Source organism: Salvia hispanica, chromosome 6, assembly GCF_029641045.1.
Source record: "Salvia hispanica isolate PSC_SH4W2 chromosome 6, Shi_PSC_v1, whole genome shotgun sequence".
Lineage (NCBI taxonomy): Eukaryota > Viridiplantae > Streptophyta > Magnoliopsida > Lamiales > Lamiaceae > Salvia > Salvia hispanica.
Genome location: NC_142697.1, coordinates 18,181,522 through 18,242,469, shown reverse-complemented (window position 1 = coordinate 18,242,469; position 60,948 = coordinate 18,181,522). Strand labels below are relative to the sequence as shown.

At 36.5% G+C, this 60,948-nt stretch overlaps 7 protein-coding genes and 1 non-coding gene across 10 annotated transcripts; 2 read left to right on the top strand and 6 right to left on the bottom strand.

The window, feature by feature from the left end:
- Positions 1 to 3,980: 3,980 nt before the first annotated feature.
- Positions 3,981 to 5,442, bottom strand: LOC125204262 (uncharacterized). The gene has a single exon (XM_048102861.2). It carries the CDS (start codon positions 5,245 to 5,247, stop codon positions 4,051 to 4,053), a length of 1,197 nt encoding a protein of 398 aa, XP_047958818.2. The 5' UTR covers positions 5,248 to 5,442; the 3' UTR covers positions 3,981 to 4,050.
- Positions 5,443 to 13,573: 8,131 nt separating this feature from the next.
- Positions 13,574 to 15,213, bottom strand: LOC125204494 (histidine-containing phosphotransfer protein 1-like). The gene is made up of 6 exons (XM_048103164.2): positions 15,033 to 15,213; positions 14,698 to 14,828; positions 14,556 to 14,624; positions 14,261 to 14,332; positions 13,976 to 14,048; positions 13,574 to 13,851 (listed from the first exon to the last, which is right to left on the bottom strand). Exons 1-6 carry the CDS (start codon positions 15,093 to 15,095, stop codon positions 13,801 to 13,803), a joined length of 459 nt encoding a protein of 152 aa, XP_047959121.2. The 5' UTR covers positions 15,096 to 15,213; the 3' UTR covers positions 13,574 to 13,800.
- A 1,463-nt stretch (positions 15,214 to 16,676) lies between these two features.
- TRNAS-UGA (transfer RNA serine (anticodon UGA)) lies at positions 16,677 to 16,758 on the bottom strand. The gene has a single exon. It is a non-coding gene; the product is annotated as a tRNA-Ser (tRNA).
- Positions 16,759 to 17,048: 290 nt separating this feature from the next.
- LOC125207090 (putative E3 ubiquitin-protein ligase RF298) lies at positions 17,049 to 20,226 on the bottom strand. 2 transcript variants are annotated; one of them, XM_048106300.2, is made up of 3 exons: positions 20,033 to 20,226; positions 17,961 to 19,841; positions 17,049 to 17,704 (listed from the first exon to the last, which is right to left on the bottom strand). In XM_048106300.2, exons 2-3 carry the CDS (start codon positions 19,815 to 19,817, stop codon positions 17,192 to 17,194), a joined length of 2,370 nt encoding a protein of 789 aa, XP_047962257.2. In that variant the 5' UTR covers positions 19,818 to 19,841; positions 20,033 to 20,226; the 3' UTR covers positions 17,049 to 17,191. The 2 variants fall into 2 exon arrangements, with proteins under 2 accessions (XP_047962257.2, XP_047962256.2); XM_048106299.2 differs by having other exon boundaries at positions 17,961 to 19,844; positions 20,033 to 20,225.
- A 2,873-nt stretch (positions 20,227 to 23,099) lies between these two features.
- LOC125204987 (piezo-type mechanosensitive ion channel homolog) lies at positions 23,100 to 38,678 on the top strand. Its single transcript, XM_048103766.2, has 21 exons — positions 23,100 to 23,474; positions 23,878 to 23,958; positions 24,157 to 24,316; positions 24,444 to 24,601; positions 24,926 to 25,082; positions 25,226 to 25,412; positions 26,782 to 26,897; positions 27,369 to 27,453; positions 27,688 to 27,903; positions 27,984 to 28,161; positions 28,772 to 28,900; positions 29,050 to 29,223; positions 29,333 to 29,566; positions 29,770 to 31,314; positions 31,741 to 34,220; positions 34,359 to 34,754; positions 35,617 to 35,775; positions 36,423 to 36,929; positions 37,799 to 37,937; positions 38,012 to 38,156; positions 38,237 to 38,678. The coding sequence occupies exons 1-21, from the start codon at positions 23,426 to 23,428 to the stop codon at positions 38,370 to 38,372; spliced, it is 7,431 nt and encodes a 2,476-aa protein (XP_047959723.2). The 5' UTR covers positions 23,100 to 23,425; the 3' UTR covers positions 38,373 to 38,678.
- A 4,024-nt stretch (positions 38,679 to 42,702) lies between these two features.
- On the top strand, positions 42,703 to 44,234 carry LOC125207812 (BSD domain-containing protein). The gene has a single exon (XM_048107311.2). The coding sequence runs from the start codon at positions 42,772 to 42,774 to the stop codon at positions 43,939 to 43,941; it is 1,170 nt and encodes a 389-aa protein (XP_047963268.1). The 5' UTR covers positions 42,703 to 42,771; the 3' UTR covers positions 43,942 to 44,234.
- Positions 44,235 to 44,261: 27 nt separating this feature from the next.
- On the bottom strand, positions 44,262 to 47,143 carry LOC125206319 (RNA demethylase ALKBH10B-like). Its single transcript, XM_048105592.2, has 7 exons — positions 46,597 to 47,143; positions 46,218 to 46,330; positions 46,003 to 46,120; positions 45,676 to 45,792; positions 45,475 to 45,590; positions 45,161 to 45,315; positions 44,262 to 44,957 (listed from the first exon to the last, which is right to left on the bottom strand). The coding sequence occupies exons 1-7, from the start codon at positions 47,057 to 47,059 to the stop codon at positions 44,540 to 44,542; spliced, it is 1,500 nt and encodes a 499-aa protein (XP_047961549.2). The 5' UTR covers positions 47,060 to 47,143; the 3' UTR covers positions 44,262 to 44,539.
- A 4,279-nt stretch (positions 47,144 to 51,422) lies between these two features.
- On the bottom strand, positions 51,423 to 53,462 carry LOC125207728 (putative F-box protein At3g10240). Of its 2 annotated transcripts, none has more exons than XM_048107193.2 (6): positions 53,408 to 53,462; positions 53,149 to 53,281; positions 52,997 to 53,073; positions 51,922 to 52,916; positions 51,736 to 51,794; positions 51,423 to 51,642 (listed from the first exon to the last, which is right to left on the bottom strand). In XM_048107193.2, exons 2-5 carry the CDS (start codon positions 53,274 to 53,276, stop codon positions 51,744 to 51,746), a joined length of 1,251 nt encoding a protein of 416 aa, XP_047963150.2. In that variant the 5' UTR covers positions 53,277 to 53,281; positions 53,408 to 53,462; the 3' UTR covers positions 51,423 to 51,642; positions 51,736 to 51,743. The 2 variants fall into 2 exon arrangements, with proteins under 2 accessions (XP_047963150.2, XP_047963151.2); XM_048107194.2 differs by lacking the exon at positions 53,408 to 53,462 and adding an exon at positions 53,344 to 53,392.
- Positions 53,463 to 60,948: the final 7,486 nt, after the last annotated feature.

Genomic DNA, 60,948 nt, shown 5'->3' with positions numbered 1-60,948 from the left:
TTAGATTATATGGAACATGATATAGACGTGTGTGAAGAGTACAATGGATATGTTTTATATATTATGTTGGAATCATTGGTGGAATACGAAATGGATATGTGAGTGGTGCAATGGAACGCATTATAATTATCTGCATTATTGAATTAAAGAGGATCCGTGACAGTCTTGGATCTGAAATCACAGTGGACATATTGGGACCTTCGGGTCAGTCATATTGGGATCTACGGGTCAAATCATATTGAGACCTTCGGGTCAATCACCGTGGGACCTACGGATCGATCATATTGGGACCTACGGGTCAATCATATTGGAATATTGGAAATCCCGAGCAGATACCAGACTTGATTTGTCACAGAATAATAAACTGAACAGAGAGATATATGCATATGGAGATGAAACTGAGCATAATATTTATGCTTACGGTTATTTGTGTTGGTATAAAGAATATGCTTGATATAAGACGGATGGGGGTTGGATCCCCTGCTGTGGGAAAAACACAGCAGGGGCTGCTGTGGTAGTAATACGTCGACGTTTTGTGCCAAATTTTACAAACTTTTACCTCTTTCCAAATTAGCTTGTACATGCCGCACTAACTAAGGTTACAACTTACAAATCCATATTTTGAGTATTTAAAATTTGATTCATCTTACACTTGCTACGGTAGTATACATGTAGGCATGATTTTTTTTTTATTCAATGATTTAGCTTTAATATTGCCCTACTCTACCATTCACACCGCTGATGAAATCAGAGTATTTAAAAATTTATTGTTTAGTGATTATATTAGTGTATAATAATAATAATAATAATAATTAATTATTATTATAATAACTTGTTGATATTCATTTTAGTAATTAAAATTTTATCTATAATCTGTTTTGGACTAAAAATTTATCAAATTTGAAAACACATTTTATTTAAAATTTAGTGATAATAGTTATTAAATTATAGTTATTCGTTGAATTTGGCCAATTTCATAACTTTAAAACTCTAAAACTAAAACATTTCAGTTTTTTCAATTATCTCATGATGGTAAAAGTTGAAATTATATTGAAAAAATAAAAAAATATATTATGGAAACAAAATCATAACATTTTTTATATATCAACATTATCAACATATTGATTATTTTAATATTAGCTTCCATTTTATGCATTTTGAGACGATTAAAAAAAATTAAAAATTATGATTTAGATTTAAATTTTGAATTTTATGAGAGCATCAAGAAGTCAATAAAAATAAAATGACAATTATCTCTTAAATTACTCCTTCCGTCCTAGAAAGTTTGTCACATTTCTCCATTTTCATTTTTATCATAAATGGTAAGTAGATCCCACATTCCACTAACTCACTATACTCACATTTTATTATAAAACCAATATAAAAAAGTGGATCCCACATTCCACTAACCTTTTCAACCAATTTTTCTTTACATTTCTTAAAACTCGTGTCCGGTCAAAATGTGACTCTTAATCGGGGACGGAGGGAGTACTATAAAATTCTGAAATTTTAATTAGTAAGTAATTCATATATTTTAATGAGTATCTTATGAATCATTCTTTAAATAAAATTATTGTTCAACTTAAATCACCGAAATACTATGAATTAGTTAGTGCGGCATGGATTGAATATATTTAGAAAGAAAATATTGGATTAGTTAGTTAGTGACAAATTAGTGCAGTTTGTACTAAAGCTACTTTGGAAAGAGTAAAATTTGGAGCAAAACGTCGGCTTATTACTACCACAGCAGCCCCTGCTTTGTTTTTACCACAGCAGGGGATCCAGCCTCAGACGAATATGGGATAAGATATTTAGCTTTTGTAGTTATTATTTTTGAATGGTCTATTATTTGGTATGTAATTACATTATTTTACATCGTATTTATTTTTATAAGTGAATTTATCATAAGGGTTGAAGTGTGACACCCTAACCCTATTATATATCGTGCATGTTATTCGAGCTAACCATTGAATTTCGGGCTAACTTGAAATTCCTGTAAACTACATTTATTCTTGTTGGAAAAATAATGAATAGATATTTATTTTTGGATGGATACCATCATACCAAAACCTCGAAGATTGTGTAAATTTAAATAAACTTAAATGTAATATTCCAAATACGGAGTATATAGATTTATAGTACGAGACTAAAATATAATCATGGTTCATGTCTAATACGTGTGATATGTCATAGAAACCTAAATAAAATTGGATTTTTCATGATTTTCTCTATAATCATTAATCAGCCATCAATAAACTAGATATAAGTCGTCTCCCTAATTAATTAGTCATCAGTTCATTTTAATTAATTAGTAATAACATATTTTTCCTAATAAACTAACCATCAATTTTTCATTAATTGGCAAATTAAACATAGCCATTACCTTTATTTCACTAATACGTAAAGGGAATATTTTAATTTTAAAAGGAAAAGAAAAAGTAAGGGAATATTTCCATTCCTATGATTTTGGTTAATTAGCATTAATGGGCTCATTAAGTAATTAGTCATTCCTTCTAATTAGGAAATGAATATACATACCGCGTGTATGATTTTGACTATCCATTAATTGGCCAATTAGACAATATGTTGGCCATATTAATGAAAATGACGTTTCCTAATTAATTGTATAAATAGTCATTTTGGTGGAAAGGACTTTTGTTTTTATAATTAGGGTTATCTTCATATTAAATCAGACACATAACACAATATACATACTTCGTGTATGATTTTGACTAGCCATTAATTGGCCAATTAATTAGGACTCTATTACCTTTGACTAACAAGGAAGTCAGTTTTGACCAATTAGACAATTTGTTGGCCATATTAACGAAAATGACGTTTCCCTATTAATTGTTTAAATAGTCAATTTGATGGAAAGAACTTTCGTTATTATAATTAGGGTTTATCTTCATATTAAATCAAACGCATAACAAAATACATAAACTAGGAAAAAAGATGGAGAAAGAATCCTTAAAGTTGTGCCCGTTCAATCAAAGAAGAGAGAGTTCAATGAGGTTTTATTCTATGGATTGTCAAAGGAATTTTTCAATCCGACTATGAGTCTATTTAATTTTGTGAAATAAGTTACATTTTATTCAATGATCCTATATTAATTATATTCATTTTCGTTCTTGAATACATGACTTAAATAATTTCCTATATAAAAAAACACCCCTACATAACAATTCAACTACTAATCTGAAAATTTAAATCCAAAAATTTATAGATGATTCAGTGTTATTAGATATCAAATAATATCATCAAAATGGTAATTGTAGAAAATATTAGCCACTTGATTGTGTAACAAATAAATCTAACCATTTTTTATCTCGTAAAAATTATCTTTGAAATTAAATTTCTACATAACTCTTCAATTTAAATTACTTTTTTTACAAAACATATAGTATAAATTAATGATAGATTTACAAAGATTCTAACAATATTTTAATTGAGTGGAAGAAATTTAATAATATATTTTTTATAATACCATCAACAAAGCAACATATATTACATGTACAATATCATCATCATCATCTATATAACAATATCAACAATACATCAATACAATATAGCCAACATTACGATTCAACACATATACTCACAATATCATTAATCCTATGTCACAAATATCACGTCACTAAGTAAAAGTGTAACAGAATCACGTCTCTATTCGCACGAAAAACAAATCATTAAAGTGAATTTTTAAATTTTATTTATCTCAATGATTGATATTTATTCTAAGGAATGAGTAATCAGCATGAAATATGACAAAATTATTCCAATTGATATATATATATATACAACGTTAATTTATCAGCACTCCCAAGTCCCAAGCCCAACACAGCAACCAAAAAACATTGAAAAACAAAAATAATATTAAAATTGGCATTAATATCTGGTTGATTAAAAATAACCTAAACCACAAAAACCCTTTTTTGCCGGATTGATTATCCACAGTTATACGCATTTCAACAAACAAATGAATAAATGAATTATTATAGAACTAAAATGAATGAATCTCCTCAACGAATAAGATGAAAATTACCCATTTTAGCCTTTCCATTGGATGCACTGCGAAGTAGGCCTTGATTTGTCCGGACCAGCTTTGAGTGGGCAGGGCGTGTCTACGGGCAGCACCATACAGTTATACTGTAGACAAATCGAGGAGCTCAGAGGAATCGCCACCGTGGGTTTAATCTCGATCCCGCTCAAAAAATTATGCTGTAAATACAACACTTGAATGCTGCCCTCCAACAACCGGTCCACCATGCTGCTCGGCACCCGCCCCGTGAACCGGTTATTGTTCATGTACAAATTCCCCACGGTCGACAGCATCGCCGACACCTCCCCCGACAGCCGGTTGAAGCTCAGATCCACCGTCGCGATCGTCACCTTGTCAACCGGTTCGACCGGCCCGGAGAACTGGTTTCTCTGCAGCTGGAGGTTGCTGATCGGGAAACTGAAAAGCTCGACCGGGATCGAACCGGTCAACTGGTTCATGCTGAGGTCGAGATAGTTTAATTGGTTCAAACCGGAGAAAGCCCGGTCTAACGAACCGGAGAGGCGGTTCGATGAGAGAGACATGTATTGGAGCGATGAGGGGAAGCGGAGCGAGGAGATTGAACCGGATAGGTTGTTGTGCTTTAAGTCGAGGCGGGCGAGCTGGTGAGACACGAAAGGAGGAATCGGGCCGGTGAGGTGATTGTTGCTGAGGACCACATTGGTCAACGCCGGCAACGCGCCGACGGGGCGGGGTATGGCTCCGGTGAGCTGGTTGAAGCTGAGGTCGAGGGTCTGTAGCCGCCGGAGCTGGCCGAGGCCCGCCGGAATGTCGCCGGAGATGAAATTGCGGCTGATGGCGAGGAATCTGAGGGACTTAAGCTGGGAGAGAGTGCGGGGGAGCGGGCCGACGACCCGGCCCGGGACGATGGTGAGCTCTGCTAATGCGGAGAGCTTGCCGATGGCCGGGTCGATCCGACCCGACAGCCCGGGGGACCCGGCCCGTGGGTCGCCGAGGTTGAGTGCGATCACGCGGTCGGCGTCGCAGAAGACTCCGGAGAAACTGCAGGGCTCCGCCGTGAAATCCCAGGAAGTGAAATAGTTGGAGCCCGGCAAATCGTTCAAGCTCTTTTTGACCGATTGTAGTGCCAGGAAATCATTCGGGTCCAGCAACGCATTTGGTAGGAGGCCGCATTGCAGTAGCAGAATGAGGCATGCCCAAAATGTAGAGAGATAAGCAGTGCGCATTTTGCACAGGGGAGGTGTGATGAAGAATGAAGAAAAATAGAAAATGGTGGGGGTTTTGATGGTTTTGGGAGAAGGGGGGAATCAACGGAAATGTGGCGGTTTCTTGTTTTCTAGCTCTCTCACTATCTCAGGTTTTTGTTGTCGTTGTGTTTTCTCTCCCTACTGTGTGTTGCGTGTTCCTTTGCGGTGATAACAAGTCTTATTTCATTTTCTCCAATATTTTTAATCAAGAGTGTGAATAATTTAATGAGGGAGGTTTGGAGGCCAAACGGTTGTCCGAGCCTACGTGCTAATATGACCTCAGGCTCGGACTGACACCTCACTTTGGGTTTCGTGACGTGGAATTGGAACCTTTATTATTTTTAACGATGATGCGCATTTGTCATTCCATACGTTATTGCATAATTGAAAAAATTGAATAATCTTATGTCAACGTAAACAGTTCGCAAAATAAGTTGACAAGTAAATTATAAAGTATTTCAAATTATTACCTACCAAAATCGTACCCTCTGTTTCATAGTAGTGAAGTTATATTTTATAGCAGTAGAATCATTTTTCATTTTAATAAAAATTAACACCATTCTTCTCAATTATTTTATTCTCTTTTATTTTATTATTTCTTCATCTGTTTATCTTTTTCATTTCCTTATTTATTCTTTCTTTACTTAATCACTTAACATAATTTTTCTTAAATTGATTGTCGAAAGAAACGCTTATATGGAATTGAGGGAGTAGAATATAAGTATGAGATAATATGTTAGCTTACTGCTTACCTAAACAAAAAAAACTATTTGGCTAGATTATCCATTTTTAGAATTATTTTATGTTTTGCGATACTCCCTCCGGCATATGTTACTCTCACCTTTCTTTTTAGGTCATAATTTGAGATTGATTTTTCAGTGTAATTAAATTAGTCTTTGAAGTGTGATAAAAAAATCACTTACTAAGAGAACACTTAATTAACTACTAGATATATGAATTAAATACCATAATTCTTAGAAATAATGTAAATAATTTGTGTTTTTTTTCACAGTTATTGTAATGATAACTTAAATATATTGTTTACTTTATTTCTTGTTTTATATGTATGCAAAAAATTACAAATGAAAATCATAACGTTAAATTAAACTAAAAACCCAAAAATTTAACATTACATTAAATGTATGAAATTATGAATGATTATATAGTTTCATGGTCATTTTAATGCTTATAGGACTCTAATTCAAAATCAAGATCAAATCTCCATCTTTAGATTTTAAAATGACTGGATGAGATTAAATCTTACGAATCTCAATAAATAGTAGACAAAATATCAACAAAAGGGTAATATCGTCATTATGTTATCATATGATAATTTTCGTGAATGTTTTTTTATATCAACATAGTGTATTACCAATATCAACAATATGACATAAGAATATCAACACTAGTACAAGAAAATATCAACACATATTTATTGAGATTTTTTTATGTATTTGTTGATAAACTAAAATACATCCGAAAACTAAAATAAAAAATATTAAATATTATCATCCGAACGTCGTCGGAACATATGCAATTCAGATCTCGTTGGAATCCTTATAAAATTATCTTTAATTTGATATATTTTTTGCGAAAAAATAATTTAAATCGAGAGAGTTACGTAAATTTAAAGTTTTAAGATGATTTTAATGAGAGATAATTGACATTAATACCCTCTAATTTTATTTATTAATTTTCTTAATTAAAAATATAATCCATGTGGCATTATTTCAACCACTAGATCTTCTAGGCTAAGATTTAGTTTTAATTTGGAATTGCTAATTAGTTAACAATTGATCACTCCCCTATAGTTTCATTCTTATACTCCGTACTTATTTTACCATTTATAATGAATATAAGAATAATTATATTAAATATATAAGTAGCTAATAATAAGAAAACTATAAAGATTAATTTTATTATATTAAATTATCATTAAGATACCATTAAAAACTCTAAAATCAAAATATAATAAGATAATTGTTACATATATTTTATATACATTAAGTTATACTTAAAATTAGAAATATGAAAGGACGAAACAATTTATAGTTCATAGTGGAAGAATTTGGGTCAAATATATATGCATTCATTATATTAAAGGTAATCTTAATTTCTGAATAGTTTCCAAAATTTATAATAATGTCCATTTTTAGAAAGTATTCCCTCCGTCCCAGACTTGTAGTAACATTTTACCATAAAAATCCGTCCCACATTTGGAGTAACATTTAGAATTTACCATATTCGCACATAAAATTTTACTCCATTATTCACTAAAAATACACCCAAATGCCTTTATCTATATTAAAATAAATCAAAACAAAAAAAAACTAAAAAGTCAAAGAGGGACCCACTTTCAACCAACTCACTTAATTTATTACACACTTCATCATCTCACTCCACCATCTCATTTCATTTATTACACACTCCACCTCTCACTTCATTAATTACACACTCCACCAATTCTTTAAAACATGTGCCATAACTAAATGTTACTATAAATGTGGGACGGAGGGAGTATTACTATTGAAAGGATTTAGTGAGACTTTTATAGATCTATTTGTCAAAGTTGTCTCATTGCCATGTGGTGCATCTTCAGCACTCAATTTTTTCTCATTACATTTGCCATTATCGTTTGACACTTTGACTCATTAATGTACTTACTACAGTAATCAATTATAGTACTTGAATGATTATCCACAATTATTTTCCCTTTTAGGATTGATTATAAAAGTACAATATGTATTTATCCATTCCCATTATTCGTAATATTAGGTATGCATCTATTTTGATAAAGAACATTGACAAATTATTCTATTTAAATTTGAGAGGCATAAAATTTATTATAATACCATGAATGAGAGTAAGAGTAGTACCTAATAGATGTACAATTATGACGGAGTGGTCTCATCATTAGATTCTTGAGCTACCAATGTCATTTATGCATGCCAAATAATTAATAATCAATAAATTTTGTAATTAAACTAAACCTATATGGCGTGTGGTTCAAAATTTTATTTTATTGTAATAATTGAACATATAAATCACTTTTAATAAATCTATATCAGAATGAGTGGTATTTGTGCAATTTAGTCGTCCTAATAAACTTTAGTATGGTTCCAAGTAATAATAATAATAATAATAATAATAATAATAATAATAATAATAATAATAATAATAATAATAATAATAATAATAATATCCATATCTTTAAGTCTTTTTATAGGTGTGTGGATCTAGTAGCAAAGTGGTTTATTGACATGGTCTAAATTGCCTTATTCAAACCCATAATAACGTGACTATTAAATTTATAGGATTATTTATGATATTTGCCAATAAAAAATATCTGCGTGCAAAATAAACTTAATGGTCCGTGATCACCAATCAATTTTTAATAAATGAACAATGAAATTTATATGAGTTGATTTTTTACAGATAAAAACACATTACTATATATCACAAAAATGTGGTACATGTTCAAAACCATGTTAAAAAAAGTTCAAACAAAATTATAACTGTAATTTTATTTCTAAAATTTGGATAAAAAAGACACAGAATTCTTATCACCAATAAAGACAAGTGCACCAAAAATTAAATGTTCCTTAAATAAATCCAAGACTATTGTACAGCGGTTTAATTTTCAGAGTGCAGAAAACATGATTGCTTATTATTTACTCCATAACACTATTTTTAGGCTTTGGAATAGTGAAAATGATTACTGCCATTGCGATTAGGAGCTGTGCCAGAATTATTATGTGCATTGTTGGTACTCCTATTTTTTGAACTGTTGTTTGTTGAATCAACAAACTGTACTTTTCTCTCTTCTTTATTACTCCTAGTAAGTATATTATTTTTTTAATATTTTCAAACACTTAATAGAAAAAAAAAAGTTCTAGTTCTTCTCTTAAAGACAATTGAACAGTTCTTTAATTTTTACCCAAATAATCCTGAAAATTTCTCGCCAAATGTAAGTTGAACTTCGAATTATAGGGTAATAAGATTTTTATGTGGAAGTGGAATTATAGGGTAATAAGATTTTTATGTGAGGTAGAGTATTATAATGTGAAAGGTAACAAAATATTGTTCCATATAAATTGGTGTTACATAAAAAAAAATTAGTTATTCCCCATGTTCCATATAAAAGTAGATGGATTGGGTTGTAAAATTTTACATGGCCCCCTGTGGGAAAAGGGCATAAATGGGTTGGACATAAGAAAATTTCTGAAAATTATTTTCAAGCTCCCTCATCTTATATTCAAACTTATCAAATACCCCTTTATTTTCTTCCACCAAAAAAAGTTTCAAACTTTTCACTTAAGGAATTAGATTATGTTCCTTATTTCCTTATAATTTCACTAAACATGAAACTTTAATAATGAGGAATCATATTACTTTTCATATTTTTACCAAAAACGGGAAGTTGGAATCAAATTACTTTCTCAAAACACAATCTATGTCAAACAGGGTAATTTTAGAAACTAAATAGTTAATTAAACCTAACCTAATGTCGTGTAGAGAGAAAACTAATGGTGATGTGTTTCCACTTTCCACCCATATATAGATTGAAATCAGATGTTGGGATTTAGTAGTGGGATTTGTGATTGGATAAAACTGATTTTGTTCGTTATTTTTAGGGCGGTGACAACAATTGCGGTAACAGATTTTGGAATAATCACAAGACACATCTGTTGCGAAGATCTGGAGACTCAAATTTGGGCCTAAGTACCATACTTATTAAAGATGGTTACAATCAAAGGTGAAGAAAAAGGAGAGATCCTAACCAATCTGCATTAGCATGAAATGATTCATTGGTTTTATTCCATTTCCAAATATTGCAATTTCTTTGTTTCACTAATAAAACATATCTCATTCTTTGATTTCATTCGCATCATCTCAATTGTCGCGTAATCCAGTAAATAAAACGTGGTTTCATAAATAAATATACGATTCTGAAAATTTGTATCACTTGGTATTTGGAATACTCTCATCTTCAATCAAGTAAAATTGTAAAAGAACATGGGCTCTTGGATAAAAACTATTTCATAAATTGTCTAAATAAAACCAACAAGACATTTGGTTAAATGTCCAACGTTTACTCGCGAACAAACTATTTAAAAAGAAAAAGGTGAGACATCACATTCTACCCACATTAATAAAACTTCATTCCGAGTTTTACTTATGCCATTCAAACAATTGCGCTAGTATTTCTCCTTCATTTGACTTCCAATTCCCAAACAGCTTCCTTGTAGCCATTGTGTTGTTGGTGGTGTAGGGGCAGAGTTGGGTTTACTCATGGTTCAGTCTGAAGTGCCCTGCAGATGGAGGCGTGGTCCTTGGTAGCTCAACCTTCCCCCCGTTCCAGCATTTTTATTTGGGCATTCCCTGGAGAAATGTCCACTCCTGCCGCAATGGTAGCATTCATCACTCCCAGCCTTGCACTCCCCAAAGTGGTTCTTGGAGCACTTAGCGCAAAGAGGGGTCTTAGGTCGGTATCCACCCCTCTGATTATGAACGTCTTGTCTCCCACCATCATGTGGGTAGTTTCGGCCAGTCTGTTGTTTATTATGCCCATGTAGGATTTGGTCCCCATCCCAGTTCCTCTTCTTTCGAAAATTATGTTCTTGCGGTGGAAGCGTTGGAGCAGAATTCACCACAGATCTCTCCTCAAGCATAACTGCTTCAATATCGAGTGCTCGTCTGAGGGACTCACGGTAGGATAGTCCTCCCTGACTGGCCAATAACATCCTGATCTCGTGCTTCAGACCGACACAAAACTTTTTGGCCCTTTTCTCATCAGTATCAACCTGGTCAGGTGCATATCGAGACATGTAACAAAACATACAATCATATTATGCCACAGACATTAGGCCTTGCTTCAGATTGTAAAACTCAATTTCCTTTGCCTTACGGTAACTCTTTGGAATATACTTGTCATGTATACAAGTCTTGAAATCCTCCCAAGTCAACTGTGCCAGTTGCTCTGGAGTCATGGTCTTTCTCCGAACTTCCCACCAATAGTCGGCTGATCCAGTCAACAGAAAAGTCGCGCATTTCAAGCGTTCCTGGTTAGTGCAACGCAGGAAGTTGAAAATACGCTCCAAACTACGTATCCATGTCTCGGCAATAGACGGGTCTCCCATCCCATTAAACTCAGGTGGGTTCTGACTCAGGACCAGTTCAACAATACTTCGTTCTAGTGGGAGTGAAGGCAGAGGCGGTGGTATTGCCCTTCCTGCTTCATTTCCTTCAGGTTCATCTTTTGGTGGTATTCCCCTTCCTGCTTCATTTCCTTCAGGTTCCTCTTTAGGCAATCCCTCTTTTCGCGGTCGTCCCACACGTCTTGGAGGCATTCTATAGTGAAATTGTAATTAGTATGTTCAGTTTGAGGTCGAACCATGTTCAAATAAAGGACATGCATCTTAAACATTTTATGTATCTATGGACAATCTCAATTCTATATTCAATAGTTTCATGTGTCATAGGCTTCCCCGTTGAAAGATACTTTTTTCTTTCAACTTTTTAAACCACTCAAATTTCAAATCTCACTCTTCTCTCAAAATATACGAAATCACTTCCTCCTCTTAAACTGGATATCTGTAACTCAGAGAGAATGTGTTACCTCTTCCTTTACTATATTAAACCTTCTCCATTTTCTCTTTTGATAACTGTTTACCTCTTTTTCTGGTTGAGCGTGACAAGTTTAGGTGTTGGGACTTCGACATTTAAACTTTTAGTCCACTTGGTACTACTCTCGACTAAGAGAGAAAGAAGACTGTTGGGTCCAAAGCGTAAAAAAAATTGCTCTGATACTATTTTGCTACAACCGCACTTCGCTAAAGATAGCAAGTTCAGTTTACCATGACTAGCGACCCGAATTCGATTAAATTAAACTAGCGTAGTAGGGACGTTCCCCTTACTAGACAAACATATAGGCATTGCTAAAACCAAAACATGGCAAAGCAAGAAGATAAATAACTTACATCATACTCGAAAGATATTTCTTATCTAAAAGAAAGTCCATCTCATAAGCTTATGTCTCTTTTTTAGAAATTCTGGCTCTGATCTTAACTTGCTTGTGTTGATATCCTTTTTTAAATAAAGATGGCATGTTAATCACACTTTAAGAAAATCGTTTAACTTAAAAGAATGCATGCACGGTGTTCATTTTATTCCTGTTTCTTTCTTAGGGAATTTCTAAAGTCTTCCTGATTTAATTACTTGCGTTAATAAATTCAGACACAATAAGTTGTTTGAATTAATCATTTGGGAAACTAAATAAATGAAGAGATAAAATAGTCATCTCAGAATTATTGAAGCGTCCAACATATAAAATATTTAACCGGAATAGCCTGATGCTCATTTACAAACCTATCGACCCAAGCACAATAAATCCCAGCCCACTTAAATAATTGTTGCAGCCCAATCAGGGAGATAGATCGGACTCTCGATTCCCAAAATCAGGAACCCTAGGTTGATGACGTGGTAAAGAAGGCAGCTTGGCTGGGAAATCTAACATATTATTGCTATAAAGGAGTTGTTGGGTGTGACACTGAGTGTTACCTGAAATGATTGGTGATGTTAAGCGAAATTCTCCCTCACTCTCTTCTCACTGCCTCGTTCATTTGGTAGATGGATAAAATTGATTCTTGTTCCTATTTTTAGGGCACGGATTTTGGGATAATCATTTGGGCTATGATTTGGAGGCTGAAATTTGAGCCTAACAGGCTATACTTAAAGATGGTTGGATTAAAAAGTGAATGGGCTTGATGTATCCCAGCCCAAATGCCTTTGCATAAAATGATGTACTAGTTGAGCTTGTAATATTTTAAGACTTGGTTTCATTGCAACTCCAAATATTGTATCTTCTTTTTTTCATTAATAAAATGTGGTTGTGTAATCGAGCAAATAAAATGTGGTTTCATGAATAAAGATCATTTGTAAAATTCTTATCAATTGGTATTTTGAAAATTCTCATCTTTGATCAAGTAAGATGAGAAAGAACATTTGCTCTTGGATTAAAAACTACTCCCTATAAATTGTTAAAATTAAACCACGACGACATTTGGTTAAAATTACAAAGATAACCCATCTAAATCCCAAATTGGTTTGGACGTTCTATTCAACATGACTCCATTTAATTAAACAAGGAAAATAGACAAAACCATCAAACAGGCTTGCATTTGATCAAACAAAGTTTTGAGTACTCCCCAGGATCATATGTAAATCAAAAGGCAATGATGAAATATTGAATTATATATGTGTTTGTTCGATATAGAAGAGGATTGAGGATTCAATACAACGGTAGTAGAAACTAAAAGTTGCAGTTTTTAATAAATCGGTCAAAGGTATAAGTAGCTAATATTCAGTGATAAGCAGAATATTCCTGTCTGAAAATACAAGCATTAATTTAGGGCTAGATGAGTGCAGAATGTTTTCACAACTCAAGCACAAGACAAAATAGAATTCAATTCACACAAAACATTCACCTCAATATCTTGAGCACTACAACTAACATCATACGCTTATAACAAGTCATCCTATGACGGGAACTGTCCCACCGGCTTCCACGATTTGTCTCTCCAACTGCAGCATTCAACAAAAGAGTTGCATAAAGAATATAAGCTGATAGATACATAGATAGACCTAAATGCACACATTAGAGGAATACAAGATAGATTACCCTATAAAAATCACACACAAAACTTACCCTAAACAAAGTTTCGAGCTTATTCTTTACAAGAAAATACTCGTGCTTTAATTGCTGCAAGCATCTCAAACACCTGCATCAAAACAATACTATCATCAATTGTGAGTCGATCACAACATATGACCGATACCTATAAGCATACTTTAGGTCCCGAAACGTGAAAATGCTCTTATTAGCAGTTATGATGATCTAATCTACACAATGTTTATCAAAACAAGCCAGTACTCAAAAAGTATAAATCAGATGAGTACGAAGAATTAGATGAGCAGAAAGTCGAGAACTCACCCATCAAGGTTCTTCTCTTCACAGAAGTTTCTGAATGCAACACACATGTTCTTCACTCTTTGTGCACCTATGCTGGTATTAGATGGAACGAGGATCAAACAATGCGGTAAACAACTAGAAGAAAACGAGCAACCGGCCTAGAACTGCAGCCAGATCTAAGTCTACACGCTCTCAACACAAACAGTTTGTTGCAAAACACAAATTCGGATGGCATAATCAAGTCATAAGATCTCAACTTCATGAATTCGAATGGATGAAACAGTGCAGTTTATATCAAATTCTTGATCACTATTACCTTGAACTGCTGCCTTTGAACTGATGAACATGAGCATCAACCTGCTTGAAATCTACAACCTGCTGCTGACTACATAAAAAATAGAAAACAAAAGATTTAGGAGACATCCAACAAAAGAAGCAGAGAAATCAAGAAAACTCACAGAGCAGTTGCCAAATTATTCAGAAGCTTCTCAGAATCATCAAAGAAGAGTGAGACAACTTCACACACGAAATCAGGGTTGCTCTCATCTTGCAATTTCTGCAGCTGGAGATACTGTTCATCCAAGAAACCCTTTTTCCCAAAAATTTCAAACCAATAATTAATGTTAGATTAACAAAATTTTGAGAGCCCTCTCCAAAATTCCTGAAAACAACTTTTTTCTCACAACACAAAAGCCCTCTTAAATGAAAAATCTTTAGATTGGCAAAATCCATAGAGTTGTTGAAAAAATCTATCAAGATTCAATTCTTCTCAGATTAATAGAGAAAAACAAACCTCGCGATAAAGAGAAGTAGAGAAGTCAACAAACTGTTTCTGCAGCTGCCCCACAATCTCCATTGCTGTGTATTCTCTCTGTTGAACCGTACGCACAACGCAATCAAAGGCTTCCTTTTTGTCGTTAGAGATCGGATTGAGAAACAAAGGGTGTGATTTAAACGTGAGGGAAATTGACTTGCCAAAGCAACGGAAAGCTTATTAGTGGTAATTAAGAATTCATAAATTAATGATTAGTTTTTTCGTCTTTTAAGTGGAAATTATTATCATAGGTTTTTCGTAAAGTGGAAATCTTTCTATGATATGACGTAAGCTTTCATTCAAGGAAAGAGCAATTATAAACAACCAAATTTTGTAAAACCAAAATAAGATTATATTAGCTATGTTAATTAAATATTAAAATAATAAATATAGTTAGTTTTTTAAAAACAATTTATTAGTCTTTGGCCTCATTTTTTATTTTTTATTTTTATATTTGAATTACTTCTCTATTATTTTTCAAATTTGAATTAAAGTATGCATTAATTACATTTTATGGTTCAAAAAAAATTTAAAAATTATACACAAATACCATAATATTATGCACGTTCCCTATACTATATGTATGTCTATACTTTTTAATTAAATGTATATATAAATTACTTTTTCTCTCAAATAAATCAATTTTTGGTTGTATAAAATTTGGTTGCATAGACTTATTGTTAAGGAAAATGCAAATCGTTTTTTTTTTTTTTATATTTCGTCTATAATTCAAAGTTTATATTTTTACTTTATAAGTACTATTCATTGTTCGTCTTTTTTATTTTCACTTTTAGAAAAAGGATATAGGAACGTGTATGGTTGAGGGCGAATAATTACGAAAGTCTAAGTGAAAGATGAAAATGGAAAAGAAAAAGTTTCTGAAAATTAAATTAGAAAATGTATTAATAATAAATAAAATAAAAGCCCACCTACAATAGAAGTGTTGTCCAACGCCGAGCAACGATGTACTTCGTCGTTTGAGCATATCAGGTCGTGCGTTGATTATGTCACCATATATAGTAGTTTCAAATAATATGCAAAATAACATCATAAATGCATAAAAGATTGATAAAACATGTGGTTTCGTAGCGAGAATGTCCACAATTATAGTATTTTTTAAATCATTCATTCATTGCAAAATTTATGGATCTCAGACTACTTTTTACCCTAAATCCGTATTGTCATTTTTCTTTAATTATTCATGAGTCTCACTTTTAATTTTTAATTCATTTCTTATTTCAATTTATTTATTATGAAATATAATTAAATTATGTTTTGATTTAATTAAAAATAAGATTCATTAAAGTTAAAATATTTACATGCAAATTATACATAATAGCGAAATACTTTAAACATTCTACGAGAAAAATCAAAGAAAAAAAAAATAAAAAATAAAAATAAAAATTGATTAAAAAAATGGAGTTGGGTTTTGAACCCAAAACTGTTGCCGATGCTCAGAAGATTCATGAAAATCAAACGATGGTTATGTAATTTTTATTTAGGATACACATAAATCATGTAGGTTTCGTCACTAAGATGCAATATTTGTTCTAAATCATTGAGAATAATTTTCGTTGGCTAAAAATAAATTTTAATTCCAGGAACAAGAAAACAAAATAATAGCGTCGACAGCAGGGTTCGAACCTGCGCGGGCGAAGCCCAACAGATTTCAAGTCTGTCTCCTTAACCACTCGGACATATCGACATCTTGCGATAAGATGTCATATATTAACTATTTATAAATGAAGGTATAATTATCCCTGTAATATCTATATCAATTTCAATATGACTATATTGTTATATCCTAGCTATATCAGTCTCCACCTACATAAGGACACACATGTGCTTCTTTGATTTTTAGAGGCATGATCATAAAGGACATGGTAATATGCAAGACGGAATACTAACAAATATCTAAAATTTGTTACTTTCCACTTACGTGTGCAGTTTGCATACGAGAAATATATTCACATATAGATTTAACACGCAAAAAAATTTCAAGAAAGACGAGAGAGAGGCGCCCCTTTACTTTGTTAGTAAACTATCTTCCCCAATTTGATTCATCAATTCTAACCCTTTTTTCTCAGTTCAGCTGTTTACAAACTACAATTGATACTACACGCAATATAAGGAGATGTTCAGCAGCGATAGCTAACAGAGACGCGCTTTTGAATGGTCGTCCTGCAAGAAGGGCAGTCGCTCATCCCTTGCTTCTCGTGGATCACATTGCACTGAGTGCAAAGAACCTGATGCGCGCAAGGGATGAAAACCACAGATATCTCGTCTGTCATGCACATGACACACTCCCTCTCTGGCTTAACATCTGGAGAGTCGCTTGCGTTATCCTGAAAGACAGCAAACCCATTTGTCACTTTAGGAGGCTCTGATCCAGGGAGGCCCGTCATATAGCTGCCGTAGCCCTTGTTAAGAGCTGCTATCTTATATTTATCAGACTCGAGATTCAGCTCCATTATCATTTTCTGAAGCCTCTTGATATCGGCTTCACATCTCTGCATCTCCTTCTCGGATGCTTGCTTTATGCTGTCAGCTTCCACTTTCATCAAAGCCTCTTCTTCATCTAATTTGCTTTTCAAGGAATCAATATTTTTTTGAGCTTTTGATTTTTCCTTCTCCTCCTGCTTCCACAGAGCCTGAAATGGTGTCACAGTTTAACCTTGCACTTAGAAAAAGGGCATAAACTAGGGTATATCTAGTTGATTCTTTTACTCCAATTAAAGTTCACCAAGCCCAGTTGGGGTTATTAATCTCTTATTAGGATTTATTAATCACAATTAGATTTTTACTATGATGGATGCATCGAAATACATGTGCATATTGTACATCCGGGGCAAGATGTTTATACACCCTAAACGAATTGATAAAGCAAAAATACAAATCATGGCTTACCTTGAACTGATCCTTGCGGCCTCTAGCTTTTTCGAGTCGTTTGTTGAGTGACGTTATTTGGCGTTGGAGATTTGTGAGTTCGTCTTGGACAATACCCTTGTCTGCCTCCCATGACTGCAGTTTCTTGAGGGTCTGCTGCTCTCTTTCCAGAGCGGACTCCAAGTTAGTAACCGCACGTATTGCCTGCATCTTTGCAGCCAACATATCATTTTTCAACAGATGATTCTCCTCCTCAAGGCGATGGATGGTGCAGTTAGCCACCTCAATCTGGCCTGTCGCATTGGTCAGGGCATGCTCCATTTCCGAAAGCCGCTTTACGGTACTCTCCTCCAAAGTTTGCTTCTCTTTCTTGAATTTCTCCATTTCTTCTTTCTCCTGCCTCAACATTTTCAATTCCGCCTGGTCCTTCCCAAGCCTCCGTGCTGCTTGCATGACCTTCTCATTTGCCCACTCCGTCCATCCTTGGAGCTCCTTCTCAATCTCTTGCTTGTAGGGGACTAGTGTCACAATGGCTTCGTCTTTGTCATCTTGAGGGACGCGCTTCTGCTGATTTTCGTCAAATGGGATCAAAGCATAATAATCGATAGCCTTGGGAGTATCAGAAACATTGGCCCCGCCCTTTGAAGCATCGCAGGCGGATGAAAGGGGTGGCGAATTGCTTGAAGGATGGCTGTTTTTCTCCGCAGCAGAACTACTAGTTCCAGCCGGAGTTGGTAACTTGGAATGAACTGCTCCCTTCATCGCAATGGTAGCACCTCCGGGCGGTGCCCTCAATAATGACTTGTCTAACACCATACTTCCCCACGCAGCAACTTTGGCCTTGAAAGCTCCCTTAGTCAGACGTCCTTTGTAATGCTTCTCAAACTGAAATGCCTTTTGTCGAAGCATATCTCTCTTGGAATTAACCGATAACCCTTTCTTATTACCCACTGCTTTCTCATCCGTGGTATTCCCTTGAAACGAACTCAGAAAATGCTCCTTCACAAAGCTCGACAAGTTTCCCTTCGCTTCTAGAGCAGCAAGAACACATTCTTTTCCAGGACTAGCCAATTCACCACCAGAGGAGGATTTTGGCTCACAGCCTTTATGCTTGGGATTTATCTGTTTTGAACTGCCTGAGTCGTTAGAATCCTTTATCTGACTGGTGCTAGAAGTCTCAGATTTAGGCTGGGGAAGTGCTTGGCTCTCTTCAGAAGCTTCTTGGCTACAAGAACCACCCACGGTGCCTCCTTCCGCTGGACATGTATTCACTAGGTTCAAATCACTTATCAATAAGCACCACATCGCTTCTGATACACTTAAGGAGGGTCTAATCTCCCGAAGCACGCATATCATCTCCAACAGTGTGTAGTCTACGAGGCTCTCCAGCCCCTCAAATACAGGATGCTTTGTCGTACTAATATCCTTGTCCCTCTTCAGTATACTCAAAGCACTGTCAACAACATTAGACACGGCATCTTTACCACCATTGAACAGGCTGCTATACAAAATGGCCCATTCAGCAACTTCTTTTGTGTAGCCACTTTCAATAATCTTCTTCACCGCGCTGTCGAATATCACCTTTAAACTGGTCAACAACAACTCCTCAAGCTGACAGACCACAGGACTATCCCAATCGGAGCCTTGAAGTTTATCTGTGTTAGCGTCTCCAGACCTCTCCATTATCGAACCCAACTCATTCAAAGCATTTCGGAATGTTTCCTCTAGAGATAAATTTGATGCTTCGGCTGAAATGTCCAGGGACAAATCAGATAAAAATTTCCGTTTGTTTCTACCTTTGTCGTTGGCCGAAAGAGACGAGACTCCATTACCGCCACAGTCAACACTACAGTCACAGACACTGCAATTTTCACTCATGTTTCTTACTCCGTCAGCTCCAACCTGCTGTAGTGGTCAGCGATATATCAGTTGATAAGTGGCAAATTTATGACAAATACAACCTCAACGAAGTAGGAATGTAGCATCAATCTCCAGTTTGTATAGTAAGAAGAACAAATTTCACAAGTTTATTAACTTAAAATCGATTAGCTAAGGAAATAGAGTGAGAGTAAGAGAAGAGAAAAGAGCATGACCGATAGAAATGGAGGAAGCGACTGCGGAGAATGCCAGAGGACGCCGGCGACCGACCTAGGGCAGGCTGAGGAAGGGCGGGAGAAGAGAGAGAAAGGGGAGTTGGAATTAGGGCAGCAGATTTGGGGGAGAAGAATGTAGAAGAACAGTTGTTTTCTCCTGTACAGAAATTTTTTTATTGCTGGGCCGGAGATAGATGGTAGAAATGGGCTGGGATTTGGGATTTTTTTGTTAACTTTGGATCTAAGTAATAATCCGGGTTGATTTAATTCCGGACTGAATTTTTGCATTTTCACAAGATAGTCTCCGGATTGATGGAGTAGTTTTTTGGGTTGTATAACGGAATTTTTCAATTTCTCTGATTTAATTAATGCACGAGAACTTCAAAAATCTCGAACAAAAGACGCAGGATAGAAAGAATATCCCATAGGAAGCAAGTATTCGAATCAAGTTATAGAAATTCTTGATGTGATCCTCGTATTAGGAATATTTTTTATTTCAAAAAGGTAGGTCTGCAAGAAAAATAAGATCGGAGCAAGAACTTCTGATAAAAGATCTAAGCATATCAGGCGGGCTTTCTGTCATGCATTATTGCATGGATAAAATTACTAAATACGTTCAATTATTTATGAGATGATGTTTTCTCAAAACTCGCACTTTCATTCATTTCAAATATTGTCCTATCATAAATGTTTTTGTTTTATTGAGATGTATATGAGTTGGAATACCAAGGGGAGAGTTCATATTACGTCATTGTTATGAAATACTAAATTCGGGTCATAGTAAGGGAAAAGTCCATACTAGGGTTAATTTAGGTTAGAGTTAGGGAAGAGTCACTGCTCATGCTAGTGTGCACGTACGTTGAATGCATCATCGAATAATTTTAGTGTGCTCTGGTCTTTTAAGAAAAAAAATCCCAAAGTCACTTAATCATGACTTGACAAAACCTTATTTTGGGAAAATGTATTATTGCGGCATGTGTCCACTGAGTACACAAGTATTCAACCCTGCATATCTTTAAAAAATATGCAAGTTTAACGCAATGGCTGAGGAGATGTTGAGAAATGCTAAACCTATATAGACCCTCTATGGTGCATGTCTTCATACATGGCATCGTATGACTCTTTAAATTGCTTCCATTGTTAGAACAAATGATAGTGTAGTAAATTGTTATCTCTGGTATATAGTACTGATGCTCACTGATGCTCGATACTTATACTTGACCCTCTCATATGTGAGTTTGTTTTATTCATCTATTTTTTTGAGCTAATAATTGAAGTTATGTTGTTGAATTCATTGATTTCTTCATTCCTCTTTCTATTCTCTGTTCTTTAATTTCATATTAGTCGCGTTTCTAGTGACAGACAAGAATAAAAACTACCTGCAAAGCTTTAATTTGACAAATTCAACATCCTCGCAACTTCCCTTCACTGACATACCCGAATAAGCTAAGATTATAAACACACAAATAAAATAAATAAATAAGATTCACAAAATAACACTGATTCTTAATTGCATGTCCACCTAGTTAAATAAAATAATCAACAAACCACACCAAAATCACCTTAACTAAGTACAACAAAAAGGCAAAAAAATGTTAGAGCTCGAGAACACACAACAATAACAAGTGTTCGAGAAACTAGTCGAAACGAAGGAAATAACTAGAAAAATCAAACTATTTTTCAATAACTTACCAACACCGTAATGATAAAGTTAGTGAAATGGACAACAAAGATGAATTAATTTGTTAAAAAAGGGATCTCACAAAATGGTCTGGACTGAATAGTATTGTCTTCTACCATGAAGAAACATTTCTCTCTCTCTCTCTCTCTCTCTCTATCTGAAGAAGTAAAAGTTCTTTACTCTTCAATTGTCACAAATTGATTTATATTGCGCCACTAAATAAACGTGAGTTAACTTTTAACTTTGTTACTCAAATTGAGAATCAAATAAAATTTGGTAATGAAATTTTGAAAACCCTATTTGGCTGATTACGGGATGAGCTCTATTTAATGTACGACCTATTTTTGCATCATTTCCTACCTTCCCACGACTTTAATGTCGAAATAAAAAATTGATTGTATTTTTCAATTTTTATGTCTATAACCAATTCTGATGTACTATGTAGTAAATCGTGTCATAATTATATCATTAGCCGGATCAATAGTTCATAAATGTTATTCATTGTAGGCCAACCACATATGTAGCGTATTATCGCCACAACTTTGTATTCTAGGTAAATTAGACTAATATAACTGGGATATCAATTAAGTCAACTTATCACATTTTGAGTCACAGTTCTATTTGAGTTGAGAGCTATTCAAGTGAGGACTAATCGAGTTAATAGGACTAAAAACTATTCCCTCTGTCCACCAATATAAGACCAATTTTGATCGGGCACGAGTTTTGAAAAATGGAGTGAAAAGTGAATGGAAAGGAAGTTAGTATAATGTGAGATTCATTAACAAAAGTATAGTAAAAAAACAAATGAGACATTTATTGGTGGACGAATGAAAATGACAAAAAGAGACGTTTATTGGTGGTCAGAGAGAGTATATAAAAATTTACATATACATATTGCACCAAATTATAAAAATTTAATTATACTGTGACTAGTAGTATAATTTACACACAATTTAAGTGATCAAATTCTGGACACTCAATTTTGTTGGAAGTCTTGAGCAAAAGCGATTAGATTTCCCTAAACAGTTTGGGCCGATCGATCTTTATAAGCCCAATACTGTGTCTACTGGGCTCAAACATGAAAATGACCCAAAGTAAAAAGACAATATTACCCTCCTATATGCCAACGCTACTCTCACGAAGTCACGATTGGATGACAGGATGAGTTTTATTCGACTTCATATAAATTGCTAGTTATATTAATTTTTCCTCAATAAAATTCAAAGAGGCTTAATTGCTGAACTTGATTGGTACAGGGCGGCATATTTGAAATATAGTACTAGTAAATATTATGCTCAATTATTTGAATAGAATTTGATATTATTATTTAATAGGTTTAATCCCTTTAAAGAGGGATTAGTGTATCTGACTATGGAAAGCAAATATATATTCTAAACACAATACTATCATCTAAAATCCCGATTTTGGTTTCCCACCTTTGTTTTCTAACATTAATCACTGTTCATTAAAAAAGCTTTGATCTTTGCGAAGATTACTCCGCCAATCCGATTCAAATACAGTTCGTGTTTGCCGAGAAAAAATCTTAGCGCTGGACTCAAATCTTGACCAGTTGGCTTTTATTAGTCCCCTCTTTACTGGTTAAGTCAAATCCTTGATTGAACTACCAACTTCAGTTCTTGATCCCTCTCTCTATTTGATGGAAGCGCTTCGTGAAATTTGGCCACGAGACTGAGTTGTGGGAGGAGGGAATAATGGGGAAAGTTCTAGTTGGGTTTGTATTGCCCTTGTTGCTTTTGATAGGTATATCCTATTTCAGTTTTATTAGTTGCTTCGTTTTATTCCATTCCAAAACTTCTCTAGATTTTGGCTCCGTGTTAGCTTGTTCGATCTGAATGTGGCCATTGAGTTCACTCTTTAGAGTTTCTTACTTCTTTTTTACATAGACTTTGTGACTGATACGGATTTTAGAGGAGTTTTGTATTGCAAGACTGAATTTTTAAGTTAATTATTTGTTCTTTATAACCTTAACTTCGTGCCTGGGTTTTGGCAGTTTTCTGTTGCATTTGAGGCTAATTCCAATGATATATCATGTTTTGTGATTTGCAGCTCCTAGAAATTGTTATGTGATGTATTTCAATGCGTGGAACTTTTTTTTGATACTACTACTTATTATTGCTTCTTATAATTTCTGTTATTCTTGCAGCTGGATTACTTAATTGGAGTCTGATTTCTTTCATCAATTTGGTGGCTTCTCTTATTTTCCGGTTCACTTTCCCTAAAACAGGTTACTACATATATGTGAACTAGAATTAGGCTACTTATCTGCTTATATATCAGCATTTATCTGCTCCCATATAGTTTGATGGCATATTCTTCATTTTTACACAGAGAATCTATTGGCATAGGTTTTCTCTTAGTATTTGATTTCCTGATAGTTTCATGCCTCTTTTCATTGTTAATCTCTTTTCCTTTGATTCGGCAGGATTTGAATATGGAGGGAGAGTCCTGTCTTTGTGGTTTGTTTTCATATACTCAGCAGTTGTGATTACTTCACAAGTAATTTTTTTAATTTTAAGTGCGGTTCTGGATCGGAGATGGACTGTTCCAGAAGCTTGGTGGATAGAGTTTATTGGACTTATGAAGTAGGAATTTTTTTCCCATTAAAAAGCTGCTTCTGCATTAATAAATTGATCTAGATATTGCATTTTTAGCTTATATATGTTATGGCAAGTGTTACCTGAATGGTTTTCAACATGTATGCTTCTGCAGCATCGAATCCTGGAGATCTCCCACAGTTATCTACTTCTTAGTAGTACAGTTATTAGTGGGACTAGTTGCTTTCATTGAGATCAACAGGAGCAGATTTGGCTTTATTGGATCTCAAGATTCATGCTGGGACCATTTTTCTTTGCTTGTTGAACAAATAGGTTTGTCAAATTGACCAATATCCACTGTAGCTAATTATTGAAACATTCTTCTTGTTGCCTGTGTCTTTACTAGGAAAATATTTGCAGAAATTAACTTATATTCTTAAAATTTGCTACATACATACCTAATCACAAGCTGAGACAAAACAATCAGAACTAATTGAATAGTAGAAGCCTTCAATATTTCTCTGCTAAGAATTGTTTTCAAATGAAATATTTGTGATATCAACACCAAAATTTATGCCAAAAGGCAAAAACTTTGAATTAAAGATCTCATTGTGATGTCATATCTTGCTGATAATGTCTATTTCCTCTCAATGGAAGGTTACCGTTTCCGGTTGGTTTGCTGCTTACTGCTCCCAGCTGTGCAGTTAGCTACAGGGATCAGCAATCCCTCTTGGCTTTCGTTGCCATTTTTCATTTGCAGTTGTGTTGGTCTTGTTGATTGGTCTCTGACAAGCAACTTTTTAGGCCTTTTCAGGTTGTTTATCCTTTCCAATATCGCTTAAAAGTTGTTCTTTTAGGTTTATAAAACAAGATTTTCTTCATTCATACAAAAAGTGAGGAATGGTGTTTCTCGAGTTCAGTTTTCCATTAGTGTTTATCTTCTTATACATTGTGAAGGTGGTGGAAGCTGCTTTGGGTATACGGTGGCTTCAATATTGGCCTACTTTATGTTTATCAGCTTCCTGTCGGGCTCGCACAGTCTTTTCAAGGGATATCTGACTCAATTGGTCTGTACAAAGCTTGTGTCAGTTCTGACTGGCAAGAGATATGTAGTGGTATTTCCCTGATGGTGTTTTACTACATGGTACGCATTTGTTGATTATCTTACAGAGTTGACACTTAACTTTTCCTGTTTCCTTTGTTTGACTGATGATTAATTCGTGGATCTGCTAATGTGTATAACCAGTCTTATATTAGGCTAGTTACAATCATCTTTGATGCCTTTTATCCGTTTCTGTGGCTATCTACTACTTTAGACAGATCTTCCCAAAGTACCAGTGAAAACTTCCATTTCCTGATTAATGATATGATTGAAATATGAAAACGTAGCACATTGACAAATTTTATAGGTTTGTGGTGAAGCTTATATTGGGGTATTGTATCAGGCTCCTAATGAGAATATTAAATCTATGTATATTTTAGTATTTTCTTCTCAGCCATTTCAACAGAACTTTGGCATGCATTTTGTAGAACAAATAGTTGAGGTTATATACTTCATTCTAAAAAGGGTACATGTTCCCTTTTACTTCCAGGAACTTCATACAACTCATTCAATTGTTGAAACTGGACAACTTAGATAAAATTTTATTCATAACTGAGGAACTCTCTTTGGTTATTCTCTAAAACACTGAATGAAATAAGTGAGGACAACAACACAGTCATTGATGCATAATAGTTCTTCGGAAGCCACATAAATCGTAAGTGCTTGTCATGGAACTTTCATATGTTTCTTCATTATTATGATAGAACATTGGTTGTAGTGAAAATAAGATTACACGAGTAACTTAAACCACTTAAGGGCTTCACATAGGTAAATTTGATTGAATATAGGGTTTTAGAAGGCTATTTTTTAAGGGACAATCAGTGTTTCCAGTTTAGGTGAAAAAGGGAAATAACAGCAGGATTGCTCGTAATGAACTCATCCCTTGACTATAATCATGATTTATGCTCTGAAGTTCCGATGAAATTTTAGGTTCTGTAGGTTAGTGGATGACTACATTGTAGCCATGTGCTTAATAATATTGATTACAAGACTATAGAGATGACGAAAGATGGGGTATTGTTTTTGCTCCAGTTTATGCATTTCAGTAGCTCAAAATAAAAAATTATTATATATATTTGACACATGCATGATACATATCTGGATCATGGTGCATATATGTTATGCAGAAGGGGCACTTTTGTAGCCTCTACTTTGCTTGCCAACCCTCCACTCTCCCAGCTGTTTTGAGTTTATTGAACTTATGTACATCCACTGTTTTTCATACTGGCAAGAAAAAGCTTTTATTAGAAGAAACCTCAACAGCAATGCAAATGTGCAATATAGTGCTCCATACTAGTTGAACTACTAGCATGTATGGTGTGTAGATTTGTTATTCCATGTCATATATAAACTGCTATTTGATGATCGGTTTAAAGAATAGTTAATATCTAATCTTTAAGTACATGCGCAGCTCTCTTTTGTAAAACACGATTTGGAAGACATGGAATTCATGATGTCAATGAGAGAAGGCAGCCTGACTGAGCAACTTCTTCCCACGAGAAATTCCTTTTTTGTTCGCCAGCTGAGGTGAAAAATGTTTCTGTCATTTGATTGTAATTTCCATCTTTTCAATCCAGGCAATTTCTTCGTGCTGCAACAGAACATAAATTTCATACTTTGTGAGTAGTAACAAAAGCTAGTGTTATTTGGATGGTATTGGCTGCTTGATTTGCTTTGTCTTCTACAATTATTATTATTATTTTTTTTACATTAACACTTTGATTTATAACTGTTATGTAACATAAATTATGGAGTTTGTTAGCAGAGATCTTTTTCTTCTTTACTCATTTTCTTATGTTAAGGTTATATGACGTCTTGGCTAACATTATTTTTTGTATTATGTCTTGTTAGTTTGTTAGTCTTATCTTTCACATAATCACATTTTATTATGTCAAAAGTATATGGCACATGTGCTTTCAATCATCTGTCGTAATAATTTATAAATTTATATAGTGTCTGTGCTGTTCACTATCTTGTTAAATATTCTCTATGTTTCAGGTCTGGTGTGAGGCATACTAATATTTTATTGAGGGGATCAATTTTCAGGTTTTTCAGCATCAACTGGTTCACTTATGGTTTCCCGGTATGCATTCACACACTTGGATTTGTTTCCTGATGTATGTTTGAACTTAAAACTCTTGTGGGATGATGGATAAAATGACTTATGCAAGTGGTTGAGGTTTTATATAGGAGAAATCAGACATGAATGAATCTAATTCAGAAGGGTCTTACTTGTATCAGTAACTCAATTCAAACATGATTAATGGTATTCTATATTTTAAATGTATGACAGGTATCCTTGTTTTCCTTATGACAGGTATCCTTGTTTGCTCTTTCATATTGGAGCTTCAGTTTTGCAAGTATATGTGCATTTGCATTACTTGCATATGTTGGGTATGTTTTGTATGCCTTTCCATCTTTGATCTGGTTGCACAGATTAAATGGGCTGCTTCTGGTTTTCATTCTCTTGTGGGCCATAAGCACATACATTTTTAATGTGGCTTTTGCGTACGTGAACTGGAAACTCGGGAAGGTAACTTTTATCATGACCTTCAGCATCACCGCATCAGTTTGTGAGCTTGAGCTTGGCTTATGTTATTCCTTCTTACTCAGGATATGGAGATCTGGGAGATGGTTGGGTTATGGCATTATCCTATCCCTGGTTTTTTCCTTCTAGCACAGTTCTGTCTTGGGGTTCTTGTTGCTCTTGGTAATCTTGTTAACAACTCGGTATTTTTTTTCCTATCAAATGAGGAGAGGCAACTGTCAGATGAGAACAGGATCGAGGAAGGTACGGATGCATATATTAACACCACCGAAGTGGCAATACAGCCTTGCCAAACGTTAAGATGGTGTCATTTGCTTCTTTTGTCTTGAAGAACATGTTCTCAGTTAATCTACACTCTTTAGATGATCACCCCCCATTTCTGTTCTAATCACTTAAATCAACTGCTCACAAGTAATTTGTTAGTACATCAACTGAGTTTGGTTTGACTATTACTCTTTGTAGCCAGGATACTTATGTGGAACAGGAGGGCTGCACTGATTATAATTATTCTTGCCTTCTCTCATCTGCTGTTGGGAAAAATAAATCTGTCTAAATATTCTAGCAGTGGCTATGAGTGGTGTGTGTTTTCACGGTTCTCTTTATTCAAGCCTCCTGAAGTAGTACACATTCTCACATCTCAGTAAAGATGACCTAGAGACTATCATTCACATAATGATTGGTCATTTACAACTTGTTATTGTAGATAAACTTATAGTTTGAGTTCCTTATTGTTCATGGACTTGAGAGTTTTTATTCGTGATCTACTGCTTTTTTCGTGCTTGTTATGATTATTTTTACCCTGTTTAAGTGAAGCTGCTTTCATGTTATACCTAACTATCATATATGTTTGCAGTAAAAGAAGATGCCAAGGTCTTGATTGTAGCCACAATTGCCTGGGGACTCCGTAAATGTGCTCGGCCTATTATGCTATTACTCATTTTCCTGATAGCTGCAAAACCTGGTTTAGTTCATGCTGTTTATAGTACGTCGAAGTATTCTCAATAACATTTCATATACCTTTCTATCTTGCCTTCTCCTTCCCCTCTCTCTTTCGCTTCCTTATAATCTAATGTAAGTGCAGGCTACATGAATGGATGTTCAGTATTCTTATTAGTGTACACTTTCTTTCAGTAATATTCTTCTTTGCATACCTTTTGAGCCATCAAATCAATAAAAGGATGCGTCAGTGTCTTATTCTTCTGTGCGAGGCCCACTTTGCTGCTCTATACATTCTTCAGCTTAGTCTTGTATCCAGAAAATTAGAGCAGAAAGGCTCTATCAGTTTGAAAGTGCTACAAGAATTAGGTGTGGAATTTTGTTAGTCTTATCTAAAATGTCTTACCTGTATCACTGCTAAATTTTCCTGCATTCTCAATTATTAATGTTTGCTAATTGGTTTTTGAAATGCTTATAGGTCTTGTACAAAGTGATAGTACTTGGGAGTTCCTTGAAATAGCTCTGCTTGCATGCCTTTGCGCCATTCATAACCATGGTTTTGAAATGCTGTTCTCATTCTCTAAAACTGTCCAACGCACACCATATCCTCCCATTGGATTTGGCATTCTGAAAGCTGGTTTGAACAAATCTGTCCTTTTGTCAGTTTATACCACCTTCAACTTCAGAGATCATCGTGACAATAGCTCCCATGGTACGGCCATATTTTCCATGGATTATAGATATCTTTTGATTAATTCTATTGCACTAAAACTATATACATATGCTGAGGTCCTTCCTGTCATCACGTATGCATGAGGATTGATTGTCCCTAATTTTGTTTATTCTTGTTCTCTGTGGTGTAGTAGAAAGATACTGTATCATCCTGTAATCATATGTTTTTTTTTCCATCTTCAGAGAGAAGGGTGGCATTGTATCTCAGTGCAATCGGGGAAAAGTTCTTATCCATATATCGATCATTTGGAACCTATATTGCTTTTCTCACCATTCTTTTTGCGGTATACCTCGTGAGACCCAATTACACATCGTTTGGTTACATTTTTCTTCTCCTCATCTGGATCATCGGAAGACAGCTTGTTGAGAGGACAAAACAGCGCCTATGGTTTCCACTCAAGGCATATGCGATTGTTGTTTTCATTTTCATTTATATTTTAAGTATTTTTCCCACTTTAGAGACATGGATGTCCAAAAAGGTTAACCTTTATGTTTGTTTTGGCTATAATACTGAAGCCTCTTTGCTAGAAAACCTTTGGGAGTCTCTAGCAATTGTAATTGTCATGCAACTTTATAGCTATGAGAGAAGGCAAAGCAAACGCATGAACTTGGAAGATGCTGATCCGTTGCAGTTTGGGATTTTGGGGTTCATTAAACGGTTTTTGATCTGGCACAGTCAAAAGATTCTGTTCGTGGCATTGTTCTATGCTTCATTATCTCCAATAAGTGCATTTGGTTTTTTGTATATTCTTGGTCTCATCTTGTCATCTGCGTTGCCTAAAGCATCTAGAATCCCATCCAAATCATTCTTAATATATACGGGATTTCTGATTTCAGTTGAGTATCTTTTTCAGATGTGGGGTACATTGGCTCAAATGTTTCCAGGACAAAAACACCATGATTTGTCCCTTTTCCTGGGTTTACAGGTGTATGCACCTAGTTTGAAGGGCCTAGAAGCAGGTTTAAGGCCAAAAGTGCTGGTAATTGCTGCATGTATCCTTGAGTATAATGTTTTTCACTGGTTGGAAAGAATGTCTGGTTCTCTTCCGAATGCAGGGAGATCAGAGGAACCTTGTCCTTTATTTGTTTCGGAGGAAGATGTTTCTACTGTTGTTTTAACCCCCAGCAGGGATAGTGAGGCATCATCTGAATCTAGTGAGCTGCTCCGTCAAAAGATAAGGAGCAATTCTCGGTCATCTTTCCGACAAGCAAATGATCAAGCATCTCAAGATTTGTCTCCTGGCAGAGGCTTTCATGAAAATGGAAGCAATAGAAAATTCTCTTTTGGTTATATCTGGGGAAGCATAAAGGAAAGTCACAAGTGGAACAAGAAAAGAGTTGTTTCCTTAAGGCAGGAGAGGTTTGAAATGCAGAAGACAATGCTAAAAGTTTATTTGAAGTTTTGGATAGAAAACATGTTCAACCTCTTTGGGCTTGAGATCAACATGTTAGCCCTGCTACTTGCCAGTTTTGCTCTGTTAAATGCCGTGTCTCTGTTCTATATTGCCTCTCTTGCTACTTGTGTTCTTTTGGCGCGCCCCATCATACAGAGGCTGTGGCCAGTATTTGTTACTCTTTTTGCTATCATTCTTCTTGCTGAATATTTTGCAATGTGGAGCACTATGATGCCTTTCAGTCAACATGTACCTACTCCAACTGATACACGTTGTCATGATTGCTGGAAAAACTCGAGTGTATACTTCCAGTACTGTGAAATGTGTTGGCTGGGTATGACTTTTTTCTCATTTGTTTTTTTTGGCTACTCTTGAAACTGACACACACGCACACATATTACCTCTCCCATCTCCTGTTTGTTGGTGTACTCATATATTTCCTACAATCACATGTAGTTCCAAAAAGATTCTAAACGCTTGTCCAGTTCTTAGTTTCTGGTTAGGTTCCTGACATAGAAATACTGATTGTACTTATATTGTCAAGAACTAAAATATCTGTGCATAGATGCTCTTCAGAAGATACAAAACTAGTTTTCTGAAAAAATTACCTCAGCAAAAGTTAGGACAGATAATTAATACACATAACTTCTTTGCTGCTATCCTAATCTTCCGCTGCCTATCTCTGAATGCTGATAGTTTCCGTAGTTATATCCTCAAGAACTAGTTTTTGATGTTTTCTGTTATTTATGTAATATTGCAGGGGTAGTAGTTGATGATCCTCGAATGCTCATCAGTTATTATATGGTATTTATGTTGGCATGTTTTAAACTCCGGGCAGACCGTGCACCCAGTTATTCATGGTTATCTACATATCAGCAGATGGTTTCTCAACATAAAAATGCTTCTGTTTGGCGAGATATCTCATTTGAAACCAAGAGCATGTGGACTATTCTGGACTATTTGAGGGTTTACTGCTATTGTCACCTATTGGATCTGGTACTTACTCTCATTTTAATCACAGGAACCTTGGAGTATGATATTCTGCACCTTGGATACCTTGGTTTTGCTCTAATTTTCTTCCGCATGAGGCTATCCATTTTAAAGAAGAAAAATAAGATCTTTAAGTTCTTGAGAGTGTACAATTTTGCTGTTATTGTTCTCTCTCTGGCGTATCAATCTCCTTTCGTTGGTGACTTTACCGCAGGGAAGTGTGAAACTGTTGATTACATCTATGAGGTGATTGGATTTTATAAATATGATTATGGATTTAGGATCACCTCAAGATCTGCTCTGGTCGAAATAATCATTTTTGTTCTGGTATCTTGTCAGTCATACATGTTTTCTTCCTCAGAATTTGATTATGTATTTCGATATCTTGAGGCTGAACAAATTGGTGCAATCGTTCGGGAGCAAGAGAAGAAAGCTACTTGGAAGACTGAACAGTTGCAGCACATCCGTGAATCTGAAGAGAAGAAACGTCAGCGTAACTTACAAGTGGAGAAGATGAAAGCTGAAATGCTCAACCTGCAAATTCAGCTCCACGGTATGAATTCTCCTACTGCTGGTGCTGATTCTTCACCTGCTAAAGAAGGATTGAGGAGAAGGAAAAATGCTTCACTTAATTCACAAGAAACTGGTAATGCTGAGAAACAGGATGGTGATACCAATGCTGATTTAGTTTTCCCATCTCATCTGTATGAATCTCCCAGAAGCTTCAGAGCAGAAAACCCATTTGCTGTAGAATTTACTAAGCCACAAATGTATGCTTCATTCAGTGAGATAACTGAAGTTAGGGATGATGCTAGTTATACTGCTGGTAATGATTCAGATGAAGTGAAGAAAGGTAAAGTCCAGTCGAAGGAAAATCATTTGGCTTCTGCTGTACAACTGATAGGTGATGGTGTTTCTCAGGTTCAATCAATTGGGAATCAGGCAGTTAGCAGTCTCGCCAATTTTCTGAACATCTCACCTGAAGACTCAGATTCAAATGAACCCCCATCTTTGCAAGATGGACGTTCTACTGATGAAAGAAGCACAAATGATAAGCAGACACACTTGAGTAGTTCATCTTCTGTGCTATCTGACAAGAGTAGAACTTCAGGATTTGCGAGTTGGCAGATTGGACGTATAATCCGTCATATATGGTCTCAGATGCGGTCAAACAATGATATAGTGTGCTACTGTTGTTTTATTCTTGTTTTCCTATGGAACTTCAGTTTACTTTCCATGGTTTACTTGGCAGCTCTGTTTCTATATGCTCTCTGCGTGAATACTGGGCCAAGTTACATCTTCTGGGTTATAATGCTAATCTATACAGAAATTTATATTTTGCTTCAGTATTTATACCAAATAATCATACAGCATTGTGGTTTCAACATCCAGTCAGACCTTCTCCTTGAATTGGGGTTTCCTACAAAAAAGATAACATCAGCATTTGTTATCAGTTTACTACCTTTGTTTTTGCTGTATCTATTTACTCTAATACAGAGCTCTATTACTGCAAAGGATAGTGAATGGATTTCAGTAGGATTTGGTAATGGTAAAGGGGGGCTACTAAACCGAGAGCAGGTTCAAATAGGCTCTTGCTGGAGTGAGAATTCAAAGAAGTGTTTCCAATTAATTAAACAAGCGGTCATATCAGTGGTGAATAACTGTTGTAGATATTGGAAATCACTGACTCAAGAAGCAGAATCTCCTCCACACTTTATTCAATTGTCCATGGATGTCAAAGCATGGCCAGAAGATGGGATTCAGCCTGAGAGGATTGAGTCTGGAATAAATCGCCTGCTGCAGCTTGTGCACGACGAAAACTGTAAAAATGAAATGCTTAATCCTTGCCGTTGTGCCAGCAAGGTTCAAATTCGTAGCATTGAAAAAAGTTCTGAAAATCCAGGTGTGGCCCTGGCTGTTTTTGAGGTGGTTTATGTCTCTTCATTGACTGACTGTAAGCCAGCAGCACAAATTAATTCTCTTACGCCAGCCTCTGATATAGCAAAGGAAATACTTAGGGCACAGGAGAAGGAACTTAATTTTAAAGTTGGATTCCCTTACTGTATTATCTCAGTGATTGGAGGTGGCAGGAGAGAAATTGATCTTTATGCATATATTTTTGGTGCTGACTTGACTGTCTTCTTTCTGGTTGCCATATTCTACCAGTTAGTTATAAAAAATAAAAGTGAAATTCTGGAGTACTATCAGCTTGAGGATCAATTTCCTAAAGAATATGTATTTATGCTAATGGTAAGGAAAATAAATACAGATTGCTATATCTAACTGAATATTTTTTTAATCATGTGGGGTTATACTTAATTTAATGCGCGTGACTTATAAAATTTGCTTGGTGTTCATTTAACATGCTTGAATTTTCTTCTTGTGCAGATAATCTTCTTCTTGATTGTTGTTGATCGCGTCATATACCTCTGTTCATTTGCAACTGGAAAAGTCATCTTTTACATTTTCAGCATCTTTCTTTTCACTTATGCTGTCACCCTGTATGCTTGGAATATGGATACTTCACGAAAGAGTACTGCTGGGTTAGCCATTCGAGCAATCTATCTTACGAAAGCAGTTTCTTTGGTATTACAAGCCATGCAGATTCGATATGGTGTTCCTCATCAAAGCACATTGTATCGCCAATTTCTAACCAGTGAAGTTTCGCGCGTTAACTATCTGGGTTATAGGCTGTATCGGGCTTTACCTTTTCTGTATGAGCTGCGTTGCGTCCTTGATTGGTCATGCACAGCAACATCCTTGACAATGTACGACTGGCTGAAGGTGAGTCTTCAAGTTTTCTACAGGGTATTTCTACCAACCATGCACGTGGAACTGTTGTTCTCAATTCCGAAAGTTTTGTTTTCAAACTAAGCTGCACTCTTTACCAGTAACTTAGTAAGAAGTATGGAAAATTTCCAAAATGCTCTTGTCTGATGCCTTATTGAAGTGTACTTTGATCAATAGATTGATTACTTTCCTGCATAAAGTTTTAAGACTGTCAAGTTGTAGTACACAGGAGAAAGTGATCTATTTGGCCAAATTTAGAGTAATACTATTAGTGAATGTTGGTTTTATACTTTTATTTTATGAAACCTAAGAGAAAAAACTACACAACTTGGACAACCCAAAGTGGAAGATAAGGAATCATTCCAAGGCTTAGCGCAGAACCAATGCAAATTACAACCTGCTGCTGATTTAGCTTATTCATGTACCTTTTCCATCAGGCATCAGTTATTGATTATTGTTGCCACATCGACTTGGTAGTCTTCTATATAAGTTTGGATAACCCTTCCCTCTTATAAGAAGACCTTTTAAGTGGGTGAATGACATTTCTATAACCCTCCCCTCTTATAAGACCTTGGTAGTGATCTTGTGTCTTCTATATAAGTCTAGGTAACCCCACTCTTATAAGGCCTTTTAAGGGAGTGAGTGACCCATATGGTGGTTGCCAAGGAGCAGATCGGTTATATTCAATCAATAAATCATATATTAGGACCCCTCAACATGCAAATTCTAGATTAGGTGTATTTGGAGTATCATTGTGAAATATGGGTCATGTGGTCATCAAAGTTGGTCAAAAGTAATACATCAGCTATATCAATAAAGTTAAAATGAATACTGATGCATCTCTTTTCTCTTTCAGTTGGAGGACATAAATGCAAGTTTGTACCTTGTCAAATGTGATAATGTTCTGAACAGAGCTTCTCATAAACAAGGAGAGAAGCAGACAAAGATGACAAAGCTTTGCAATGGGATATGTCTCTTCTTCATTCTAATCTGTGTTATTTGGACCCCAATGTTGGTAAGAAATTCCTGACATGACTCTGCTCTGTGATAGTGTACTGACACTCAGTATAAATATTAAAATCAAATAGCAATGAAGATAATTACATATCTATTTGTGTTAGCTTATGTGGTGCAATGTATATTGATCTGATCTTTTAATAAACCGCATACCGAATATTGAAACAATCCCATGCGCTATACTTTATGATGTTCCTAATTTTCCTTTTAGAGTACAAAATGTAGGGATACTTTACCCGATTGCAAGTTGGCTGATAAAAGAATCACCCGGCAATTCTCTCAGCTTCTAGTTTCTTGGCCATCTGCTTGTTTGACCTCAAATTGTAGATGTTTGGTGTGCTAGTTTCCATTTATCTCTGAAGACACTTGTATTAGATGGTGAAAATAAGAGTTTATGTATTAGTTTTTCTTTGTAAAGGGTTCCTGTGAGTCTTCTGCAAGTACTGATTCCAGTTAACTCAAATTGTTCATCTTAATTTCTTCTTGAGATGCAACTTAGTTGGGAATGGTAAGAAAAGGTTAACGGTGGATGTACAATTTTGTTGCCAAAATCTGGAAATGGTGGCCCTATATATGAACAATGTCATTTTTAAGATTTTGGTGTTTGTTTGTTGAAGGTACTAATGTCCACCTTTTTTTCTACAGATGTACAGTAGCGGTAATCCAACTAACATAGCAAATCCAGTCAATGATGCTAGTTTTCAGTTTGAAATCAAGACAAATGGCGGCAGATTGATCTTGTACCAGACAACTCTTTGTGAAATAATTCCATGGGACAAAGTGCAGTCCAACGATGTTGATCCACAAAATTATTTGGACTCATACAATGCGAATGACATTCAGCTTATTTGCTGCCAAGCTGATGCAAGCACTCTGTGGCTCGTCCCTGCTGTGGTGCAGAAGCAGTTTATTCAGTCTCTATACGGTAAAATGGAAATGAAAATTTCTTGGATAGTTACAAGGGACCGACCCAAAGGCAAGGAAAATGTGAAATATGAAAAGAGTGTCGATCCATCAAATCTTCCTGATCCGTCAGAAGTTGAGAGGGTTCTCAATGGTTCCTCTGCCTCAAGCAGCTTTAGGATTTACAATATCTATCCAAGAAATTTCCGTGTTACTGGTTCTGGAGAAGTTAGGCCTGTTGATCAAGTGGTATGCTTCTGAACTTTCTTTACATTGTTACCAATATTATTAGCAATCTTTCTAGGTCTTTGAAATTCATTTAAACTGCATAGGTAACAATGTCATGGTTTGAATTAATCTCCCATAAATTGGTGACCAACGTGTTGGTAACCGGTATTTTTAGAGAGAATAAAAGTTTATAGAATGGTGAAATGCTTGCTGCAGTACTACAAAATCAACCCATTTACACTGCAAAACATGTCATGGGGAAACCTCCGTAGCCCAGAACCACACACAAACACAGCTGTCACCCAGTGATTTGAATTATTTGTTTGGAGGAGACTATTAAATCAGCATCTGGCAGATGAAAGTTGTAATGGTTTAAATTTGTATTCAAGTGTACCAGTTCTGATTGCCAGAAAAAAAAAAAAAAAAATCACATATTTTGTTTATATAAACCCAATTACCACAATTCCGAGATGATGAAAAATGCTTGGTTTATGAGTTCCTAATTTCTTAGAAACTTGGCTCATCTTGGTATAATGTTAGATAGTTTTTTACATTGCTGAATGTTTTGCCTTGAAACTGAACCATTAACTTCATTTGGTTCTCAGTTTAAGGCTCTTGTCCAATTCGTGACATCAAATGGTATGTTCTGTAGCTACCCCTTGTAAATACTACACCTCCTAAAGTTCGTTTACATCTAAATGTGTGTGTTTGTGCAATAGTGTGCAAATGGATTATATATAGCTACATCTCATGTTTTGTTATTTAATGTTCAAGCTTGAGGTCTAGAGAATGATGGGTAACGTGGATTTGTTGTGTAACTGCACACTTTATTTCAAAAGAAATCGCGACTTCTCCTGTAGCTTTTGATAACTTTGTTTATTCTAAAACAGTCTCTTGTGAATGCGGATCTTGTCTTACACCGTGAGACTCATGATTGGTGGTCGTTCCAAGATATCAATCCTCCAGATGCAGATGCCTGTGGAGGATTGTCCGGGCCTATGGCTGTTGTCGTATCAGAGGAAAGCCCACGTTAGTATTTACAACCTTATTACGTGTGATTGAATCTTGTTGAATCTTTTTATTAATCCATCGAATTGTTCCAGAGGGATTTCTTGGTGAGACGCTTAGCAAATTCAGTATTTGGGGACTGTATATCACATTCGTTCTTGCTGTTGGCCGGTTTATTAGAATGCAGTGTTCTGACCTACGGATGCGAATACCCTTTGAGAATCTCCCTTCATGCGACAGGTATCATTTTCATCAGCGGATTTTCATAGTTGCTTTATGTCATATATGACCCTAAGTTTCCCGTTGTATCGTGTCCTTAGGCTGATCGCTATCTGTGAGGACATATATGCTGCAAGAGCAGAAGGCGAACTCGGAGTTGAAGAGGTCCTCTACTGGACCCTGGTTAAAATTTACAGATCACCTCATATGCTGCTGGAGTACACGAAGCCCGACTAGTTTTTGCAGATTGGACGCCCCTATACGAGAGGAAGGATCAATCGAGTTAACTTCCATGACAAGGTAGTACTAACCCTGCTGCTGTTTTTCTAGTTTTGAGAAAAGGGCAACGCCTGTTGTGTATAGTCTTATTATACAGACTCTAAAGCTTTGTTGTAATCATATGTTCAGAATACAAACTCCTAAACCTGGTTGTAAATTAGTAAAGCATATATTGTGAAAATGCCATACGAAAAGTTCAAACTTGTAACCTGTTTTTGTAACAACAGATATAGAAAAACAATTTTCATTAGTTCCATAAATGCATATATACGTGTCCACTCTTGTTAAGTTGGGACGGAGGGAGTAATGTATTTTTGGTCGGTTTTTTTTTATTTTGATTAAAATTCATTTTTAGTCCTAAGAGTGTCTCCGGCGGCGCCCCTCCCACTCGCCCTTCCCATGCCACGTCAGCACTAACCCCTCCCATTCCACTGCCACATCACTAGCCCTTCCCACTGCACTAGTCCTTCCCACTCGCCCCTCCCACTCGCCCTTCCCACAATTAAAATTTAAATTCATGGAAATAAAATTCGACACGAATACGAACGGGAAATACGAAAATTACATTAAAAAACAAAATTACATAATTAAAAAAAATTACATAATTAAAAAAAAAACATAGTAAAAATAAAATTACATAATCCCCTCGGCTTTCACTCCTCGTCCTCGTCCCCGTCGCCCGTGCCGCTGCCACCTCCGACGTTCCCGCCCCCGATCTCGACGCCATCATCATCAATGGGTGGCATCCCTAAATCGCGCCGACATCGGTCAACCATCTCCTTGCACAGCCTTCTCAAGACTGGATCGTGCGTGTTATACCACTTCAAAGTGATCTGCATCAGGGTCTTCGTTTGCTGCGCGCGGGCGAGGCTGTCGTCATCTTCTCCGGCGGGGACCTCCGATTCGACCTCGTAGGACCCGCTGCCGCTGCCGCTGCCGCTTCCCCTCGCCATCCGCTGCGCAGCCTGTTGCCCCATCGGGCGACGACGACGGCGAGTGTCTGTTCGTGGTAACGGGGCCACTTCCTCGGCTTCGGGGAGCTCGTGCGAACCAGCACTGCTGCTGTACTCACCGGAAGAGTTGATCTTCGTCCGCTTCCAGCCCGATTCGACACCCACAACAAACTTTTGCGAATCCTTGACCACGAGAAAGGCCTCCCACTGGTCAAACTCTTTGATCCCCAAGTCTTTGCTGGGGTACTGGGCTAAGGATTGTCTCCGCACATCATCCTCAGACATGCCGTTGCTTACCATGCGCATGTTGTTTTGGTAAATTGCGGCAAAACGACTGAGCTTAGGCCTCAACCGGAGCCACTGTTTCCGGCATATCTCGGGGATGCGAGGCTTCGCCCCAGGCGGTTTGTTGGCGCAGTAGGCGGCACTGATGCGATGCCACATTCGGTCAACATACTGGTTCGCTCCGGTGTAGGGATCCTCTACAACACCGACCCATGCCTTCGCAAGCGCGGCATTTTCCCACACGGTCCAGATCGTCCTCCACTCAGTCTCATCCACACCCTCCTCCCCTCCCATCCCCGTGTGTGAGGAAGAGCTCGGGACTTTGCCCTTGCCCCTACCCGCGCTCCTGGCCGTGGCCTTGCTTTTTCTCCTGCCCCTTACAGGGCCCGCCTCCTCCTGGGGAGTCTCACGGATCGGCGATAGCCCCAGATCCTCAAAAGAGAAAGTCTCGATGCCGGCGTACTGAGTCTCCGGAACAGAAGAAGGGGAGTCATCGGCCAACAAATCTATATATGGCCGATAGACAGATTCCCCAGGCGTCCCGGGCTCCTGTGCTGCATCGACCCACTCACCGACATATTTGGCGGCGTACCGCCCATCCCCACTGCCCCGGGCACCATCCCTCCCACCCCCGCCATATTTGGCGGCATACCGCCCATCCCCGCAGTCCCACCCATCCCCGACATATTTGCCGGCATACCCGCTGCCCCCGGCATCATCTGACCCATTTGACTCATCCAAGTGTACATATTGTAGAACATTTGGAGAGTCATCGTCGGCATACCGCCCATCCCCGCCATCTGGGGATTCATCCCCGCAAAATTTCCCTCCGCGCCGATGGGAATCGAGGGTGTGTTCCCTCCGCTTGTGGTGGGGGAGTTTCTGTTGTACTCCATTGTAGTAGAAATGAAATGTGTAGAGAGAGAGAAACTTGTTAACACAAGTGGGGTGAATGAAATGAATTTGGGGGAGCCCTATTTATAGAGTTTATTATTTATTAATTAAAAAAAAAAATTTGAAATGTCGGACGTCCGAGTGGGACGGGCGACCTTCGCCACAGTGGCGCCTGTCCCACTCGCCCGTCGACGGGAGGAGCGAGGCCATCGCAGAGGCACTCGGGACGGGCGTGGGCGCCCTTCCCGCCCACAATGGCGCCCGTCCGGTCGGACGTCGCCGACGGGCGAGTGGGAAGGGCGCCATTGGAGACACCCTAAATACATGCTATTTTTATGATTGTGCCAACAATTGACGGTGATAGGGTTTCATACATGATGTGAATTGTGATAATTTCAACCAATATATTTGCTGATAAGTGATATCGATGCCGAAGGTTTGCAAACCTTATGGATTTGCTTGCCTTGAAATCCCACGCTGGTGGCAAATTTGTTTGGAGGAAGTTACTGCATGGATTCTCGCATACATGAGATGACATTTTTCCCTCAAAATTTGCGACTCTGTTTTCAGTGACAGTAGGGGTGAGCATTCGGGTTTGGTTCGGGTTTGGCAAAAAATCGAATCAAACCCGAAAAATCGAAAACCGAACTTAACCGAAATTTTCAAAAAAAATGAAAAACTGAAAAAAATAGTAGTAGTATATATTAATATATATAATTTAATTCATTTTATATATACTAATAGAATACAAATATAGGGGCATGTTAGGGTGCCACCACCCCTTAAAATAACATCAAACCATCATTCCTAACCAATCATTTGTACACGTGGACGAATAATAAGCTGCCACGTGGCATTTTTTTCCAAGGATAAAAAAAGACGGCCAGCAATATTTTATACCTTGTACAACAATTTTTCTTGTCCAGCAATATCCGACACGCTATACATCAATCTATAGATTGTCGTGTAGTGTTTGTAATATTGACGTGTAACGTTTATGGAGTAATATTGTTGTATAAGTGGTGCCACGGTGTCACTTTAAGAGGGGTTGTCATTTTAACACAAACCTATAAATATATATAATATAAAATTAATTGAATATATATAATACATATTTTATAAAAATATATTAAAAGAATATATATTATATATATGATATAATATATTAAATTAATAGAATACATATATACAATATTATATTTAAAATATAATTCGATTTTTCAGTTTTTTTTTGCCTGAATCGAAGCGAACCGAAAAACCGAAATTTTTGCATTTTTAAAACCGAACCGAACCGAAAAATCGAACCGAATTTCAAAATTCCAGTTTGGTTCGATTCGAATATTTGGTTTTCGTTTTTTTTTCTCACCCCTAAATGACACTTGAACGAGCAAAGTTTAATTAATATTTCATCCGGCTCAATAAAAATGACAACTTTTTTTTTGGATTATTCCACTAAAAATGACACGTTTTTATAAAATAAAAAAATACCATTTTTTTTTACTTAACACATAAAATAACATTACATGAAATTTCATGTCACAAACAAATGTTTCATAGTATTTCATAATACCAATGACGAAGGGCGGTGAAACCTTAGACGTCATCATCTAATCTTGAAAATCTCTTCGATGTCCGACAATGGACACGACAATGAATTTGGAGGGAAAAGCGAGCCCATTTATTGTCACATATGATGATAATTATCCTCAAAATTGCTGATATATGCGACCTTGAATTGGTGGATTGATGTCGACAAATGCTGATATACGCGAAAAAAATTGGTGGATTGATGTCGACAAATGTCCGACCATGGCACACGACCAAGATAGATGCGAGGGTCAGAGCTATCAATAGAGGTGGAAGGGCAGCACAATAAAAAGTTAGGGTTTCAAGTATATTTTTGGTAAAATGTGAAAATAATAATTAAAACTCTATTCACTCCATTTAAAATAATTACTTTCTTAATATAATAGCACATGATTTTAGTTTAAATTGTTGAGTGTGATAAAATAAAATTTAAAAAATAATTAAATATTATAATAAGAAAAGAGATACAGTATATTGGAACAAATTAAAACGAAAAATAAAGAGGTAAAGCCCAAATGAAGTAACAGCGGCCCAAATATATAGTCTTCGTTCAAATGTAAGCATCACCGACAGTAACAGGTAACCATCATCATTCAAATTCCCAAATCCCACCGGAACCCTAATCACAAACTCACGCCATGAACTTTTTTAAATCCATCATCTTAGACGATGAGGAGCCTCAGAGCCCTCGACAACCAAACCTGGACTCCGCCCTCAACCCGCCGCCCCAAGATCCTACTCCAAATGACGGATGGAGCTTCGGGAGCTTGATCAAAACCCTAGCAACCACATCCGAATCGATGATCGAGACATACAGCAGAGATCTGAAGGAGTTTGGATCGGGTCTCAGAAAGGAATCCGATATCATCCGCGAAGCCGCGACCAGAGCTGTGAAGGAGCTCCCAGCGTCAATCGAAGCCGGAACTTCGGCGGCGCAAGGCGTCCTGAAGTCGACGGCGGAGATCATCTTGCAGGAGCCGCAGCTTTCGGATGGGGAGACCGATACGCCGGAGATCAATCGGAGCTTGAATTTGGGGCGCTACAGTAGGTTCGAGGCGCAGCTGAGTGCGATCCAGACCGATTTGAATACGTTCTGTCAGGAGCCTGATGATTTGGAGGACTACGATAAGTGGAGATCGAGCTTTACCCTTGATGAAAAGAGTGGCGAGATCGAGGGTTTGATTGGGGAGAATGGGGCTCTGGATGCTAATTTTAGAAAGATTGTGCCAAATGTAGTTGATCATGATACATTTTGGTGTAGGTATTTCTACAGAGTGGATAAGCTCGAGCAGCAGGAGAAGTTCCGGGCTAATCTTGTGAAGAGGGCGATATCGGTGGATGAAGAGGACGATGAGCTGTCATGGGATGTTGATGATGATGAGGAGAAGGATGGTGGGAAGGCGAAGGGCGTCGGTGATAATGGGAACTCGATTCCTGGTGAGAAAGGAGGGAGTTTGACTGGTGAATTGCAGGAAGGAGGCAAAGCCCCTGTGGCTGATTTGTATGAGAGAGAAACCACATCTGATAAAGAGACAAGTTATGAGAGATTGAAATCTGAGGAAAGTGTCAAGGAGAAAACTGACGAGAATGTGGGTGTCAAAGGGGAAGCTGCTGCACAAGTGGTGAAGACGGAGGAAGAAGATATCGAGTGGGACGAAATTGAGGACATTGGAAGTGACAATGACAAGAAAGATCCGATTGGTGAGAGGCCGAACAGAGAAGAACTGAGGAAGCAGCTCAGTGCTGCAGATGATGCTGAGGATTTGAGTTGGGATATTGAGGAGGATGATGAGCCAGTGAAAACTTGATGGCTGCAACGACGTGATACAATGGCTTCCTCCGTCGAGCTAAAGCTGCTGGATTGGCAAATGAAAGGGATAACGAAGAATGATCCCATTGAAGCTACCTACCAAGTAAATATTTGGATATGTAATTTTTTTCAAAATGATGAAATGTGTTTTAATTCTTTGCTGTTACTCTTCATGTGAAAGTGAAAGTATGCTGTAATTGCCTTTCTTTATGTGGCTCAATAAAGTATTCGTTGATGAAGAATTGTAAACCTCTATTTTAAGATGTTAATATAAAATTTATGTTTCTGTCTTGAATTTGAATTCAGATTGATGACAAAAAAGGGATGACTTTCGAAATCTCAAAATAAGATTCAACCTGAAGATAAACAAGTTGATACAACACTGAACTCTCTCTTGCCTATTCTAAACCTCAACTTCAACTTCAACTGTGGGAAATTCAAAATTTGTAATTCAAACCTATTTGAATAGAAGCAGAGAAAAACCTAACGAAGCACCAACTCATTCCCAGCTGGAAAATTGCTTCTTTAAAGTATATAAGCAATAGCAAAATTCAAATTAAAAAATCTCTAGGGCTACAAAATCACAGCACCAATCCTCAACTCTGTGTATCTAGAGTGGAAGGAAGAGGAAGAAACCGCTGTCTCTGTGCGCGCGGTGGGAGGTGCTTTGCAGGTTTGGGCAACCCGACACTCCACGGAAGGAAAACCCCGGTGCCACCACGTGGGGCACCTCCGGGGCTGATAGCCATTGGGCTCACTGGGGCGAGCATCACAACAGGAGACTGCAGAAAGCCACATTTGGGGATTCCATCAAAAGTCTCGTAGCTATCTTGTGTGGTGTATGGAGCTGTGAGCCCTTGTTGCCATACGTTCATGGATTCGAAACTACTCTCTGCTTCGGCCCGTCTGAGACTCCTCACCCTGAAGAAAGAAATGCTCACCCTTCTATTTTGAGAGGAGCACATAGCATGCCTAGCTGTGTCTGAACTATTTCTTCTCATCACTAAGAGAGACCTGAAAATGACCAAAATCGAACTTGCAGATTTTTCTTAAAATAAATGTGCACAATGAAAATCTGGTGCGACAGACGTGGATTAAAATTTTGAGACATTTAATCACAAGAATCACCATGCCAGAAGCTACGGTTTAATTAAAAGAAAAGACAAGAGACGAAATGAGATTCAATTTTTACAAATAAAAGTGCAGGTACTACACACCCTTCCTTGAGAGAGAGGGTGAGGGGTCCTTTGTAGTTTCCTTCACTATCACTGAAGAGTGTTCGGCCGAATGCCATTGTTGATTCCGAGAGCAGCAAGATGGAGAGGGGCTGGTCCAAGTGAGGTGGTTTCAGGAAAGGGTGAGAATACTCTCCCTGCACAATTCAACAAGCTATTCTAGTTCATAATCTTCCTCTTAGTACAGAGATGTAACGAGCCTCTCACTAAAATATTTGCATTCTTAGGGCATTCGCTATTTGAATTATCAAAAATGCATGGTGGAAAGATAAAAGACGAAGCTGAGGGATATATACCTCATCAAAGAAGTTTATGATGCAGCTATTGGGTTTCCTGTTCTCTGGTATCAGATGCCACTGAATCAAGTGATCGATCACATCCTGGATAAGAGCTGGAATCGGCTGAATGTAGCCTGTTTCACGTCGTAGAGTGCTTCTTTGTGAATAAAAGACTGACATGAAAAGTAGTTAATGCATTTGAATGCAAACTTAGCATACTCTTTTGAAATTTATCAGTAGCATCTTCTTTTATCTGCCCAAAAATGGGAACCCCAAGCTGGATCAACTCTCTCTTGTTCCCTTTCACATGCTGATTGTATAAAATGTAGGTGTCTCCTGAAATAAATACAAAACATTTGATAAGAAATCTCTACAACGTTCGAATCTAGAAGATGCACAATGTTTTTCTATAAAGTAAATATGAATAACCAAATCTGCTCAAGCAAACCTATAGAAGATGCCCTTTAAAATCTCAGTTCATAACTTCTAGCCGCAAAAGTAAAAAAAAAAAATCTATTTTAACGCCACAAGAATCACAAGATCTACCCGAGAGTTCACCATCCCGACCAGCCAAACGGAGTTCGTTGACAAAGTCACTCAACTTTGAGAGCTCAGCACCAGTGAATATGTCTTGGTACAACTTGAGGCCTCTAACAACATTCACCTGTCATCCCATTATATATGTACGATGATCAGAAGATGCTCGTTGCATGTGCTGTGCGCGTGAAACAGACACATATACACATGAGAAAGAGACTTGCCATTTGCCCCTTTACTGGCTCTTTCGCCACGAACCCTTTCGTCATCTTGATCTGGGCTTGGCGCGCCTCACATTCGTCGTGGTTAGAACATAACATCTGCAGTTCCTGGGATCCTGCAGTCCAGAACATGAAAAGAGATTGCAATGGTGAATGCCATATTACTAGAACAAATCAACATTGCTTTACTCGTGCTTCATTCTACAGATCATCCTTTTCATGCAAGCACAAACATTATCCGCAATAGGAAATGAATGCATGATCCAGAATTTATAGCTTACTAAAATCAGTGAAATCGCAAAAATGCTGGAAAATCCATCACTTAATCAAATAGTAGTAATATAGATAATGATGAAATTTGGAGGAAATGAATAGTAATTACCTGAATCAGTGTAATCACTTTCTGGCGAATCGACCACCGTGGCGGCGCCGTCTTGAGCCAGCGTTTCTGCGGCGGCATTATCAGTACCGTCGACGCACTCCTCATTTACCGCAACGACAGGGTCCCGCTTCATCTCGGCGACTTTCTCGAGCTCGGCGACCACATCAACAATGGGGTAGTACTTCTGCATCTGAAGGATCGGGACCCAATTGAGGCGCCTGTGATGGATCGCGGCGTAGACAGATCCGTAATCGGCGACTCCGGCGACGGCCTCGAGCTCCTGCAGGTGGGTGCAGAGGGCGTCGATGATGGCGTTGGCCGCCGCGAACTCGCCGCGGAACCAGGCGATGATGGCGTCCTTGGCGAAGACCTCCGGCACTGCCGCAGAGAGGAGCTGCGGGACCACGATGGGCTTCGACGGAGCCCGGTCGCCTTGTAGCACTACGCCGGCCGCCGGCGCCATAGGAGAGAAATGTTGAGGTGGGAATTGGGGAATGTATGGAGATTGTGTGAGAGTGTTAATGCATCGATCGATGAATGTTATAATTGATGTGTGAAATTGTTGGGAGTTTTATTGTTGAAAATAGAGGTGAAGAAATTGGTTAGTGTGGTGAGCGGAGAAACACGAGAAAAAGGTGGTGGCGAAAGCGAGGGTTAGGATCTCGGGGTTTAGGTGGAAATTCATTGATCTGTCTAAATATGGGATACGAGTATTCATTTTCGTCTATTTTACCAAACTAATAAACATTAGTACTATTTAATTAACCCTTTTGACTAGTATTTTTTAGTATTACTAAATTGTTACAATATTTCTTCTTGGCATATACCGTATACGTCCAATCCAATAAAACAAACAATTACGTATGTTGTAAGTGAATGGCTTAATGAACATCAATACTTACTCTAACACGTTTAAATGATGATATTCGAACATGAACTCACAAAGTGAGCATGTCATTAGTAGAGGAGCAGAGCTAGGAATATAAATGAGCAAAATTATATGTGCAATGAACTTTGAAAAGGAGCAAATATAATTTTTTATAAATATGCAAAATTGGACAAAAAAATAGTTATATTTGAAGTGGGGCATTTGCTCCATGCACCTTACCATACATATGTTGGTTCCTGGTTTCGCTCATGGTTAGTGATCCATCCGTAACATCATGGAATCTGTCACCACAAACAATATTTTTTACTATGATGCATTATTTTCATCGGTAAAAAAAAAACAGTTAATAAAACCATTTCTAGAGTCAGAGAAGCACACAAACTTGTATTAATACTAAAAAAATTGATTTTTCAAGGTAGAAGATAATAAGTTTGGGATATTGTCTTGGAGATCTCATGGTTTTATGCCGATAGCTTCAATTATATTGAATATCTCATGCATATGAACATTATATATTTGATTATTTATTTCACATCATGTAAGTATTTTCTTTTTCATAATATATGTGATGTGCTAGCTAGGTTTGATGTAGTAACGCAATAGTGTTAGTATTATGTAGTATTAATAGTTCAAACTTATTAATGTGCACAAAATATGTTCTACTGCTATTACAGTACTGCATCCGTCCAATTAACAGAGTTTCATTCATTTTTGGGACGTTTCAACATAATAGAGTCATTTCTATATTTAGGGGGTAAAAAGCAATACTCACTCTCATATTTTTTTCCACTCTCTTACTATATTCTCTCTGCATCTCTCTTACTTTATCTTTTACTTACTTTATTCTCCTCATTTCATATATATCTGGAGCATTTCTTAACCTTCGTGCTGAAAAGATATGTCTCTATTAACATGAAACGGAGGGAGTAATTTTTTCATTTGAATATAGAAAGTAGTACACTTTTTATATACTCCTTTTGTCCATGATTAAGTGTCTCAAGTTTCTTTTTTCGTCCGTCCATAATTAAGTGTCTCATTTACTTTTTACTACTTTTGGTAATGTCACATTCCACTAACTCATATCTCAAATTTTATTTTAAAACTAGTGTTGCCACCCATGCTATGCATGAGACAAAAGATTTTCAAATAATGGAAGTATATTTACAACTAAATAGATTAAAATAAAGAATATATAGAAAATAATATAAAAATATATTTCTTTTAAGAATATGAATTAATTAAAAATAATATTAATAAGATTATAAACAATTAAAAACATTATAACCAACAATAAACAAACATTTGTAAGTCTCACAACTAATGAAACATTTCATATTCAACATGATATTGATTGATCAATTATAGGTGTAGTAACATAAATAAAAAAAAATAACAAAAAAAGACATGCGTTAATTAAATAGAATAAGATATACAAATAAAGAAAAATGTTTTCCTAAATACAAATGAATTTTTTTTAAAACGAATAATTAGTTCATGATTTCATTCGATCAACAAATCACATGTATTTATTTGTGCAAAAAAAATATTTAGAAAAACAACAACAAACCAGCACTCCTTTATATATAACATTAACAGTAGATTCACTTCTACTGTTATCATCATCATCATCATCTCTACAAACTAAAATCTTCAGACATTCACGATTTGTGACTCAAATATAGCAACAACTGTCGTCTTTGGAATCTGAATGGGAACCTTGAATCAGACAGTATTAAAGTCATTTGAAGAATCAAGACTTTATGACTGGTATTATGGCCACCCAATACTCGAGCCTCCAAAACATAATCACCTAGCCGTGTAATTATCAATCTGGTGTCATTACACAAACAATTAGACTATGTTTATCAGCAACAACCCAACCATCCATTTTTTAATATTTAATTAATTTATATCTCCTCTACATCATCTTCCTCATCCTCAATATTCATCTAACCCAAACATACATTTTTTAATGGATTATCAATGAGTCAATGACCACCTAACCACACCATTATATACTTATTTTATTATTTTTTTATAATAATACTATTAGGTGAAATATTACTGTTATAAAATAAAATTTATAAAAACCCAAAATAAATGACAAACTATTATAAAAATTTTTTAAAAAAAACATGAAATTATATACTAAAAAATAATAAAATATATACTAAAAATGACCAAGAGTGTGCCACTTGGCCAAGGCAATTTCCAAATAATGAATAGAAATTGTAAATAATTTTTAAAAAATCCATCATTAAATACACTTTATATATATAAAGAAGGCATGATCCTCTGGTTCTAAGCTAACAAATAATTTCCTATTAATACATTTGTAATTTGTGAAAAGAAACATACATGACTCACACAACTTAGATTTTCAATAAATACATAGGAGTAGTCCATAAGTTCTGGGGACCAAAAACATACATTTTTATAAGTAAAAACAAAACTTAGAAGCAATTTTTTCCCATAAGTTTAGATACAATTCTTGGTAAACAACGTTAACGGTGGAATCACCACTACTATTAAGTTAATCTATACAAACTAAAATTTTCATAGTCCGAAATGAATACAACTCAGCTACCTCGGAATGAAGGGAGTTCAATAGTTAGCATTAAGGTTTTAGTATTTCAAATTTTTTATATGTTATATCAATTATATAGACCATTTATTATTATTTTTGTTTTAATCATGCTTTTGTCAATTTTCTTAATATATATCATATCATTTAATATTTTATATATGTTATTGTTATTACTTCTTTTTTACTTTAAATATAATAAAATTTTAAAAAAATTCACGTCAACAAACTATACCAATCAACAATTTTTAAAAATATTTTATAATAAGAAATAAATAATTAAACATACCCACATTAAACATATGAATAAACTAGATCATAGAAATTTAAAATTTCTTTGAGATCCAAGATAGAAAATTTTGATCATCCAATAATCACATCTTAGTCCACTACTTATTTCTTATATTTAATTTCGGACTATAGCATAACATGATATGCATGGCCAAAGAAAATGAATTTTTAGTTTATGAAAAATATATATTTCTTATTTCCCGCCATATATACGTATAAAAAGTAAATTATCACTTACAATAAGTAATAACATTTAATCAATTAAAATTCATACTACTCTTTTATATTATAAAAAGTCATACAAACTTTATAAGTTAGATTTAATTTTAAATATTTAGAATTTAATCTAATTCCGTTTCTGATTTAATTTTAAGTATTTATAATTTCATCTAATTTTGTGATTTATTCTATAAACTTAATAGTAGCGTTTAGTTAATTGGAGACATTAATTTGTATTCAATTTTTACATCATCATTATTATTTCAATACATGATAATATGTATTGAAACTAGTGTAATAACTTATCGAATTTCACAGAAAATTTAGCATTACGAATATGGTAAATGATGACGGTGCATCTAAATTTGATACGTTTCGGTTGAGTTAAATACTTGCATTTCAATTTTTAAGTACCGTTAGCTACGATCACAATATAATGTGCTCAGTATTCTCCGATTCACGACAAATTTCGTGCTTGGTAATGACAACATTTTTGTAGTATGATTACGCATTGCCTAAATTAATTGTTGAAATCATCAATCTCGTCAAAAGATTAACTCAGCATGTAAATACAAAAGGGAACTAGTGAGAAATGAGTGTACAAGCTGCTAGAATAAAATCAGAAATTCAATGTTTTCATGAGCTGGATTAAGTGAACAGCTATAGATCAAAGGTTGAATGATGTAGATAAAAAAAAGGAACGTGCAATAATGTGAGGACTTTCATGCTGCTAATCGAATTTCTTGATGAGTTATTTTAAGATTTTTGGAAAGTGTTTTGGGGTTGGGGATCTCACTGCAAATCACAACATAAAACAAATTTGCAATACACCAATTCATCATGTAAACATGTTGAGCATATGTTGCTCGCAAAATGAAAGGGAAAACCCTCAATATTCAACATTGGAATGAAGACAATATTCTTTGAAGTAATAGGAACAAAATAAAAACTACAGTACATAAATTAGGTCTATATCTCGAAGACAGATCTAATCTATAAGTCCCTACGAGTTCAGCAGAAACTGTAGCTCCATTTCCCACGCATAGGTCTACTTCCTCAGGCCCTGCACATTATTACAAATGTGTGAGCCACGAGAGGTAGCCGATACACCCGACTGTGAGTTGTTCATACATATTTATCTCAATAACAAACATACCCGAACTCTCACTCAGTGCAGTCTATGTCTTGATCTTTGGGCAATCTCTCTTCCAATGTCTTTCTCGTGACAAAAAAAGGGCACTCGTCAAGTTGACTTATTTCAATAAAAACACATTAGTCATCCATATATAAGTAAGCTTTCACAATTTATACAAGGGATAAGCATAAGGAATTGAGAATGTACCTCCTCAACATGTGAAATTCCATTGAGTTGACCAAAACTCTCAACAAACGGAATGAAATTTGGTTTATACCCAAAACAATTAACACCAAGATGCTTCAACTTTCCAATGCTACGATCAAACACCATTAGCTCATCGGTCATGCTTACAAAATACAATAGCTTACCGTCCAGCGAAAGCCATAACATCTCCCGAACACCACGAGTATGGAAAACAGATTCCATTATCCATGATCCATCTCTCATTGTCCAAAGGTGGAATTGACAAGGTACACCATCTTCATCATACAACAATGCAACAACACTAAGCAACCCATTACACTCAAAAAGTTTATAAGGATTCCCATCATGTTTAGGAAAGGGTAAAGTAGACATAGTTTCAGTAGAGAGGTCAAACGAACGAATAACGGTGACGTCGTTGTTTTTGCCATGTGCTTTACAATAAACAACCCCAGATATGCAAGCACAGACAAATAAGTCATAGCAAAACTGAGTGCATACTGGTATTAACCTCCATGAATTAGTTTTGAGTGAATACAAGTTAAATTGATCAAAGCAGCACTGAACTTCACGAGCCAAATTCAAGATGTTAATTTGCAACACTTTGATATCTTCAAATTTATGGTCACACCACATTCCAAATGCCTTTAAACGCCACTCTTCAAGAGTTTTTGGATGGGGCTTGGGGTTAGGCAGGATCTTATACTCACTCGTTGTTGGGTTCCAAAGAGCATGACTGGACGACTTAGGGTTATGAAAGTGAAGTAGACCATTAAAAGTAGCCCCAGTGAAGGAATAGTCGTTTAGAAAAGAGGGAGGACATGTGGAATACTTAGGTGAGAAGGTGCCATCCTCTTTAAGGAGATATGTACAAAGAACATGATTATGATAATAAACAACGGTCTCAGTCTCAGGCTTAGGCTTGGAAAGTTGTAAGCTTGATGATGTATGTTTTATCTCGTATACGCACAGAGCAAGATCAGGTGGCCAATCGAAACCTACACAATAAAAATGGAAAGGGATTTTAAGCTTGTTATTGACAATTGATGATGAGGTGGTACAGATAAAGAGGAAATACGTGGGAGACTGTGCGATCGACGATACAATGGTAGTCTATCAAACGGGGACAGGGGGTCCAGGGTAGCTTCCACCTTTCTAACCAACATTACAAATTTCCCACAGTTAGACAAGTCAGACTATTAAATTATTTATCTATTTTTAAAATAGAACCTGCGGGCTGATTGAGATTCGGTCCTTGAAACGTAAATGGAAGATCGAACACCTCTGCGGAGAGAAAGGTTGCGCATGGTGGAGTTCTGCAGGCAGCGCAGGGAAGAGGTAGCCAAGCGGGAAGCCATGCTTACTGTCAAGATAGATTAGGGATTAAAAGTCAATTTGAGAAATACAAGGAATCAGCAGAATTACTTTATCTCTGCAGCTCATCTACACAAATAATTTACTTTAGGGAAGAGAGAAGGAAGAGAATTACCGGATGCGTCGAGGGTTTAAGGGTTTCTGTCTGTATTTTCTTTTTCTTTTTCTTTTAGGAATTTAATTGAATTTATTTGATATGGCCTTATATTTTTGGGCTATAAGTTTATTCTTTTCATATTGGGTTTATATGTTTTGGGCTATTAGTTTATTCTTTTCATATTGGTATAGAGGGGGAAAGGGTTGGAGGCCATGGACCCAAACAACGAGTGAGTACAAGATCCTGCCTATGCTTTTAACTGGACTGTGCGATGTTCGTAGAATGTTCATAACCTTTTCCACAAAACTCCAATTTAGATGTTCAAGATACTCACGCTAAGCTCTTTCGAAGACGAAGAGAATGGTATATAGTAGACACTTATTGGACTTCAAACTCGCTGCCAGAATGGGCTCGAACAGAGACTACTTTTACACTTATTTTTCTATCTTTTTCTATCATTTATCAACAAACACGTCAAAATACCAAAATGTATAACATATTCAATTAGCTAAGTAATTTTATCGAGTAGACCCCATTGGGTTAACACTGAAATTAATGAATCAGTTCATTTCACTATTTGAGAAAAAATTACCCGATTTTCTCAACACTTCTACTAGCAAAATTGCTATCAAATTTGCGACAAGCACTATTGCTAGCACAATTGGTGCTCGAAATCTGCTAGCAAAACTGCTATCAAATTTGCGACAAACACCATAGCTAGCATAATTGATGCTCAATTATGCTCGAAATCTGCTAGCAAAACTGACTATTGCTAGCACTCTTGTGCTCGCAAATGGCCACATTTTTTATGGCATCTATAACAAAAACACAAATACTAGTTGAATTATTTAAATTATACCAAAGTATTAAAATATAAATTTAAAAAAAATACAACTATCTAATATCTTGAAAAAAGAAAAAAAAAATTCATACACACATACTAAAAATATAAATTAGATAAAAAATATAATAAAATATACTATCTAATGCTTACAAAATATAAAAGAAAGAACGTTCAAAACTAAGCTAAAATCACTGCAAATATAATATCCAGATATTATATAAAACCTCATTAAGTATAGATTAAATGTCGAACTTTGTTCCTAAATATATGATCAAAATATGAATTTGCTCCAAAATATTCACTTTAAAAAAAATAGATTTATAATAAATGAAATCCTTGTCGGAATTGTCTATTTTTTTATTGTTTGGTAAAAAAATACGATCTTGCCACTGTACAATTAGCGTTGACTGTTAGTTTTTTTACGGAACCATAAAAAAAAGAACTACTTCAGTGACATTTTCATTTATTAAACACATGTTTTTCAAAAAGTGAATGTTTTGAGCCAAATTCATATTTTGGTCCTAATATAAAACTTGATTAAGTATAGATTAAATGTCAATTTTGGTTATAAACATCCAAAATATTTACTTTTTGAAAAATAGGTCCATAATAAATGAAATTTTTGTCAGAGTGGTCCTTTTTTATTGTTTTGTAAAAAAAACTAACGGTCATGTCACTGTGTAGTTAGCGTTGACTATTAGATTTTTTACGGAACCGTAAAAAAAGGGCTACTTTGGCGACATTTTCATTTGCTTTGACCCATTTATAAAAAAGTGAATGTTTTGAGCCAAATTTATATTTTTGTTCATATATTTCGGACCAAAATTATTCTTTACTGTTAACTATATTAAAAAATAAAATGATAAAACTACGTATAACAAGGAAAACTGATTATGAATATAAAAAAGTGATAAAACTACTAAACGTTTAAGTATTGTAATTGTAATATAATACTCCCTCCGTCCCATTAAATATGAAATATTTAGTTTTCGGCACGAGATTTTTTGTAGTGTTGTTTTGTGAGTTAATGAAGAGAGAGTAAAGTAATAGAGAAAAAAAAGTAGAGATAGTATTGTTTTCATTTTTAGAAACGTTTTGATTCTAGTGAGACAATCTAAAAAGGAAAATATTTCATTTCTAATGAAACCGGGGGAGTACATAACAAGCAAGGAACATGATGAGATTAGTGAGCATCGAACACTAGTCTATGCAGTGAGAATGAGATAACAAACCGTTAGGCCACTAAACATCTTTGTTGTAAAGGGTATATTTTTTTAAGAAAATTATTTTTGGGGGTATATTTATACCCATTGTTCTAGGCAGAAAATTATTTTTGGGGGTATATTTGTACCCATTGTTCTAGGCTGGGTGCCTCTGTTTTGAAAAAAAATGTTTGTTTCTTCTTGTAGCCCATTTATTACGTATTCAATAAGTCGATGAAATGCCTATCTGACTAATGAAATTGGGAAGTTTTGATAGAATTGCCTTTTCTATCAAAACTTAATAGCTAAAAATAGCCTAAAAAAAGCCCTGTAAATAGACTCAATTTTTGAAATCTTTACTAGTTCATGAGTTTTAAGATGCATCCTATTGCGTATTGACGTTTGGCGTTTAGAGCATCTCCAATAGCTATAGGCTAGCCATTCTCTCTCTCTGTCACGTTATCAACTTTAAAATTCCACCTGCCACATCATCATTTTAAGCAAATAGGCTAGCCTTAGCCATAGGCTAGCCGCAATAAAAATAATTCAAAAACAACTATATTTACGGAATAAAATTTACGAGACATATACGGGAAAATTCATTCATTTCATTAAAAAAAAAGTACATTCATTTAAAAAAATTACATAATCAAGAAAAAAAACTATCGCCGTGCAGTCTTCCGTGCCCACAACTCTTCAATTATATCCTTTTGGAATTGAATATGAGCATCCACTTAGCGCATGTCGGCATGTGCCTGGAGGCGGCCGACTTCATCGTGAGGTACCCCACGTCGTACGCTAGGGGTGGCCGTTTCGTGGCTTTGACCGGCTTCATCGTCATTGGCCCAATTAGTCAGTTGTACGCCTTCGTCATTGACGATCATGTTGTGCAAGATAATGCAGGCGTACATTATATCAACAATGCAGTCGACATCCCACAAACGTGTTGGATCCTTGATTGCTGCCCATCGAGACTGGAGCACACCAAATGCGCGCTCCACGTCCTTGCGTGCCGACTCCTACCGTTCCGCAAAGTAGGCCTTCCTGTCATCCGCCGCATGCCTGATCGTCTTCACAAAGACGGGCCACCTAGGGTATATCACATCCGCCAAGTAGTAGCCCATATCATGCCAGTTGCCGTTGGCCACAAATGAGACGGGCGGACCGATGCCCTGACACTGCTCGTTGAAGAGGGGCGACGAGTTGAGGACGTTGAGGTCATTGTTCGACCCGGCTACCCCAAAATACGCATGCCAGATCCATAGCCGGTAATCAGCTACGACGTCGAGGATCATCGTGGGATTCTTTCCCTTGTAGCCGGTCGTGTAGGCCCCCTTCCAGGCAGTCGGACAGTTCTTCCACTCCCAATACATACAATCTATGCTGCCTAACATCCCGGGGAATCCATGCTGCTCCTCGTGCATCTGCATCAGATCATGACAATCTTGGGGGTAGGGCTTCGAAGGTACTGATCACGGAAAATTGCAATCACGCCCTGACAGAAATACTTCAGACATTCCAGGGCTGTCGACTCATCGATGTGGAGGTACTCATCCCACATGTCTGTCGCGCCTTCGTAAGCCAACTGTCTGATTGCCGCCGTGCACTTTTGAATAGGGGTGTGGCTGGGTCTGCCAGACGCATCGTGCCTGAAGCGGAAATAAAGATATCAACGCTCCAAAGCGTCAACGACACGCATAAATAACTCCATCCGCATTCTAAAACGCCGCCTGAACATGTTTGCGGGAAACTGCGGGTTCTCTGAGAAGTAGTCGTCAATTAGCCGCTGATGTGCAGCTACGATCAATCACTGCTCGACGGTGGACAACGGGAGGAGGGCGAGGTACCGCCTGCTGTTCGACCCTTCGCATGTACCGCTCTAGCTCGCGGTTCATGTAGGTCTCCATAGCCTCGTTCATCTGCCGTTCGTACTCCTCAGTATCCCCACCACTACCACCACTACTGCTACCACCCGCGTTACTCATCGCTCGATGTTGCTCTTGTACAAAAATTTAGAGAGAGACAAAACTCGTTAAAACAAGTGGTGCAAATGAAAATGAAACTAAAATCGCATATATATAGGTTTTCAAAAATCTTCCAAAAAAAACGAAAAATGGGCGCTGGCCGATCGGCACGCCACAATGGCGGCCAGCGCCCTCAAATCGGTGTGGGCTAGCCGGTTTCTTCGCCGATTCGCGGCTGGCCGTTTCCAATAGTTCGGCTAGCCGGTGGGCTAGCCGCTATTGGAGATGTTCTTAGGCTACACATCGACGCTGAATAGGTAATCTCAATTATTGAATTGCAGCTTTTTATTTTCTTCTTCTGCGTTGCCATCTCTTCATCGATGGTGGTCAGAAAACTGTTTAATACAGTATTATCCATTTTCACGTAGGTTTTGATTGTGATAGAGAGATGAGAATCGGGCGAGAGAAATTTGTGAATCGCGAAGAAGGCTAAAGCGTGCGTTGAGGCAGGGAGGAAATTTTAGAGTAAAGAGTAAAAAGAGAGATTTTGAGAGAGGGGCGCTCACTGTCGCTTATTTAGAGGTGCTCGCTCAGCATATCAATTCTCACATATAAGATATTAACATTTTGGTCTGACATGATAGAACCGACGCACCTATGTGTTCATATGTAAATGGTACTTGTCAAATGAACAATTTAGATGTTAGTTAACAAAAAATACTTTAATCAATTTGTAGAGTGTTCTGATCGAGTAGTTAGTTGAGAAATCTGATTGTGATGTGCCTTTTTTGTTGCTGCATTGATCGAGCTCTAAATTTATTTTTATTTTTTTTGATAAACAAGGCAGGCTAAGTCTGAGTTATAGCCTGAGTTCTAAATTTCAATGTCGCGGCTGTTTATATTTGATGGTACCAAAACTTGTGCATAATGAAAAAGACAATTTTTTATGGAACATATAACAATTCTTTCTTCCGCTTAAAAAATGCAATTGTTTGACAAATTCGTATCTGTTTGTTTGACTAACAATAGATGTTATGATCAATTGATCTTTTTCGTGCGACCTACCTAGTACTACTACTATAAATTCAAATGCTACTATATACTCCTATTAAATTAAAATAAAATAAAATAAATCTTGAGGTACTTCATGTACAAATGGTTTATTTTCTTCAACAAAATAAGCAAAACATAATTATAGTACAATGCATCCTAAACTTATAAATTAGCCGTAGAAATTGGAATATGAGATTATTAAAAACTTTTGATATTCGAATCAGTGGGTAATGCCTACCAAGAGATTATTACTGAACATATATTTAAGGAGTATAATCTGGTTTGGATTCTTTAGAATTGCAATAATTGCAACTTTAGCAATCCATTTATATTATTAGTATTATAATAGTATTAATCAAACAAATGCGAAGCTGCAACTTTAAAAGGAGATTAAGAAAGGTTTTCAATTTTGGCCCATGGCCATGGATACGTCACCAAAGCAACCAAATGTTAGTCAATATTAATTCATCTAATTACAGCCATGCCTATATCATAAGTCTTAAGTTTTATAAATCTAAATTGAGATTTATGATTGATTTGCAGATTCTTTATACGCAAACCAGGCATCCGTACAAGACTCATCTCTCACTCCCATCATTTTCGACGTCGTAAGCTCTCAAAACTTTATGCTAAAAACACTCATCATAATTAGTAAGTATAAAGAAAAAAGTCAAGCAGAGACATAGAAAAGGCTCTCTCCTATACATGATGCAGCTATTGCTCGGAATCATGGCTGCAGCAACAGGGGCAGCAGGCGGAGTTGCTTACGTAGATTTGAAAGGCAATATGTTCACCTAGTTTGTGATCATTTATAGCAGAGATTCTCAACAATAACCAGAATTCAAGAACATATATAACAATGAAGTACTTAGGTCTTGATCTCTATGAAGTATTTTGCAATTGGAAGTTCTCTTCTTTTGATGAAGCTTGAGGTTTTATTTACAGGAGAAAGCCATGACTTGTTGTAGAAGGAAAAAAACTCCAAAATATGGTAAAACTGGGCACAAATCTAGGGCTTCTCGGATTCGTCGCCTTTCTCCGGCGGTCGCTGCGTTGGAGTCCAGAGAGTCTGTTCCCTCGGCGGTGGACCGCCGCACATCTTTCGGCGGTCGCCGGACGAGACTTCTCTTCCAAGCACATTTTTCCGAGGTGGACCGCTGCGTTGATCTGCCCGCCGGGCGCCGGCGGTCGCCGCACACATTCGCGGCGGTCGTTGTCTTACTCAAGATTTCCAAACTTGGCGTTTTGACTCCCTTTTTTGGCTCAATTATGCACATTTCTCACAAAACACGTCAAAATACCAAAATAGACAAAATATGCAAATAATGGACGTGTAGAGTGACTTTGACATAAAAAACGGACCAAATAATGGCCTTAAAACAGTGCAAAATCCGAGCGTATCAACTCCCCCAAACTTACATTTTTGTTTGTCCTCAAACAAAACAATAAAGTCACCAAATAGACGCACGCAATGCACAAGGACTAGACGTCATAATTGCCTCAAAAGATGGAAGAACAATTTAAACATGTATTAACACAATCAAATCAAGCATGGCTTATTAGTGCACTTTCATTACTAACTCGTGGAACACCTTGAATTCAAGCCCTCACATGTGGCAAACTTCCAAAGATGGGAAGTGTTCTCTCACTCTCAAAGTGTATAAGGGTAATGTGTACATAAGCACTCAAATCATGCATCATGCAAAGTTTACCATAGGCTTGCTCAAAGTCTACTCCCTCCTCTACTAAATGTGATTAAGCTTCAAAAGACCGAAAGGTCTTTATCTTTGGTTGTAATGTAGGCTCTTTGGTAGGTGAGGAATATTTGGCTAAAAAGTGACTAAAAATAAAAATATCCCAAGTAGAGTAAAGATAACTCCACTTTTCTAACCCAAGGCACTTTTAACACTTCATTTATTTTTCTCCTTCAACTCACTTTCCAATCCTTTGATTTTCTTCTTCTTTTCACAACCTTTCACATTTTTTTTTCTTTCTTACACATCCTTTCTTTTCTTTTCTAAGATCAAACACATACTTGGAATTTTTCTCAACTTCACAACTTGTACTTTCTTTACATTAAGCACACTACTTTTATATTTTTCCCCCTTATCTCTCCAATTCCTTTACAAAATAAGATAGTAATGACTAACTAACCCAAGGCATTGTCTCCATAATTTTGGCTTCCAAAGAAAAGGCTTAAAGGCGCAAACTTGGCTCCGAAGGAAAAAATTTTGAATATAAAAATTTTTTAGAGGGTCATGGTTTTTAGATAAAAGTAGGCTAAGATAAGATGGCCAATCATCCTCCTAAATCGACTTAAACACTATGTAAACTTAGGCAAGACTAGGAGCAAGTTCTAGAAACATATACATGCATGCAGATAAATCACACAAGAATAAATTTTTGGCTCAAATCCTCACAAGGTATAAGCATGATTCAAGGCGAACAAGCAATTCACTAATTATGCACCTTTTACCAAACCATCAAATCAAAACG

Excerpts from the sequence above, each read along its gene's own strand:
- LOC125204494 (XM_048103164.2), bottom strand. The coding sequence starts at position 15,095 with ATGGAGATTGTGGGGCAGCTGCAGAAACAGTTTGTTGACTTCTCTACT. Across the intron at positions 14,829-15,032 it reads CTACTTCTCTTTATCGCGAG|GGTTTCTTGGATGAACAGTA; the intron begins GTTTGTTTTTCT and ends TTTGGGAAAAAG. Across the intron at positions 14,625-14,697 it reads AATAATTTGGCAACTGCTCT|TCAGCAGCAGGTTGTAGATT; the intron begins GTGAGTTTTCTT and ends TTTTTTATGTAG.
- LOC125204987 (XM_048103766.2), top strand. The coding sequence starts at position 23,426 with ATGGGGAAAGTTCTAGTTGGGTTTGTATTGCCCTTGTTGCTTTTGATA. Across the intron at positions 26,898-27,368 it reads TTTTTTGTTCGCCAGCTGAG|GTCTGGTGTGAGGCATACTA; the intron begins GTGAAAAATGTT and ends TCTATGTTTCAG. Across the intron at positions 29,567-29,769 it reads TCGTGACAATAGCTCCCATG|AGAGAAGGGTGGCATTGTAT; the intron begins GTACGGCCATAT and ends TTCCATCTTCAG.
- LOC125206319 (XM_048105592.2), bottom strand. The coding sequence starts at position 47,059 with ATGGCGCCGGCGGCCGGCGTAGTGCTACAAGGCGACCGGGCTCCGTCG. Across the intron at positions 45,591-45,675 it reads TACTGATAAATTTCAAAAGA|GCTACATTCAGCCGATTCCA; the intron begins GTATGCTAAGTT and ends GACGTGAAACAG. Across the intron at positions 44,958-45,160 it reads ACCCTCTCTCTCAAGGAAGG|GTCTCTCTTAGTGATGAGAA; the intron begins GTGTGTAGTACC and ends GGTCATTTTCAG.
- LOC125204262 (XM_048102861.2), bottom strand. The coding sequence starts at position 5,247 with ATGCGCACTGCTTATCTCTCTACATTTTGGGCATGCCTCATTCTGCTA.
- LOC125207090 (XM_048106300.2), bottom strand. The coding sequence starts at position 19,817 with ATGAGTGAAAATTGCAGTGTCTGTGACTGTAGTGTTGACTGTGGCGGT. Across the intron at positions 17,705-17,960 it reads GCCGCAAGGATCAGTTCAAG|GCTCTGTGGAAGCAGGAGGA; the intron begins GTAAGCCATGAT and ends ACACCATTTCAG.
- LOC125207812 (XM_048107311.2), top strand. The coding sequence starts at position 42,772 with ATGAACTTTTTTAAATCCATCATCTTAGACGATGAGGAGCCTCAGAGC.
- LOC125207728 (XM_048107193.2), bottom strand. The coding sequence starts at position 53,276 with ATGGCTTCCCGCTTGGCTACCTCTTCCCTGCGCTGCCTGCAGAACTCC. Across the intron at positions 53,074-53,148 it reads GAATCTCAATCAGCCCGCAG|AAAGGTGGAAGCTACCCTGG; the intron begins GTTCTATTTTAA and ends AATGTTGGTTAG. Across the intron at positions 51,795-51,921 it reads GAATTTCACATGTTGAGGAG|ACATTGGAAGAGAGATTGCC; the intron begins GTACATTCTCAA and ends GTCACGAGAAAG.